A 67,580-nucleotide genomic window follows, 5' to 3' on the forward strand; every position below is an offset into this window, starting at 1 on the left:
AGATTGTGCATGCTGGACTTTTACTTGCAACAGAGTATTATTACTACTTGTATTCCACTACTCCATTTAGGCCACTTAATGTCTTTCTGACATAAGAAACAACAATGACACATAGTGTTATAAGTCCATCCATTAGGTTCTTACCTGACCACCCTCAGTGCGGAACTGATATTGTATGTTATGGTCCCCAAATGCTGCAGCCTGCTGAACACTGGCTATTGTAACAGCTGTCTGCTCGTCTCCTGTTCCGTCTCAGGGGAGAAAGAGGAGAGCCAGTTATGAGAATGGGAAAAAACTAATACAGCTACCAAGTTAAACTGCACAACACAATATGTACCACTACATACTGCAGTTTACACACATGCTACATGGTTGGGCACCATTTCTTATCAGATAAAGCAGATTATATTTGTGCTACAAACCATCCGTTATATACAAACTATACACATCACTGCCGTGCATGTGCCAGATGTTGTCAATGACAGCTTAGTAAATAGATTCTTACCTTCAGATGTCTGGACAACTTCTTCTTCTTGTTTTTCTTGGCTGCAAAACCACATAAACAAAAATCTAAGTTTTAACGCAACCGTGATTATTCTGTAAAAATAATAAATATAATTACTGACTTTGCCTTAGCTGATGGCAAACTTGTGCAAGACGCCAGTCAACCAACAGCACAATCGCAATGTAAAACACAACATTGCTACTGTCCTCAGGTTACCTACAGTGACTGACAACACAGTTGTTTGTGTTTTAATACCTAGCTTAAGCTAACTATGCAATTGTAGTGTTATTAGCTAACCGTGTTTTTCATAACTGGACATTAGTTATCTATTATACAACCAGCTTGCAACGTCTCCCACTTCCCTTTTTTAATTTAACCGCTCTTTAGATTAAATTCATTTTTAAAACAGTTTTATTTTTAGGTCAGGCCTTCTTTAGCGTCGTAAACTAGCTATCCGAAATAGCATGTTGTAGCTAGCTTGTCCCAGTTAGCCATTTTGGTCCGACTCTCGGTTACCTTGTGCTGTCCAGACTCTGTTCAAGCATATCCATCAGGGTTAGAATAAAAAGTGATATTCGGTGTCACAGACGGAGATGGAAGTGCTGATCACGGGAACAAACACTCGGGTCATGTGAGAGAGAGACAGCCCAGGACACGTGAGGTATGGCTCGGTGTCGGAGTTAAAATGGAGGCCGCTGCTGCCGCTGTGTGACCCGAGCTGACTCCACTTCATCAGCTGTCGCGCTGGAGGATTTGCAGTTCACTGGAGACGTTCAAAAACAACGATTTCTACCCACTTTCATCACAATACTTTGAAACATTACCGGCCGAACTCGTATGGCTGTTTGTCACCTGATGAATAAAGTTGGAAAGACAAGAACAGACAAAAAAAATAAAAAGATATATCATAATTTAGTTTGCTGAGCGTATTTTTAAAGGATACAAGGTGGCTTAGTCCCAGAATTGACCAAGCATTATATGAAACGTCTATAGCCTATGTCACATAAACACATTGATCCCCAGAGAATGGAGATTTGAGGTGTCCTTGCAAAATGCAGTTTTTTTCCTCCATCCCAGCTCATTGTAATGTGAAGGTCTTTATTTTTGGTAATCTTTAATTATTTTTTCATTGATTTTGCCATCACTTTAAAGTTTACTATTACTTTTGAAGTTATGAAATGTATTATTTATCCAGGGAGTGTCACCTCTTCCTGCAAGATTATAATTCAAAGGGTGCTTTAGCATTGGCTTGCTAATGGATGTTTACTTACTTAAGGGAAACAACATACACTCACTTCACCCAAACCTCTTTATTAGGTACACATAGCTAAATCTAATACAGTCTAATAAAACAGCAACAACATGTTGTATAGTCCAGTTTTTGTTAAAAACCATTAAAAGGTGGTTAAATCTGTGGATTAAACATTATAGTCAGATTAGAGGATGAAGGCCTTGTTTGTGGGTTTGTTGATTTGAATATTGATATGTGTTTCTAATATTTTGTCCTCCATATATGTGTCATTGAGGGTAGACTAAAAATTAGAAACACCTATCAGTGTGCAATACAATTCAACAACAACTAAACTACAGCCTCCATTTGGCTATTAATGTTAAGCAATACCTCTCATCGACAGTTTCAACAAAAACTAAAGTAAAACTTATTGCAGAGTTCCTGTATTAGACTGCATTAGTTTTACCTGGTGTGTTAGGCAAATATAAGCTACTATACGCGTACATAGTGAAGTTCAGAGGAAAAAAGACAAATGGAACAAGAGCAAAGCAAAAACAAATAGGTGATCACTTGATATGATCACTTTATGATATATCATCCATATAAAGTTTTTTTCTTTGATATTAGAAGTGTTAAATTATTTAATTCAAGCAAAAATACTACACATAACAGTATATGACAATATGATGACAGTAGATGAACGTATAACCTCACAAAATAACAGCAAGAGAGACACAATTTATTTACTAGGAACTCTTCAGATGGCTAATTAAAATAATGAGGTTGAGAGTACCGATACATTTAAAAACTGAAATATACATATGACATATAGAGCGTATTTAGTGTTTTAAGTAGTCCCACTCTTCACAAGAGCATGTTTTCCCCCATTGTCATGCTGTGTTGCATGCACTTTGCACTTATTTTTTCCAAAAGAAGTTGGCTTTGCAATGTAATTTTCTTTATTCAGAAAACATAAAAGACTTAAGATTCCGATTGAGCTTTGAATATAAATATTTCCCAACAGATTTACTTGGATTTAGTTTTATGTACACAATTTTCATCCAGAGCCTCAAACATAATTGAACAATTAATAAATACATCTTCGCTTGACCTTCATTGCGTCACTCTACCGCCGTGAACTTTACCACACATAAAGCGGAACGTTTCTCCTTCGCACTTTGTTTACGACGCAGATATGAACAGCACTATGTCATGTACCTGTGGTTGGTCGTAATTCCCACAGTTTGAGTAATTTAAACAATTAGACGATAGAAAATGTGCAATAAAAGGGATTTGAGACGGTTCCCCAAACATCCTAATTACGATTTAGTTTTTATTCACTACCTGACTTACTTTTTTTGCTGAATTTAACAACGGCTTCAAGTGCGTCTCATTCAATCAGTGTAGAAAGCGTTGACTAATGTCTGCTTCCCATTGGCTGGAATGGGAGGCGTACTCCTCTGGCGTCACCCTAAAATAAGTCCGACCTCTCCTCCTTGGGTGAAGGTTCACTGCGGTGACACTGTTTCTTTAGCTGTCTCCTACTGCATAGTTAAACATTTCAGCAACAATGTCTGGCCGTGTCCTCGTTGGAGTTAAGCGTGTCATTGACTACGCCGTAAAGGTAATATAATTTTACTGTTTAAACGAGCGTATTAACGTGTTTTAGGTGTTTTTTCCTGTACTCAGTCACTTGACTTTATGTGTTCTGCTAGCTAACGTTAGCCTGCTGACACCAGCTGGCTGTGGCACAAGAGCTAAAGGAACACAACTGTTGACGTATGTTCTAGATAACCTGTCGGTATAATAACACTATAATAATATATATATAGCTCCTTTTAAAAAGAGAGTTTACCAAGTGCTTTGACAGACAAAGCAAATGCAGCATACGAGGCAATATATAACCAAAGAGCAAAACTAAAGTGAGAAAGAATTAAGGTAATCTTAGCATATGAAGACAGACTGTGAAAATACATAGTATGATAAAAACAATTTCAAAAAAACATGTCAAAAAAATAAATAAAGGATTGGGGGTGTTGTCTATTAAAGCCAGTGAGAAGCCATAGCTGTTGGAGGTGAGTGACTTTTGGTTGATGCCAAAAAAGATGGAGTTACAGCTAAACTCATATTGTCACTTTACAGGATGCAGCATGATGAATCCTCTAGATTATTGTCAGCAACGCTGCAATTTATGACTTCTTGCTGGTTACCTGAACCACTGTAAGGTTACTGCATTCAGGTTACATAACCTAATGTATGGCCTCCTTAGAATCAGCTTTTCCCCATTTTAAAGTCTGTTAGACAATGGTGCAATCACACAATCTGTGTAATCTCAATACACTTTCCCCTTTAGCGATGATACTGGCTCCCAGAGATTAAGCATGAAACCATAATATCTGTAAGCAGCTGTTACATGTAACTGCAGGAACTGTCCTGCTTCAGCTGCCCTCAGCAGGATCTGGTCCGTGTCAGAGCTCTGTACTGACACATCTCTGGATCTCTGGTTATCACACAGTATAATACAATAAATCAGGAAAAGTTTCTTTTTGTTAAAAAATACTTTTCTTTATGTCTGATGTTATGTCAGATTGTGTCCTCTAAAATAGCATATCATTTGGGATGTCAATTATTGATTATTTGTGCTCAGCATTATGTTTCAAATACTGATCTGGCTCAATTTTTGAAGGAATAAATATTTTTACTTTTATTCTGCATATGTATGTACAATAAAGTTATAGGATAAAGGTATATCATATGGCCAGAAGTATTTGGACATCCCTTTCCACACTTTGGTTTGATTTTTGTTGGTCACTTAGTTCATTTTCATTGACATCTTAAAGCTACAGCATACAATGCCAATAGACAAACAATATTCAAACGGTATGCATGGAAGACATGACGCATGACAATGCCCCCATGCACAAAGCAATGTCCATAAGAAATTATCTTTCCATAATGTATCTGGCCCTTCACAAAGCCCTGACCTTAACCACTTCAAATGTCTTTGCCATGAATTGGAACGTGAGCTGTTAGATAAGCCTTATCCCCAGACCTCTCTATTGCTCTTGTGACTGAATGGGATCAAATCCCTTCAGCCATATTCCTGTTGCAGCAGGAAGGAAATATCCACATACTTTGTTTGGGTGCCGTATACTTAACGCCCTTTTTCAAGGTAACATGTTTAATACCATCAGGCAAAGCAATAAACGATGCAGATCAAATAACAGAGGAGATGAGAGCTTATCTAAACAACTACAGGGCAACTACAGGGCTCCTGTTTAAACATGCATCACTAAATGTCTTACCCTATTTTACCTTTTTAGACATTGGCATTGTATTCGTGTGCGAGTCTGTGTCATTGTGTCTGACCGTTTGCCCTAGAATCCAGGCTATCTGGATTGTTTGTTATCTGGCACCCCCGTAGTGATTCTGTCCTGCGGTCTTGTTCCTCCTCAGATTCGTGTGAAGCCTGACAACAGTAGCGTGGTGACTGATGGAGTTAAGCACTCAATGAACCCCTTCTGTGAGATCGCTGTGGAGGAGGCGGTCAAGATGAAGGAGAAGAAGTTTATTAAGGAGGTTGTGGTTGTCAGCTGCGGGCCACAGCAGGCACAGGTGGGTGAGATGAGGCCAGACTCTGAACCCTCTGCCTTGTTCGTAAACGTCCTGGAGACGTACAGCGTGGTGTCGCAGGATGCCTACTTCTTTGAAGGAGTTCTTTGTAATGGTTTCATAGGTTTTTGCTGGGCTTCAGCTCTTTCTTTAATAATGTTTTAGTGGAATCATGCTGTAAATAAGTACTGATATAATGTCACAAATGCTGATAAATGATCACTTTTATTTCATTTACTTTGTGTAATCAAGCATTGTAATTATATAATCACGTTTCTGATTTAATGTGTCATTTTCTTATGTTTCAAATATCATTATGAAAATAAGGCTTGTCCAGGCCTGGCCTATATTTACTTATACTTTTTATATTTTATAAATCTCATGTATATAAACTGAGAATAGTTACAACACCCGGTGTCATATATAATCAGCATTTCCTGATCACAATGTAATTAAACAGGGCAAGCTTCAGAAATGAGCCAGCATGAGACAGGAAGTGTTATATACTGATGTAATAAAATGTAGTTATTGTTGCAATAAATATGGATATTCAGTCCTTTTGGGTTTCACAACATTTTAACTGGGGAGCAGCACCATCTAATCGTTCTAATTCCCCCTCAACAAGTAGCCTGACCCGTATTTCTCCCTCACCTAGGAGACCATCCGTACTGCCCTCGCCATGGGAGCAGACCGTGGCATTCATGTGGACGTGACTGGGAAAGACTATGACAACTTGGGACCCCTGCAGGTCTCCAAGATCATGGCTGCTCTGGCCAAGAAGGAGGAAGCTCAACTCGTCATCCTCGGCAAACAGGTAAAAATAGAATCCGATCGCACCTCCTGCTCTCATACTGTGATGAAGTCGTTGTGCACCACTGCTACCTTCATTAAATGACTTGTGGGGCTTTCGTAGGCCATCGACGATGACTGCAATCAGACTGGCCAGATGACAGCAGCGCTACTGGACTGGCCTCAGGTGAGTTCTAACTTATTACAGTTATTCTTAGCCAACCTGTGCCCAATTAAGATCAGCCTGTTATGATCTAAAAACGGTCTGTCTCCCAAGTGATCGCGGTAAATTAGATTACCCCAGTTTCAATTTTTTTTCCGTGAGTATTTCACAAATGTCCCATGTGTGATGCAGCAGTGCTGATATCAGACTATGGCCCTGGACTGACGGCCTGACGGCCTTATCAAAGACAGCGGGGACTAGTTTGAGTCAGTAAGCGCTGCAGTGATCCTGCACAGAGCAGGTCAAAGGCTGCTCGTGCAGCGGAGGTGAAGTTCCACTGGCTGACTTTGTGTACAGTTTTAGTGTGAAGCATTGATTATAATGTAACTCTTATAAACATGTTAACAAGCTCATTTCCAAAGTTACCACTGTTTTTATTTTACTCACTCATTGTTACAGCTGTTACTAATCACCTGATATTTTATAGTCAATGGTTCATTCTTAAAACACATTTACCAGATACTTTACCAGTTATTAGTTACAATGTAAGTGTAGTTACACAGTCCAACCAGCAGATTGACTCTCGCACCATTTTTGTTCGCTCTTTCCATTGGAGGGATAGAAGTGATGAAAATGTTTTCCAGATGGACCGTTTTGACAATAGTTGTTGTTGTTGTTGTTATATTTTTGGGCTTTTCGTGCCTTTATAATAGAGAGAGGTGTATATCGTGAAAGGAGGAGAGAGAGAGAGAAGGGGAGCAACATGCAGCAAATAGCCACGGGTCGGACTCGAATCACGGGCCGCTGTGGCAAGGAATCAGCCTTTTATATATGGGTCGCCTGCGCTACCGGGACGCCCAATAGTTCTTTTTTTATTTGTGTATTTATTTTATGAATTGTATGCTGTATCTTGTTATAACAGGGTACCTTTGCATCAGAGGTGACATTGGAAGGAGACAAGATGAAAGTGGTGAGAGAAATTGATGGTGGCCTGGAAACTATTAAGATCAACACACCGGCTGTGATTACCGCAGACCTTCGACTCAACACCCCCAGATATGCCACCCTGCCCAACATCATGGTAGGTAGCAGGGAACTGTGCTCAGAACCAAGGCATGGATTTGTATTCCGAAAATTAAACTGTAAAAAAAAAAATGGCCAGTTAAGTAAATCTAAACAAAATGTTGATTCTATCCAGCATGGACTGTTCATCATTGTTGGATTGTTTTAAAACAAGTAGTACAGAAACTGTACTTTACACGTGTCCTGTGTTTTCCTACTTTCAGAAAGCCAAGAAGAAGAAGATAGATAAAGTGAAGCCTGCTGACTTAGGGGTGGACATCACGTCACGGTTGGAGGTGTTGCGAGTGGATGAGCCTCCACATAGAGAGGCGGGCGTGAAGTTGGAGACGGTGGCCGACCTGGTGGACAAACTGAAGGAGGCAGGGACGATATAGAGGCTTCAGGGGCGTACGCAGGGAGCGCAGAACTTGGCAGAAGGGTGAGTTTGAATCTACCAATGAAGGACCTGAAACTAGATATTATAACTGATCCCAAAGATTCAGTATCAAACATTTTACAATTATTTGTTAAATCAATTAATTTGTGAATTCTTTTTTTTAGATTGATTGATTTTAATAGTCTGTAAATTGTCAGCAAAAGTGGAAAGCATCCATCACGTGTTCTCAGAGCCCAAAGTGATGTCTTCAAATATCCTGTTTTGTCCAACCAACAGTCGAAATCTCATAAATATCCAATTTACAATCAATTTACAATCATATAGCACTTTAAAAATATAATAATAATAAAGCAGCAAATCATCACATCAGAGAAGCTGGAACCAAAAAATGTAGAAAATGACTTGCACGATGACTTGTTTATTAAAATAGCTTTTTGGGGGGCATGTTATGCTGCCAATAGAGAGATGACAGGAAATGAGGAAGAGTCCATGTATTCTCTAAAACAATGGAGATGCTCGGATTATGAAAATAATTGCAGATTAATTTTCCCTCAATCGATTAATCACTTGTTACAGCTCTGATGTCAGCCAATGATATTAGATGATACATCGACTCTTTTCAGCTTTTGTAGCAACTTAAAATTCCGTAGTTCGGAGGGAAAATCCTTCTTATATATCATAACATTACATGTTTGTAATATTCATGTTTCTGGGTGGACATTAGGCCAAATCAATATTCTTGATAAACCTATATCTACCTCTTGTATTATGACTTGATGCATTTCCAGCTTGTGCATGCAGCAAAGTTACTTCTTGTTTGGAATGATAGAATTATCTGCGCGGAATATTAATGTTGCATCCTTTTATATCACTATCTCTTCGTTGTAAAAACCTAATTAATTGCTTTGACAAAGAATATTTTGTGTCTTGTGGTGACGGAAGCTAAGCTAATAAAAAGATTTAATTGCAAGTCTTGTCTCGAACTACACATCTATCTACATTCTCTTCTCTCCTTGCAGGACTCTCTAATGAATAACTGGACTGTATCGCATAAGCACGACCGGAGGAGCAGTTTATGTATCGCTCTAATCTTTCTGTTTGAGACTGTGACTCCTGAGGCTATGCAGGGAGGTTCTGACAGGAGAGGAGGAGTACTGAGACACACCGTCCTGCAGCAGACCCAGACAACCCCAAAAGGATCATCTTGTCTTTTATGTACATTTTAACTTGAAATGATCTGTATTATAGGCTACTTATCTGTCTTTAGACAAGCAGTCTTTATGCAATAATTGAAACCCAGGAACGTCTAACACTATCAGTCACGCTGCTGTTTGTATAACACTGTACGCTACCAGTACGATGCATTTCACCAACAGTTACTGGACTCTGCTGTTCAATCTTGTGAATCCGTAGTCACACATGTTATGAGGTGCAGTTTTTGTAAATGATATGTAAATATGGACCCAAACATGTTGAGATTATTATGTCCTTCAAGATTAGTATCATGCCTGCTGGTAATTTGTATAGTTTGCGTAATTGTAACTGGGTTTCAAGATTGCGTAGAACGTGTCTCTCAGTATATAGGATGATCATAAATCTGACTTGTACCATAAGCGCCTCAATTCTCTGATTGTACAGAACATTACCATGACAATAAAACAGCCAGTCTTTTTCATAACTAAATACACCTGTGACTGTTCTTTTGGCATTTCCTTTGCTTAACAGGTTAAATGTAGGTAACAGCTTGTGGTGAAAAAAGAAAAATGCTATATTACATTTGGCCACAAAGGAAAGTTTCAGTCTAATACAAAATCCTGCAATATATCCGACTTTCATGTTCAGTTTTTTAGAGGTGTAGATTCAACTGTCATTTTGGAAGCTTGAGTTTGTGCTGCTGTTGAATCTTATTGTGCTATACTGAGGAGGTTTGTCATAATAAACCTGAAATTAAGGTTTAGAAACACAAGCAGCACAAACGACCTCCAAGATGACCATAAACCTTAAAAAATAAATAAATAAACATTGTAACATCTTTGAAATGGTAATAGATGGAGTGATCAATACTAAATGTATTAATGAAATTGTGAAATGCATTTTTAAAAGTTATTAAGTGTTTTTTCATCCTGCTACTATTCAATATAGCAGTTATTAAACACTTGATATGACATCTGGTCTCGCAGACCAAAGCTACGGCCTTTTTCCACTTTGGTTTATTAATTAAATTAAACAGTCATTTGGTGAAACTGATGTGAAAAATGTTAAATTTAAAAACGGCTGCTTGAATTAAATCTCTTAATGTGACGAGAAGCAGGATGAAACAACATTTTATTTTATTTCACAATGTTATGGTTTTATAACATATTATATCTAGCATACTTGTATGCATTTCTAAATGTATTAATTAATATGAAATACTACATGAAGAAAAAAAGTATTGCAGGCAGGGCTTTAGTATTAAACTGCATTAATCTTTGATGTACACATAGAGCAAAACTAATGGATGTACGTATTAAACTGGCAACTGAGTGTAAAAGAGAACATATGCAGAACTTGTTCACTTTCTCACATTGCACAGTGCATAATATACTTACATTTAAATAAGTAAATCACCTTCATGTGCCTTATATAAAGGAGACATTGAAATAATATTGGTTTTTGGCTAAACAGAAATAAAGTCAGAACTTTTATGTGAAATTAGATGAGGGGCGGGGCCTCACGTGCACAATCGAGGCTTTCACTCAGCACAGGTGAGCCACTCACGCGCCCTGCTGACAGCTCCAGCTCGAGACTGTCCAGGACACCGACGACATTTCTTCACTTGTGTTTTCATGTGGTCGGATTTTAACTTTAAAATCAACTTTAAAAAAAAAACAAACGTCCTGTTTTACTAAAAAATGACGTGGCTGGATGAATTTAGGAGATTAAGCGCAGTTTTTCTGGCCATTTTACTTTAGCTTTACTTTTCAAGGTAAGATTAAAACAAAATTCCAGGTTTTAGTTTTCAAGTTTGCTTTTCTAGTTCTGGGACAATTCAAAAGCCTGGCCTTTAGGGTAACACAGGAACATGTGCTTGAATTGTGTTGCTGTTGCTAATGTTCTATTTATTCGTGATTGATGTGAACAGACACATACTAATGTTTACTTGCCACCATTTATTGCATAAACTGTAGCAAGGATTTTGAGCATTAAGAGACGAAGATGATAAATATGTCCTCCGTCTAACTGATCATGTCTTACTGACAGGTGCATACTGTGAACTGGTGGTTTCTCCTGCTGTTCCTGCTCTGGTGAATGCTTTAGTTGGCAGCAATGTGACTCTGGCTGTGTCCTTCAGTGGTGCCCCTGACCCAGCTGTTACCTGGCTCATGAGAGATTTACCCGTGGTCACATGGACTATTACCTCCACTACCCCCCCAGACATAGCCGAAAACAGAAGGAATGTGCTGAGGATTGAGGCAAATGGATCCCTTACTTTTGTAAATGTGACGCTTGGATATGCCAGTAACTACACCATTGAAATGACCAAATCTGGACTGAGAAAATCCTCGACTAATTTCACTCTGGAAGTGTTTGGTGAGAACTCTGATTTTGGAGATGTGCTGTTGTAATGGGGTTTGGACTTATTGACTGCTGAAATCTATATTAACCTGCACTCTCTACACTCTTGACACTTTCTCACATATAGTGTATCTGCTTGTTCCACAGTTTGTATTGCTGTATGCACTATTACAACTAGAGACCATCTTGTGATGATTAATTGAGCCAGGGGCGTAAAGTGGAGGTGGCAATGGCCCCGTCCTCACTTCCTACCTCCCTACTTCTGTCGCCCTCGCTCGGACCACACCCGTCTTCTAATTTAGCCTTCATTTTAATTACACACCTGTTTCGTGACTATATATTTTATGGTTGCAATGATATTGCAGTGACGAGCTGTCCACAGACGCTTACAGTTTACAGTATGTGCTAGTTCCCACCACAGTAGGTGTCTCCAGGACCATACCAACGGTGTGGCTGGTAAAAATGGAAAACTTTAGCTGGCTAGATTGGTAGAACTAGAAGGTGAACTGCCCTGAAAGGTCATGTAAATCCAATATGAGTCAACCCACACACGTGTTGCAACATCTTTAGTATATTTCCTAAATGTGTATACCATCTAATGTATGAAAAATGTATATTTTTGGGCAGCATGGTGGAGAATGACTGCTTCCCCTGAGGATCCAGGTTCAGTCATTTCTGGATTATGCTAGAGCAAACATGTACTGTGGAAATCTTTCAGGCATCCAGACAGTTTCTCAATTGATTATATTTCACATTCAGTCATTTGAAAGTATAACCGTGGAGTACTTCGTCCACCTGTTCCTCCATCCCTTCACCTTTTTGTTCTTTCACAGAAAACATCCAAAATGTGATTCTGAGTGCACAGCCGGATTTTGCCATAGAGGGAGCTGACCGGTTCACCCTGCAGTACAGCATGCTGCAAGGAGTGGTCGTGCAACAGATGTGGTTCTTCAATGACGTGGAGGTAAAATCCAACTCTCACTACTCTGTGGAGGAGAGGAGCCTTGTGATCCTCAGGCCCAACCGAAGCGACACAGGACGGTACACGGTGTTACTGACGAACCCCTTCAACCGTGTGACGACTCCCATTAACGTCACTATGCTGTGTAAGATTGATAAATGTCTTTGTACATCTGTCTCTGTACGTATCCCATCATTTTCTTATAAGTCCCCTCTCTATTCTTTGTGATCTGGTTATAGATGGACCGGATGAGCCCATACTTGAGGCCCGTCCAACTCAGCCTTTCTATTTATCAGGAGACTCTCTTAGCGTCTCCTGCCAGGCTGAGGGGTTCCCACAGCCGACTGCTCAGTGGGTCTTCGGTACTCAGACTCTTCCTGAACACCTCAACGGAGTCTTAAATCTGGCGCATGTACAGACCAATCAAGGAGGCACTTATACGTGCACGCTGCTCAATGAGCGGACTAAAGAGGAGCGTCAAAAGAGCATCATTTTAAAAGTGTACGGTATGTGAAAAGCATGGGATTTATTTAATAGAAAATACTAAAATTAGGCTTTGCCCTAAAGATTCTGTAAATGCATGGCTCTGACTCGACATGCTTGTCTAAATAACGTGTACATATGGACTCAAACGTGATTGAATGCTTGGTTCATTTTAATAATGTCTGATCAATTTTCTCTTTGGACAGAGAAGCCGTCAGGCAACCCGATGTGCTCTGTACAGTCGGTGAATAACGTCGACCTGCAGTACCACTGTTGGTGGCCGGGGGGAACCCCGCAGGCCACGCTTTATTTTCCAGAACTAAGCGACGCCAGCCGAGGAGCAGAGAACTTCAGCCTGACCTTGAACGCCTCAGATAACCTCAATGGGAAAACTGTCACGTGCATGGCAGAGCACCCAGTCGAACAGAATAAGTGCAACGTTACTGCAAGTAAGATTTTAGGTTTTTCCATTGATTATTAAAGCAGAAATAAAACGTTGTGTGAGTGTGTGTGCATTAGGGACTTTGGTAGCCAATCCCAAACAAGAACCTTATCTTCCCCAGGTAGTCCAATACAGTTCCTGCCAGATGTGAGAACCACTGTCTCCTCTGAGGGCGAAATAGTGGTCGCTATCCACTGTGTCAGTAAGGCCTCGCCTCAGGCTGTGGTGTCGTGGTCCAAAGGCAACGGGGGTCTCACCAGAGAGACAACCTACCAGATCAGCAGTGACACCACACAGCTCGAAATTCGTGATTTCAATGTCAACAACTTCCTCCTCCAAAACTACGCTTGCACCTGCCGCAACCCGCTGGGCAGCCAGAGAAGGGACATTCAGTTACGAGGTACAGTGTTGCTCTTCTTGGTTTGTTACCAGATACTCACTCGAGCACTGTTGTAAATACAATTTTGAGGTTCTTGTACTTTACTTGAGTTAATTCATTTTGTGTTCTACTACATTGAATATTGTACTTCCTGTCATCTGTACTACATTTAGCGGATTACTTTGCTTTTGAAGGATTTTATATGCAAATCATTTAAACTAATTTAAGGTGATACATTGTCGTACTGTAGGTTAAACTATTAATATATAAACTACATGAATTTAGCCCCACATGAACAAGCTAACACTAATGCTGTTTGTAAATGAATGAATGAATCAGTAATTTGATGCTGTGAAGGGCCCATTTAAAAGAAAAGGGCTGAAATAGTTCAGAAAATGTATCAAAAAGTCATTTAATAATCAAAAATAACCAACATTGTCTAGTTTCAGCTGTTCAGTTGTATGGATTCCCTGCCTCTCTTTGTCTTATGTGATAATAATCTATATATGTTTGAGTTTTTGACTGTCATAACGAGCATTTTGAATATGTCACCTTGGGCTTTAGTAAACTAAGATGTGCATTGTTCACTACTTTCTGCCATTTTGCTGACCAAACTATGAATAGTTAAATCAAGAAAAGAATCAGCAGATTAATAGATAATAAAAAGGACCTGTTGGCTTCATCCCCACCTTTGAGAATACTTTTGATATTAACTAATATTTTCATGTCTAATACAAAACATTAACAACCTATTTTGACAGTATTGATGGTTCGGTCTCCAACACACGGCACAGGGATTATTTGTGTCATTTTTAAATACTGCTGCCTTCAGCTTCTAATTTGGAGTACATGCAATACCTAGAGTAAAAGAAAACAAAGGGCCCTCAGACAGAGAGCGATAAGGAATACCTGAGATTGCTCTTTCCCCTTTTGAACAAAGCTCTCCAGTCTTGGTATACCCTCACCCTGACCCCCCCTCTTCTGTCCTCTCTTGATCTCCCCCTCGCTCACAATCCCTCTCTTTTCAGGACCGTCGATCTCACATTCCAGTTTGCTCCCCAATCACAACGGGACCATCGTCACGTTGACCTGGGAGGTCCCGCCTACCTCTGTTGTTACAGGTAGAGCAGTAATTAACTCTTTGGAGGGAGATCTGCAAAGCTCCAGGTTGATTTTTTTTATTTATTTCTCACAAGAAAAGCTTTAATCATCACACAGAAACCCAACCTTCTTGTTTTGGTATGTGTACATCTCAGCAGAACTCCACAGTGTTGAAAACAGAAACTCAACATAGAACATAGGGGTGTAAATATTGTGTAATGTGTGAAGCCTCTAGGGGGAAAAAGTACAGGGAAAAGAAAAGCAAATGTCAGTTTTGTGTTCTGTCTCCTTCTCTGTCAGTTTGTATGTACATAATATAACAGCAAGGCTTTCCTAATCAAACAGGCCTGTAACATTGATGACATGTGGCACCACTGTATGCTTTGGTGACTGATCAACATTGATGCTAGTATCATACGACAGAATTACATGTTCTTTCTGCAAAGGGTTTGGCATCCAAATGAAAGGACCGGGCCTCCTGAGCAAAAACCGTAATGGCACCCAAACCAGAGGCAGCGTAAACACATTTCACACCATCCAGCAGAAACCCGGCCCTGTCAGGAGGGCGGACATCTTTGTCCTCGATCCCAACTTGACGTACAGATTTCGGGTCATCCCCAAAGCTCTTATGACAGAAGGAGAGCCATCTGAGGTCCACAGAATTGGTCCAGGTATGGCAAACTGCATTTTTGTATCACACGGTCACACGTGGTGCTACAGTAGTAACGTCATTGCTTACCGTTTGTCCTGGTGGTGCTAGCTGAAGGGTTGAGTGGATCTGCCATCGCCGGCATTGCGGCTGGAATCCCCTGCAGTCTTATCTTCCTAGCCCTGCTGGGCAGCTCCATCTACTTCTGTATCCACTGGAACAAGAACAAAAGTAGGTGCTTGCTTTGCAAAGAAGAGTCTTTAAACATGGTGACATCTGTTCTTAACCTTCTGTGATACATTGTTTCCCCCTCCCTGTGTTTGTAGATCGGCAGACAAGATATCCAGTGTCCAGAGCAGTCGAGAAGGTGAGAACCACTTCACTGGCCAACATAGAAAATGGCAACAGATTAATTGATAGTTACGGTTGATGAGGAGTTTGTAGATTAATATATATTTACCATACTGTCCTTATCATGCGTCAGATAGGCGCTCCTTTGTTTGAACAACTTGCAGTTTGAGGCTGAAGTTTTGTTTTCGTTGCTATTTGTTTTATCCAATGTTAGTCGTTTAGTTTGTTATGTTGTTAGCGAGCCCCTAGCCTAAGACAATGTTCTATCATTATGTGACATAACATAAGGAATTCTGCGTCTGTTGTTTTTGGCTGGTTGTTTTAGCGTCTTTCTCGTCACTCGCAGGCAATAACAACCCAAACGACTCCTCATAACCTGCAGACAGGAGGGCTGAAGGCTCCCCCTGATTACAACAGATCACAGCTGGTAGTCCTTCTAATAAAACATATGTAAGTGGAAGTTTGCTTCTTTTTGTTTTTGTAGTAAATAAACCTGCTTGTTTTCTTTCAGACTCCCTCCGAGAGATCGGTTGCTCTCCCCACATTTGTCCCTCCGCCGCCTGTCAGAGTTGCTACAACTGTCTAAACTAAAATAATTTGCTTTTGATGTGTATATTATATTAATGTTGTACAGCACACTATATTTTTTGTGTTCTATTTTAATGTATGATGTGTTTCTATATTTTAATGAATTCTTTAACTGAAAAAGAATGTCTTGTCTATTTGGGAAATGTGTACCACCTTCCTCGATAATCTGCAATTTTGAACTTGCATCCTTTTTATAACTTTATTTATTCATAATAAATCAAATCATAAGCAATGCCTGTACATTTATTTATCAAGGGAACGGTTTCTTTCCTATTCACTATAATAGCACTTTGAGTTTGTTTACGCAAATGAAAAGTGCGCTTATAAATAAAATGTATTATAACTTTACAACCATACGGTTTTCTTTGCTCACTAAGAATGATTTTGAAACATAATGCAAACTTTAAAGATTCTGCTTCATTATCAATGTAATGCTTCTGCTTTAGGCTTATTATGTTATGGCTGAAAATAACTTCAGAATCAATATTTACTTTATAAAATGTAAAAAATACAAATGAACAGTTCATGTAATTTACATAATCCAACACTTTGTGCTGCAACTTTAACAATGTCCCTGATGAATTATTATTTATGTATATATTTAACACCTATTTAAAATTGTTGTGTGTTTGCATTCTGCCAATAGACTAATTGTTTCAATATTTACTGTATAAATGTGTTTGTGTTTTTAGGTTGTAGCTTTGCTATATATGTAGGGATGAAAATAGATTGTTTAATGTTTCCATATATTGAGTTATTAAAAATAATCTTGTGATTATTCTTTAGTTTAATCCCAGACAGTTACGTGCCTGCAGGACTACACATGACATGGTTAGGAAAAGTGTTCCTGTTTTATGTTGTAATAAATTACAAATGCAACTAAATGTTAAGAATGTGAAACATGTTTACACTTTAAAGGCATTGAAATGTCAAGCTGAGTAAAGTAATTATAGGATGATGATGAGTGATAATGGTGAGACACAGCACAGTGTACTGTGTCCCACCATCACATCCCATCATTCTCTTTTATTTGCTTGCACTTTGATCAGCTTCCCTTCAGTTTCCAGTGATGTGGTGGTTGCAGAGTTAGGTACCTGACTTGACAGGGTCACCCCTTGTTCTTTGGCATCTGTATTCTGAGCTACTTCTCTCTACGACCCCTATTTATCGTCAGCAGCACACTGCCGCACTGCAAAGAAGGCCTTTAGAGGTAGAGCTGAACTGCTCGACAGCGCCCCCTGTAGTAACTGACCCTCGATGACCACTAATAAAACAGCCCTGCACAGAGGAAAGAAATAATGATTTATAATTTTGGACCAGGTAGTCTCAGGTAGCTACTAGTTTGCAAAGTATAGTAATCTAAGTGCATACAAGTAAATTCTCTTATTTAAAAAAAAAAAAAAAAAAGTCTTAAAATCCAAAGATGTCTTAAAAAAAACATTTTTATTTTATCCCCCTTTTACATTCTTCATGGAGGAGACACCACATGACAATTCAAGCAACTGAAATATTGCGTTGACACTACACAACACGTCCACATTCACTCACCAAGGTAATCACGCATACATTACAAATGTACATTCACTTGGCGACATGGAAGGAAATACAAAAATAACTGAATAATACAGAAAAAGAATATAAACTCAGGAGACTTCTGAGATGAGATGCTCCTGCCCTTCACCTCCTCCCTCCTCTCCCTCTCCTTTTGGAGGCACAGCGGAGAGGATCATGGAAAGGTGGCAGGCTATAAAAACCTGCGGATGTTTCCTGATGCTGTTAAATGTTTGTCTGCACCATTTGTGATCATTGCAGTAAAACGTTTCGAATTTGAATTCTGATGCACAAAATGTCAATTTTCAATCTTAAAATAGCTAATCGTCTCATCGGCGTCACTGTCTTCCTCCATCACCTCGGACAGGATGTGGTTCATGGCTGACCTCACCTTCTTGAACTTCCGCTTGGACATGGTTACCAGGCTGTCACGTACGTAGTTGGCGAAGACGCTACGCTGGGTGACCGGCTGCTGGTGTTCCCGTCTGGCCTGCAGGTCTTTGAGGGCTGCACCAGACTCATCAACGCACTGCTGGAGGGATGACAGGAGAGCCTCGTCATCATCCTGCGCCTTCGCCCGCTTGCCCATTCCCTTATGGGGAACTGAGGTGGAGGTGGAGGTGGAGGTGGAGGCAGAGGGCATGGCATCAGGAGACAGGAGCTGCAGATCTGCACACGCAGCTTCAGCAGCGTCTAGGTCACCGGGATGTTCATCACTGGCAGCTTTGATCTGCAAAGACGAAATAATACAAAGAATATATATGAATGCAAATTATAGTCATTAAAAGAATGAGGTCACAACATTTTTTTTCATTTTTGGGGCAATACTTACACTTTTGTAGGGCTCAGGCCTGTGACGGACAACAGACTTCAGGAAGACAAACTTATCCTTGATCCACTGCTCCCTCTCTGTCAGCTCAGATGCCCCATCCCCACTCTTGTTTTTATGGAGACGTGTGTTCGTATCCCTCAGGGATTTGAACCAGCCCTGAAGATGGAAATCTGAAAATACAAAATAATATTGATATTAGTCTAATGAAATTATTATTTGTTAATGATAAACGTCAACAACATAATATAATCAAAAAACATGGACTTCTTTTCTTACCAGGTTTTTCCATGAGAATGCCCTGGTCATGCCACAGCTTGCCCTTCTTGTGCACCCTCCTGTAGTCGCTCCTTTTGCGGTCCCAGATTATGGGATTCTCCGTGAGGAACTCCAGCATGATCTCTTCGTGGGCGACAGACAAGGAGAAATCTGCCTTCTTTGCCCTCTTCCTCTTTGTCTGCTCCTGGGGCTGCACAGATGAGTTGGAGGCGGCAGAAGACTCACGGGAGCCACGTGCGCCATGATGAAAAGGAGATCGCGCAGAAGTCACAGATCGAGGAGACGTAGAGACATGGCGGCCGGCATGGTAGGCAAGTGTGCGCTTCAGCATGTCCCAATGACGGTGGTTATAAGTTTGATATCAGTGTATATATACGCTATCAATAGGTTTACTCAATGGATGCATTACGTGTTCCTAGCGTTTGGCGTGTTCGGCGTATCGGCTGCGTCCTTCAAACGATCACGTGAACGTGAGCTGCAGCATTTGTAAACCGATTACGTCACAGCGGCCGCGACAGATGTGTCCCATTTCGGCGACTCCCTTACAATGCAGTCTTCTTTTTGCCGGATTTGCAGGATACATCTGATGTATCCTTCACGGCCTCAGGTATCCCAGGATTCATTGCGTGCCCAGATAACTTTTTTTTCCCGATGAGAAATGGCGTCCCTTAACGCAGCATTTACGGCCAATGGATATACTTTTAAATGTAAGTATTGGGTTTCAACTCTTCACATGTTATCAGATCAAAGGACCTTAAAACATATAACTTTCGCTAAAATGACAGTTGCATATCACTTAAAAAGTCCAGTGCAATCGTTCGGATTGATCATACATATGTTATTATTTATAATGTGTACTTATTTTGCAACTTAATCTGTTTTTGTTTAGTGGTGTATAGCTAAACTTGTTCTAACATTTTGTTTTGTTTTAGGGAGGAGAGAAGAGAGGATGGACGGACTACCCTCTGCTGGAGACAAATTAAATGTAAATTAATTTAAATAAATAATATATATAATGATGAATATATTGTGTATTTAATTTACATGAACTATAAATTAAAATGAATGAAACGTAATTGATTTCAAGGTTCTAGAAGGATTTCTTTTTGTACATATAATTTATTAATTTAGAAAAGGGATTATTTAATTTAGAAAACAACCTATCGATGAATGGAAATGAATGATCCAACAAAGAAAATGATTGAATAATTATCATAAACAGAAAAATATTATAAAACAATATAGTATATACAGATAAAGTTTGCTGCTGGACTTGGATGGGCTGCCATAATAAAGCCCCTGGTGTCCCCTGATGCATTATCTGGGGTGGTTTCCAGAGTGTGTATGAGATGAGCTGCTAGTGAGGAAGTGTCATGATTAAATTAAGAAGGGCTTGTGCTAAAGCAGATGAAGTCTGTCTACAACAGAAATGGGTTGCAAGATCATTTACCAGAGTTACACGTTTGTGATGTCCTGCAATTACAATTACTTTTCAGTTTCCACCATTACTACAATCTCTACATCTCTGTGGACAAAACAGTGGTTCTGTTTAATTCAAATGTGTTATTAGCATGTGCCACTGATGGTAAATAACCAGCCACCCACTTCCTGTGGAGCAATATGAAGAGTGGACTTCTCACACCTCTTAAACAAAGCGCACTTCATATTCACTATATGAGAACGCAGTAAAAACATGTCACACTGCTCATCAGTCAACTCCCTGGGCAGGGCCAGCAGTGCAGAGTGTGAATACTCTCTAAGTGAGTTTCTAAGATTTTATCTAATGTCATTACCGGTTTCCAAATTCAAATACAGAGCCAAATGATTATTCAGCACGTGTTAGTGTCCTAACCAACAAGCCAGCAATTGAGCCTAAGTGTAGCTTTTTATTGGATGTCAGATGGACAAATCCAAAATCATACAAAACAAAACATATTTGATAACACAGCTTATAAGTTTTATATATAGTTATACTATATTTGTTGCATTTATGAAATTATAGAATGACAATAAAGGAAACTGTTGCGATCATCATTTTTTTTGGTCAAAGCTACAGGGAGCCACTACAGAGATGTTAAAGAGCCGCAGGTTGCAGACCCCTGTCCTAGATGCTGATGGAAGTCAATAAAGGTCATAAAGTACCTAATGACAATTTTAATGGAACATTTGAATTAATAATTTATTCACCGGTAATGCAAACTAAACACCCTAAAAGCTATGTGCAGTTTAAAGACTGTGATGCTTTTGTTTTAGTTTTGCAAAGTATTGAAAGAATATTGAAATAGGCTTTTTTCTTTCCTGCATCGACCGTGGAAATAAGCCTGCTACCTTGTGTTTTTATATTTTACAATATGTGTGTTTCAGGCAGGATATGCTTAGTGTATTGTCAAATAAATCGAATGACTTAGGCAGTTAATTACACGAGATGGAATCACTGCTCGGGGGTCCCCAGATGGCATATCCCTGAATATGAATACAGACCATTTGACATGTAATTAGCTGTGCTCATATTACTTAAACCTTAAGTAAGCCACCCATTGTTGCAGCCGTTAATGTTTTTACAAAGTGTGCAAGCTATGTGAATTATATTCACTATGTCAGTGTTTCCAAAATGTCATTACATATTCAGAGTGAACATGTGAAGCGCACTCTGCATTTAGTGTGTGGGTTTTTTAAGCAGCTCTTTGGTCATGTAAGCGTATATGTGTCCCCATAACCACACCCCAGTCACACTGAAAGAAAGTGTGCGCTTCAGCATGTTCCATTGACCACAGCAGTACTGCAAGCCTTTGCACATCCACAGTTCCAGAATGCCTAATAGAACAACAGACATGGACTGTAGTGCAGCGATCTCGCATCCCAGACCCTCCCCCCTCCCCCATCACCATCACCCCTCCCCTCTCCCCTGACCCCCCAAAATACTCCCATGTAGTTCAGTGTGAAAGAGTCACGTGGCCTTTGGCCCATCAGCTCAAGTGCATTTGTTCTGTGTTGATTGTTTTAAAGGATTTTGCCTCCATCAACAGAAAAGTGGAGGGGATAACTTTTTGGAATTCAGCCTAGGGCTTCCTCTTTGACGTTTCGCTCACTCCTGGCTTGCACTCTCTCTCACTCTTTCCCTGAGGAAAGGCTGCTGCTTAAGAGGGTAGATTTATCCTAAGGAATTCAGGTAAGATGATGTTGGGTCATTTGTTTCTGGTGCCACTTAGATGGGGAGTAAAAATAATAAAGCAGAATGCATATTATGACATGCTAACCAATAAGTGTGTGTCGCACAGGTGGACCTAGACGGCCTTCCTCATGTGATAGAAGCGTTCAGGACTTTAGCTCGCATCATTTACATGCAATGTGTTCTTTATGTATAAATGTGTGCTACATAGATTGTTTTTACACATTTCTCAAGATTTCATGCCGAACTTTCTACCCATGCCGATTCCTGTGATATGTAGAGAAACATCTAAGGTGTTCAGAAGCCCCACAACAGTGGATGATGTTTGTTTTCTCTCATAGCTTAGAGGAAAAATGGACGCGTTTGGCACAGATGTTCTGCTGTGAAATGCTGATTTCTTTGGCTAGTTCATATTAATTTGTTGTTGTCATACTTAAAAAAAAGCAGATTATAGCTCATTCAGTCTGTGCCACTACATAGGGGGAAAGGGTTTAACCTGTTATAATAAGAATTTCTTTGAGGAGTTGGACTAATTAACCAAAAATAATCCCATTTGTTTGTGTTAAACTACTATCATTATTCTCATTTTAAAACCTTGTTCAATATGTAATTAAAGGCTTCATCTGTATCAGCCAAAACCGTCTGTCACAGCATCATGTGTTCTTAGGCTATTTTCAAATTTGGCTTTCATGTGTTTGGACTAGGAAATGTGTGTAGTCTTGTTTAACTGCAGTAATTGAGTATAAAAATGTGTTTAAACAGACAGAGAGAGAGAGAGCACATGTTGCCATTGGATGATTGTATTGTGGTTGGTATGATAACTCCATCCAGGCCAGCAGCTCTCCGTTCTGTGCTTTGCTAACTGCGTAGTCAAGACAAATTGATATGCAAGCATAGATTAGCTCTAACATCCTCATGTATCTTCGGGCAGCATCGTCCTTGAATGAGGAACTGCAAATGTTGCTGCAAGAAGACCAGTGTGTAGAACTCATGTGACAAATATAACTGAATTGATAACACATTTCTATAACCTATTTCTAAGAGTGTAACAAAAAGGAGTCACATCTGTCCTTGAGGAAATGCAGTGGTATACATTTAACACTGTTGCCAGGAAGTGAAGCAATAGTTAGAGTAGATAGTGTACGATAGGAGGGGTGTTTTTTTTTTAAGCCCTCAGTCCGGCAGGGTACATCTAAACAGAAAATGTAAATGTATGGCTTCCCATCATTAGATACTTTAATCATGATTCCCTAACTGTAGCTCAGCCCCCATTTTCACCTGTGGTGATGTTGGCCCATATCACAGCAGACTGACTGCATTTGGTAGCTTCTAGTGGTGTAGGCTACTGTGTGTTCCTGACTCTGCATCCACTCCTTCAGGCCATTCCTGTCTCCTTAATACATTTCCTGCTGAATAAGCACTGAAACTAAAGCTACAAACTCTGTTCTATAAAATGACTGACTGCATTATTGCAAATTGACTTGACTGACACCCATCTTCTTTTTCTTTTTGCACAGTGCATAAAGCCTTAGCCACAGTCATAGTGTCACTCATGATGCACAGCTTCATGGGAGGGGGCCTATTTTGTGCCATCGTGGGGAACATCCTGTTGGTGGTCTCCACAGCCACAGACTACTGGATGCAGTACCGTCTGTCCGGCAGCTTTGCCCATCAGGGCCTGTGGAGGTACTGCATGTCTGGCAAGTGTTACATGCAGACTGACAGCATTGGTAAGTGGGAAAATAACTTCTTCTGTCTCCCTGAGTCAATAGGTAACTTTTCCTGAGGTGACCTTCATAGGATGAGAAGTGCATACAGGCAGATGAGAACAACAGCAACAATGGTGGAAAAAATATTTGCATCTTTCACAGGCTGTGTTTAGCCCTATTGTTGCTTTGAGCTAAATGCTAATGTCAGCATGCTAACATAGTTACAATGACAATGCTAACATGCTGATGCTAAGCAGGTGTACATTTTACCAACTCATTAGCGTGCTAAAATGAGCTAATTATAACTTGCTGAGATATTTAAGTCTCGGCCAAAGTGGTGGAACTGATCAACTGACTGACATTGCCTTTCTTTGAGACACATGTGTGGCTAAAAATATAAATACTGCAATAAAAAAGTACTCAAATAAAAGTAAAAGCATCTTACTGAAGTAAAATGGATAAAATACACTGTGATTCCTGATTTAGAAGTTTTTAAGTATTGTGTTAAACTGTAAGTAGCATTTTAACATTTCAAAGGCAACTACATTTGGCAGCTTGCCTACATGGAAAGAAGCATACTTTTTATAAATGTAAAATCCTATTGACACCGTAACTGCTGCTGCCGGATAAACAGTAGTGGTGTAAAGTTTCAAATAAGTACGAATAAAATTTCAAAATGAATTAAAATCACAAAAATGAAATTAGACAACGAACCAGGATCTCACGGTTGTACTTCAAACTGTTCTTTGATATTTGACTGTACAGTACATTTCACATTATACTGTATGCAAACCTTCACTGTTTTATGACCCCCTGCCTTCAAACAGTATGAAAGCGTTAAAAGTTATGTGGAATAAAATATTTGATGTTTAACGGGTCCGTTCATAGATTCATTTCAACAGACTTTTTGGTATGAAACTGTTCATATCAAATGGAAGGTTTATAATGTTATATTTATCTTCCTGCACATAGTATCTTCTCTCTTTTGTTTTACTTCTCCTCAGCCTACTGGAACGCCACTCGTGCTTTCATGATCCTCTCTGCCATGTCATGCTTTGCTGGCATCATCGCAGGAATCCTCTCGTTTGCCCACTTCTCGGCCTTTGAGAGGTTCAACCGCTCATTTGCTGCTGGGATCATGTTCTTTGTTTCAAGTGAGTCATGGATACAGTAACCAAATAATGTCATATTAATAGTGTTTTATAACACATCTGCCATGAATGATGTTTATTATTTGGTGAATTTGCATATCATGTCTCAGACAAAGCTCACTAGGCCTGCCATAGAAACTCTGTAGCAGATTCATCTGGACGACTTCCAACTGCGATGTCCTTTATTATCACGGATATTCATTTTAATATGCGTTACTCTCTGCCCACTCTGCCAGCTCTCTTTGTTCTGCTTGCAATGGCCATTTACACCGGAGTGACTGTGAACTTCCTGGGCAAGCGCTTTGGTGACTGGCGCTTCTCTTGGTCCTACATACTAGGCTGGGTGGCACTGCTCATGACCTTCTTTGCAGGTTTGTTCAAATAAAAGAGTGCAGTAGCGTCTGCTGTAATTACTTCATGCTAACAGCAACATCTTGTTTGAGCTCTTATATGAATATTACACAGTTATTGTAAACAGAGGAAAACAGTTCATATATTTGCTTGACATTTTATTTACAGAAAGTCTTTGGTTAGTACAGTCTCATCAGCTTTGCACTAATGCCCACTTTGCATTTCCAATCTCATACATCAGTAACATTTATTCACACCAGAAGATTAAAAAAATATGTCTTGCCATCAAATAATTGTTTGTTATTATGCCATTCACTTGTACTTGACGTGTCTGTATAGAAATGGCCTTTGTGGTAATACGACCTATGTTTTGTTTTGCAGGTATATTCTACATGTGTGCCTACAGAATGCATGAGTGCAGAAGAGTGGCTGGCCCACGTTAAAGTAAAGAGGAAATAACGTGTCAAGGGTGCAAAGGATATCAATTCCTGTTCAAAAATAGAGAATTTACTGTAAAATAATAAAATTTGGAATTTTGCATATGCACCAAACATGCCTTGTGGTTCTGTCATAAAATTGTTTGGCATGGAAAGCAGCTCAGTCCCTTTGAGCAGGATTGATCACCTGTAACAACATATTTTGTTACCTATTAACCAGCAACACCTAGATGTCAGACATTGTTTTATAAATGAACTGAACTATTAAAGCAATCTATACAGCGTATTACATTCTGATATAATGTCTATAATATAGAAAGCGATATAACATTAAAGCTAGATACGTTGTAAAGAGTGTATTTCGCTAGAGCTTGGCTGCCTTTGCAATTCTAAAACCGTGGGTAGGACATGCTTCCTGAAAATTGACTTCTTACTATTGCAGTGGAAAGTGGAGGAGGAAAAGTAGAAGATGATGGGATCAACACAGGTGTTGAAGGTGCTAAGCAGCAGTGTGTAGTACCTCCATTTTAGGTTCGTACCCTGGAAGTAACCCAGTACATGAGTAAAGTTGTATGGCATCACACAAATGAGAAACACAGCCAGAGTCCCCAAGGCCATGCCGATGGCTTTCTTCTTCTGCATCCGGGATATCCTCGGGCGGCTGTACAGGATCAAGATGCAGCGCAAGTAGCAGTAAACACAAATTAGAAGAGGTACAAGGCAGAGCACGATGAAAAACTCCAAACGTACTGGGAGGATGATCGCCAACTGCTTCTCAGAAAAGTCATCGTAGCAGACGGTAACATTTTTGACTGACAGTAATGGGTGGTGCTGGATGATGAAAGTAATGGTGCAGTGCGCTGTTGTAATCAGCCAAATAACAGCACTGATGATTATTGCGTACACAGGTTTCTGCAGCTTATGATAGGCGATGGGGAAAGCTACCCCAATGTAGCGCACCACACTGACCGCCATCAGCAGCAAGGAGCTGGTGTAGATTGTGGAGAAGAAGGTGAAGGTGGTGATGGAGCACAGGAAGCTGGGCAATAGCCATTTCATGTCTGACGCTGCCTCATGCATCTTGAGAGGAAGGGTGATTAAAAAGAGAAGGTCCGAGACAGTCAGATTGAGAAGCAGGATGTCTACTGGAAGTGGCCTGGAGTGGATCTTAACACTGAAGGCGTAGAGAGCCAGGAGGTTGGCTGGCAGGCCTACGAGGAAGGAAATGATGTAAACAGAGAGAATGATCTCATTCCACACCACTGACTCCATTATTAACCCTAAACCAAAGAGAGTAAACAAACACCAATCAGAATTTATAAAGTAACAGACAGGTGGTTAGAAATGACAGATAATTTGCAAGATTAGTAAATCCAAATAAGAAACATTCAGCGTGTTTCTGATACATAATGAACAGATGAACCTTTTAATCTTAAAGGGATAGTTTGGATGTTTTGAAGTGGGGTTGTGTGAGGTACTTATTCATAGTGTATTACCTGTACTAGATGGCGGTTGACAAGCCCCCAGCTGAGTAGAGTGGAATACGGGAACGGGAGATAAGCAACGTAATGCGGATGGGGGAAGCAGCAAATTATTTTAACCAACTAAAGACAGCCAAGCTATAAAAACATAGTATATTTTAAGTCCATGCAATATTTAGAATATGTCCACCTCTTTACTGCCAATGGGGAAATAAAACCACTGCATCTGTCTGTGCCTTCTTTTCAAAGCCACCAGACTCCTTTGACAAAAACAGTAATTGTACGTTGCAGAACACAGAAGTTGTTACTAAACCTTTAAACCACAGTTTTCGTCAAAGGAGTCTGGTGGCTTTAAAGACAGCATAGATAACAGCAGCTCATACAACCCCTCAAGACTCCGCGATCACAGGACGATTCCAAAACAAACAAGCTCAGATTCCAAAAAACAGATGCGGAATTTCAATAGCAAACATGATCTTCAACGTTTGATTACATAAATAAACATATGTACTTACACACAAGAAGAAGTTTTCCAAAGTGTCAAGGCTTAAAAAATATATATATATATATATTAAAGCTCTGCTGTTTGACAACCAGTTTATAGCTTGTGAGGTCAAAGATGAGCTGATACAAAGTAATGTAAGCCGGAAACAAGTCATAGTCAATGTCAGTATGACACACTGCTCTACTCATTTTATACTGACCAATGAACACACACTAATTGGTTAATATTAACTAAAATGCAAAACTGAAGCTCATGTTGACTTTCATATAGGACATATTTGGTTTGGATTTGATTAAGACATGAGCCTGCATTTATTGGTGGTTGCGCCTACACTACAAGCTCAGAGAATAGGTCATCATTTCAGATGAACAAATTCTTCTTCCATATAGACATGCAAGTTAGGGCCTCCTTTTCTAAGTGCAGTGTTGCATCATAACTACATAACTAACAATTTGAGACATTTGTGATTTGAGAATCAGAACATATTAGCTACACATGCAGCCTTATCCAACAGTAGATCTGTTTTCTGTTGCTTGGAAAACAGCTTGAATATGTATTTCCCTCTTAGATGTGCATCGGTAATTATTGCAACAGAAAATAAAGAGCTTTTTTTAGAACTGTCACAGCACTACTGTGTATGTCAATTGTTTTGCAAAACTCAAGTCAATATGAATTATATGATCAAGTCTAAATATCTTTACAACTAGTCAACAAAACTCTATAAAAGGAAACATTTTGCACCGATTCATTTGTTTTATGCAATGCATAGTTCTGTAAGCAGCGGAAGGTGTTCTCTCTGATCAGCAGTTCAGGTAGACGTCCGTGTTGCAATCAACACCACTCTGTGGGAAGCCAAGAGTATAGTTTTAATATGTTTGCTAGAGCGATAGAAGCAACAGCAGAACACAAAACGTTAAAGACTTGAAAATGACGCTCTATGTGGAGAAACAACACAAATAATGGCACCAGTTACAAAAAGGCTATCTCATTTAATTTGTGGAATAATTTGGTGTGTCAAGGTCTATGCCAGCTCCCAATCTGATCTATATATATATATATATATATATATATATATATATATATATATATATATATATATATATATATATATATATATAAGTAATGGTAATATAGTTTTATCATCAGTCACAGTCACTGCACCTTTTCCAGTGGCTGTATTTCGCCTTCTCTTTGGGGGGCTGTTCTGTTATTCTTGTGCCGTTGAGCTATGGTCGGTCTTCTGATTTCTTCCACTAATTCATTGTTGTAAATACAGGAGGGTTCGTCCACTTCAGGGTTACTCTCAGGTGTGTATGGGTTTGATTGTGTGTCCTCATCTTGAGATCTAATAGCCAGAGATAGAGGGAGAGAGAGGTAAATATCTCCTTTTCTCAGATTTTTGCATGTTTGAGGTGTTAAAGGAAAAACAAATATAAGATAGGCTCAGCCCAATATACATAAAGCCAAATATTTGTGCTGATATCGAGAATAAAATGGTTTTATTTACCTTTGAATATTGGTGTTTGAGTGTTCTTCTTGGACATTGACTGATATACTTTGTGGCCTTTGTGGCCTTGAAGAAAGGATGCAAACATGTCATTTGAATTCAGCAACTTTGAAATAAATCATTGTCAACTATAAACACTCATTTCCAGTTTAACACCTTAAAAGGATATCAGTGTTGCACACAAAGTCCGGTGGCGGTCTGTGGGTAATATAATAACAACAAAAATATATCCCAGCAGTACAGTCCTTAAGTATGACAAAGAGTGACCAACCTGTTTTTAGAATATTCTCTGTAAATGAACATCGCACATCCAAACAGCAAACCAAGCAGTAAAGCCATCAACCACATATACAAAGAGGCTGTAAAAGGAAAATAGCTTAATAAGTAAATACGATACACAAAAAACTCTTGATCTGTTTTTGGGTGTAGTTTGGGAAAACAGTAACAGTAACTTACATGTTTTTGACAATACAGACAGCTGTTTGGTGTTACTGCCCAGGGAGTTTGTGGCTGTGCAAGATATGTTTGATTGGTTTTGAGCTGCGGCACTTATTTCCCCAGAGACTACGTTTTTCTTATTTGTGGAAACAAAGATGAAGGAGGACGTAAGATTGTTATTTCCATTAATGGTCCAGTGTATAGAGGCATTAGGGGACGCCTCAGCCTGGCAGACACATTTCAGAACTTCCCCTGTCAGGTGGCAGGAGGACTCAGGTAGGATTTCCGGGGCATCTAGAAAGATGGAACGAAAATGTTATTTAAAAAGTAATCAAACCTTTCTGACATCTTGGATTTATTGTATGATTTTCCAAAGTCAAAGATACATTGTCATCAAGCGAAAAACATATTCCTTCTAAAAACAGATTTTCTGTTAAATATTTTTACACCATCTTAATGGCCTATTGGTCTAAGATGCATACCACACAACATCCATGAATTGAACGTTACCATGAACCTTTACTGCAGGTCAACCCTTTCTGTCTCACCTTGTTCCCTGTCTGCTACATACAATAAAAACAACAGATGATAATATAATAATGTTTAAATCGTCTAATTGTATTGAATACTTATTTTGTACCCTTATTTATTGCACACTATAGGTTTTTCTTTTCTATTTAAGCTGTGTCTGGTGGAAGGAGATGTAACCTTAGTGTGCTACTACACACTATTGGTCAGATGTTTGTTAGTGGCAAAATCTGAGGTCAAAATTATTACATTTCTTACATAATAAACTCAAACTGTGCTTTTATTTTCCCCTCTTGGTTTTTGATGGATAGAGCAATATTATAATTTCACTCAACTGTAAATTTTATTTAAGAGGCATATCCTAGGTAGGCCTACATTGAGGAAGAAAAAACAATAACAAATATTGTGCGGATTGTAGGTTGCCATGCATTTAGTCGATTCAGGTGGCATTAAATGACCACACCAGGCTCCTAAATGGAGTTAGCAACCTAAACATGTAACCTTGTAACACTTTAGGAAAGATTTGCCAGGGGCTGAAGTGACAACAAGTGCAGCTAATCTACCCAGTACAGAGATAAACATCAGTCTAATTGAAACTAGCTGCTAACAAACGACGTTGGACCCAAGTTAACGGCAATTATACTTCTTTACTCCAGCCCCTGGATTATTTTGGGACTAGCTAAACCAAACTAAGTGCTTTTACGGCGTCACCCTGTTCGTTTATTCAAACGTAACATACGTTAATACGTTTTTGGTTGCCAATAAGTAAAATAACATTAGGCTAGCTAGCTAGCTAGCTAGTGCTCGGACGTCGCCATAGCAACCTCCAGCGACAGCCCTACGCAGGTGCACTAATGGGATTCAACCCTGACACTTAGCATCCAGAGTTATTTTAATGGTAAGTAAAGCTTATTTTATATATTGTTCCACACGCTATCAACAGGCATTGAGTCTCTTTCTGTCTGGTGAGTAACGTTACTTGGTGCTTGATTTAGTTGTAGGCCTATATTGTATTTTGGTGAGGGTGCTTTTGATTGCCTATAGCTATTAGCTACGGAGTTATTACTGTTTCTAAAAATGTTGATCATGTTGAACAATGTCACCACCATGTCCATTTAGTAACCTAATTGTCCTGGAGATTTCAATACAATTCCACAATATTCTTTAGCAGATTTAATGGCACAGTTTTCATGCACATTTTAGATGTTCATTTCTATTTTTTAGGCTTCTCCTCCACGTTGGTATAGATTGAAACAGTCTCACTAAAGAGCCAATTAAGTTGCTCTGGGGCTTTCAAAGATCTCCCTCAGCACTTGGAGTTTTGCATGACAATTTGGCAACTCGATAATTTACAAATAATACGGAAATTGTAAAACTTTACTGGTGGTGTTGCCAGCAGAGCAACTCCTTAATGTGAATGAAATAGAAGGTCATTACATTGAACTTCCAGATCCAACCAGTCGGACTTCCCTGTGCCAATGTCATTGTAAGCGATGCAGGAGAGAGAAGTGTCTCGCGTGATGTTGTGGAAGGGCTTTCTTCTCTCAGTTGAACTTATTTTGTTGATCAGACCCTTCTGTCTTTTGAGCCATGTGTACTTGTGTGGTTGTGGGTTACAATTAGCAGCACACTCCACGATGACACTGCCACCCTCCATTCCTGGTTCCTTTTCCTGTATCAGGGTCACAGTCACAGGTTCATCTGTGGATATAGGAAATCACAACATTACATTTAAATAGTAAGATCGGGCAAGTAAATGTACTCCTGTCATTTACTTTGAACAGGTAAACTGTATCACTTACATAAAATGTTGAGTTTTATTTGTTGACTTTCTATGGTGAAAGGTTTGAACATTGCAGAGCACCACATTTTGCTGTTATGCATTTCATATGTTGCTCGTCCTTGAAGTGTCTTGTACAACCATTGGCCCTGTACTTGCCCGTTGAAAGTCATTGAAGTGGAGTCTTTTAGAAATGAACTTATGTTCCAATGAAGGGATGGAGGTGAGAAAGGGCAGGAGTACTTTACGCTGCAGTTAGCCTGGAACATTTCCCCATGCACTATTTTTTGCTGTAAGGTGATTACTGGAGCTGTTCTCTCTGGAAGTCAAAACAAAATGATAAAGGAAAAAAAAACCAATGAAAAAGTATACAAAATACATTTTTCTGTATTAAAAATTGCGTAAATTAAATGTACAGCAATGTCCTATGTGAATTTAATTTAAGGATAGTAAGGTTTTTACTTTACTTTACATTGACCACAGCTTGGCTAAGGTGCAGTTTTTGGGATCAGTAACTTTGTAGATTTCAGCAACTTAATGTGAAAATACATGTTCAACTATAGAGGAACTATGGAGCCTTGGAAACAAAGTAAGCGTGTGTTCCACATAACCGCAATGATGCCAGATCTATGCGTGTGGCTGTGGTGCAGTGAACTGAGGGGAAGTGGTGTTAACTGTGCTGTAATACATTGTGAAGTGTTAGGGGAATCGCTGGTCCAATTCTGTTTTTCTTAATGGTACTCTTGCATGGTAGAGTTTATTTCTGTTCATAAATGTAACCTGCAAACTGCAACCTTTTTACATTTCAGGCTTGGAAGTTGATAAATACTTGGCCTACTTACCAACACGGATAGTTACAGTTTGATGATGGAATTTCTGAGTTTGTATAGAGTCTGGGTTGATCCAAACATAAATGCGAAGGTTGTTTTCTGATCTCTTCATTTTATTTATTGTCAGTGTGCAGTTGCCCTCTGCAGCTTCACCAAGTACTGAGGTGCGTCCTCTGAACTGGTCTTCCACTGCAGTTGGTTTGCTCCCGTCATACACAACAGGATATTGCATTTTATTGAACTGGTACCAGATGACCCGAGAATGAAGTTGTGTCTGACATGGCACCACAACACAGCTCCCCTCCACTGCAGTAATTGTTTTGGGTACAGTGATGCTCCAGCTTCTCACCTGCTGAAGCAATAAAATGCCTTTGTGCGGTGAGAGGAGGAGGAGGGGGAGGGGGGGGGGATAACAAATGTTAGTTGTGGTTGTTCGCTTTTGTGATGCTACTTTTGGTAATGGATGAGAAAATAGAATTCGTGACACAACTGTTTTTCTACAGAGTGATGTTACTTTGAGAGCCGATTAACCACAAATGTGAGTTAGCTGCAGTATTTAGAGACATTCACCATACCAGAGTGACGTGAAAAAAAACCCAATGACGTCTCCGAAACAAAGTTGAAAGGATTGTCAATTTTCTTTACGAATATATCACAACATATCAGGACTGTACAGCAACCTTTTTATTATTTGCAGATGCACTACATTGCAAACTGTTACTAAAAAAATGTGTGGCAATACTTTTTCCAATATCAGAAAAGCTGTAAATACTTTTCATCTATGTACACCATGGTTACACTATTATGATTTTCGCGTTTAATGATGTGAAAAGTAACTACACACAAAAAACCAGTATTCTAATAATGTTAGTAATAATGAAGGGCGTCAATAATTGCTATTCATTTGTCTGTATTTAAGAATTCTGCTGGTTTGAGGCTGCTTCTTACATTTTCCCGTTCTATGGCAAGCTCTTAGAAATGTAGGTATGGGCTTAGTCCTTTTAAGTTGATACTAATATGTTTTCAATATTAGCTTATAATGTTTAAAATCTTACTCTGAAACAAAAACAAAGATACAAACGGATAAAGCTCAATATTACCTGTAAACAAGCTGAGCAGATGAGCAGTCCCCATGAAGAAAGCAGTCGCTGTACACCATTCAGTAAGTCACCTTTGATCTCTTGAATTCTGAAACACAGCAGCTGTAACAATGTTGCTACAATTGGCTTAAAATGATTTTGTGTTTTATATTTTCTGCACATTGCTGTGCTCTTTTACACTGTGCCACAGGAAACTTTTGAAAATACTGAGCATATGTTTAATGTTGAGTCGCATAGTGATCATGTGATCATATATTAGTAAGTCACTATGTTACTGCAAATCCTCACTTTTTTTCACTTTAAGGCCTCAAACACCTCGAGGTGTATCAAAGCGCCTAATTTCTACCCAAGGCTATTATAACGGTGGTGATGGCCTAGTGGTCAAGTGGTACGCCTTCCCAACAAAACACTAGAAGATCGGGTGTTCAAAACCAGGCTTCCACCAGTGTACCCCTGAGCAAGGTTACTTAACCCTCAGGGAGATCCCTGTACTTGTACTTAGTTCAATGTAAGTCACTCTGGATAAGAGCGTCTGCTAAATGACTATTACTAATTATTCTGTAACAATACATCAGACAGTAAGTACTGTAAAAGCCATTTCGATAAAAATAGGATTCATATTTTCTTTTGAGTGATATTGACCAGAGACTTACCTTGCCAGATGAGCTGCTGCATGAATGTATGGCCCACTGATTACTGTGCTCAAGTCCACGTTTGTACCACCACCCCTCTGCACCCCCTCTGTTCTATTCAGTCTCAAACAGGAAACTTGTAGAGCTTGTTTAAAGCGGTCAGCCTGAACGGTGAGAAAGCCTGAAAGAGACGCTCCCTTGCCTATTTCTAAACTCTGGTAAACACCACTTGTTGTACGGTACATGTTTAAAGCACTGTGGTAAGGGTAAGATGCATTAAGGGATGTATTAAATACATCATTTCAGAGTGAAACATTCAGAAAGACACACATGCAACTCTAGACATGAAGAAGAATAAAGACGGTTAGTTTAGCAAAATGATATGTTTTTTATTGGTTTCTTTCATGTTATATATATATATATATATATATATATATATATATATATATATATATATATACTGTGTACAGCCAGTTCAGTATAAACAAAAAGTAAATGTTAAAAATAATAGGCTATAACTAATAAAATATTCCACACTGCCAAATACATGTTAACAGCAGGGCCTCAATATACACATGCCAACATCCTTTTATGAATAAAAATAAATGTGAATATATATATATAGTATTTTATATTTGTATGCATTTATACAGGAATTGTGAAAATTGTTCATTATTATTATTATTATTATTATTATTATTATTAGTATGCACTTAAAATGGGGGGAAAAAAGCCTTCAGTGACTGTGAAACCTGTCTAGGTCTTAAACACAATGAACTTAAAAACAAAGAAGGAAATTAATCCAAATCTCCGTGTCAGAGCTGACAAACAAGAAAACATGCATACAAGAGAGCAAGACATTATGCAAATTAATTTCCAAACTTGACACAGCATTATAGAATATGTGTATAGCATTCTTGTCTTTAAATGTAACCTGGGCATATTCACTTTCCACTTCCTTCTCCACATCTCTTGCCTCCATGTCCTGTAGACTTCCCATCTCCATTGTGTTGATCACAAAACTTCAGCACATGCCTCTGACCTTGCATCACTCCTCCAGAAAGGAGCTGCCAGGCTGATGCATGTCTACAGAGTTTTCTGTACTCCTCTTGCTCTTAGGCTTCCGTTTCACAATAGAGTAAATCGTATCCGTGTCTTTCTCATTCTTCTTCTCTGAGCTTTTACCTGCTTCTTCTGCATTGTCTGTTCCTGATGTTGACAAGTCGGTGATGTTTGGCTCAGAGACAGCTGTAGGAAAGGTGACATCTGCCTGCATCAGTGTATTGGTGTTGACATATATGTCCTCTTCTGTTGTGTTTGGTACCTATACAATTAAATAGAAAATAATCAGTGGTCTGCTTATCCTGTTTAATTACATAGAGTAGAACACTGCCTGGCTCCAACTCAAAGTACCTCATTTCCCTTTCCACTTGTTAGAAGTTGGCTCATAGTAACTGCACTGGTGTCACCTGTGCATTGACTCTTCGAAGGGTTATGGCCTGTCTTCTGAGCCCTGGAAAATGCAGTACAACATTTATCTTACAATTGCATGTGTAAATTAGATTTTTTAAATGTATAAATCAACAGGATGAAACCGTTGATTGCAGAGAAAGTAAAGTAGCAGGAGTGAAAATAATCTCATGGAAATGGATTTAAACTCTGTTGTAACTTTCATAACAAAGACTTTAACAAAAGTGGATCATATTAGGTTGATTATCAGTTCGCAGTAAAAGAAGAAGTCAGGCAATCAGCATTTAATGAGTTTTTGAAGTGAAATAAAACAGAGTACAGATACAAAGGCAGACATCATCTTACAGTCTGCATTGTTTTGTTTATAAACGGCAAACTATCAGTGTTAATAAAAGTACATTTTGCTGTGGCAATTTGATGAAAAGAACTTGTTGCCTGGCTGTTAAAAGTTAGTGAAACAATAACTCTTCTGTGTAGGGGTAGTTTGAACACTTTGGTGTCTGGAGCTGATATCCTACCTGATGACAAACAGAAGAGCACATACTAGTACTAGTAGAGCGGAAACTGTGGTGATGAAGACTGGCAACGTCACTCGATCTGAAACATACAACGGACAATGAAAGAATAGGATACAGAATCCAGACAAGATAATTATTCTGGTAAAAGTTTGGATGTACAGAATTCAGAGAGTCATGTAAAAATGTTATCACTACTTTTAACTTTGCCTTTTATCAAGACAGATGTATGTTTGAGTAGGTAGTGTTTTATATACACGTATAGAACATTTGAAAATAGAGGATTCATTTAGTCAAAAGTATCCATTATCAAATTTATAATAATAATACATTTTATTTATAAGCGCACTTTTCATTTGCGTAAACAAAACTCAAAGTGCTATATTCTATAGTCTAAATTTGATTTGAGTCATTTTAAAAGTGACATGCTAAATATGTTATATAGCAGAAAATTGGGTGTTTTTAACACCTCAGATACTCCCATCAACTCTCTCTCACACACACACACACACACACACACACACACACACACACACACACACACACACACACACACTGCTACTAGCTTGCTGTGTTCAATCACATAACTACTTCAAGAAAATAGTTTTCTGGGTTATTTCTGATTCTCTATTTGAGATAATAATTAAGGCAACACTTGATAAAAACAGATCCGACAGTGTTTTAACCAGACCCGGTCTCCACTACAGTGTCTATATAGGGAGTCATTAGCTTAATAATAGTCTTTCATGTTCACAAGAATTTTATAGAAATCCTGACGCCTTCCAGTAACCAATAACATTTACAATCCGTACACACAAGACAGACCTTGACTTTGTGAAAGGCTGTGAACATAATAACGTTGGCTGGCAGATCCCAGGGAGTTGGAACTGCGGCAGACCACGGTGGACACGGCTCTCTCCTGCGGTTGATTCACAATGATGATGCTCCTAAAACCTGTGTCATTCAGAGGCTCATAGCTGATGGCAAACTTGTCAGAGTGATTGACAGGTAACTCATCCAAATACCACTGTAAAGTGGGAGAGGGGTTCCCAGCAGTCTTGCAGGAACAGTTTATCTGGGCTGCAGATTTGGTGCAGTCAGATGTTGGCAGGATGTGTGGAGCAACTTCAATGTATGTAGAGAAAACAGAAGAGTTAAGAGTCAAGGGAAGTTGCGTATGATCAAGTTTGCAAAAATGAATGACAAGATTTACTGATAAAAAAATAATAACTGAAATGTTGTGAGTGTAGACTGTCATGAGGAAAAGCCCATTATTACAAGTCCATTATTTTCTATATATTGGAATGTTGGGGGAGCTTTATTGTGCTCAATACATGTCCTGTTACAACAGGAATACATTAAAAGTTTGTAGCCATTTTAACCCAGGGTTAGCTTCTTACCTGTAAGTTAACTCGTAGCATATTTACTTATTTGTCTATGAATTTATTTAATTTTGTCACGTGTTGTCTTGATATGGACCTGCGATCAAGTGACCAGTTCCATGCTGTTTTGTGCACCCCTTCAGAGGGTCGACTAAATATCGGAAACACCTCTCTGTATAATGTATATGTTATTTAAATAGAAATGTATTTATTGATAGAACGCCACACTAAGTGCTTTTACGGCGTCACCCTGTTCGTTTATTCAAACGTAACATACGTTAATACGTTTTTGGTTGCCAATAAGTAAAATAACATTAGGCTAGCTAGCTAGCTAGCTAGCTAGTGCTCAGACGTCGCCATAGCAACCTTCAGCAACAGACCTACGCAGGTGCACTAATGGGATTCAACCCTGACACTTAGCATCCAGAGTTATTTTAATGGTAAGTAAAGCTTATTTTATATGTTGTTCCACACGCTATCAACAGGCATTGAGTCTCTTTCTGTCAGGTGAGTAACGTTACTTGGTGCTTGATTTAGTTGTAGGCCTATATTGTATTTTGGTGAGGGTGCTTTTGATTGCCTATAGCTATTAGCTACGGAGTTATTACTGTTTCTAAAAAGTGTTGATCATGTTGAACAATGTCACCACCATGTCCATTTAGTAACCTAGTTGTCCTGGAGATTTCAATACAAGTCCACAATATTCTTTAGCAGATTTAATGGCACAGTTTTCATGCACATTTTAGATGTTCATTTCTATTTTTTAGGCTTCTCCTCCACGTTGGTATAGATTGAAACAGTCTCACTAAAGAGCCAATTAAGTTGCTCTGGGGCTTTCAAAGATCTCCCTCAGCACTTGGAGTTTTGCATGACAATTTGGCAACTCGATAATTTACGAATAATACGGATTGTGTGCTACGATCTAAATACGGAAATTGTAAAACTTTACTGGTGGTGTTACCAGCAGAGCAACTCCTTAATGTGAATGAAATAGAAGGTCATTACATTGAACTTCCAGATCCAACCAGTCGGACTTCCCTGTGCCAATGTCATTGTAAGCGATGCAGGAGAGAGAAGTGTCTCGCGTGATGTTGTGGAAGGGCTTTCTTCTCTCAGTTGAATTTATTTTGTTGATCAGACCCTTCTGTCTTTTGAGCCATGTGTACTTGTGTGGTTGTGGGTTACTATTAGCAGCACACTCCACGGTGACACTGCCACCCTCCATTACTGGTTCCTTTTCCTGTATCAGGGTCACAGTCACAGGTTCATCTGTGGATATAGGAAATCACAACATTATGTCTGTTATTTAATTTTGTCACGTGTTGTCTTGACATGGACCTGTGATCAAGTGACCAGTTCCATGCTGTTTTGTGCACCCCTTCAGAGGGTCGACTAAATATCGGAAACACCTCTCTGTATAATGTATATGTTATTTAAATAGAAATGTATTTATTGATAGAACGCCACACTAAGTGCTTTTACGGCGTCACCCTGTTCGTTTATTCAAACGTAACATACGTTAATACGTTTTTGGTTGCCAATAAGTAAAATAACATTAGGCTAGCTAGCTAGCTAGCTAGTGCTCAGACGTCGCCATAGCAACCTTCAGCAACAGACCTACGCAGGTGCACTAATGGGATTCAACCCTGACACTTAGCATCCAGAGTTATTTTAATGGTAAGTAAAGCTTATTTTATATGTTGTTCCACACGCTATCAACAGGCATTGAGTCTCTTTCTGTCAGGTGAGTAACGTTACTTGGTGCTTGATTTAGTTGTAGGCCTATATTGTATTTTGGTGAGGGTGCTTTTGATTGCCTATAGCTATTAGCTACGGAGTTATTACTGTTTCTAAAAATGTTGATCATGTTGAACAATGTCACCACCATGTCCATTTAGTAACCTAGTTGTCCTGGAGATTTCAATACAAGTCCACAATATTCTTTAGCAGATTTAATGGCACAGTTTTCATGCACATTTTAGATGTTCATTTCTATTTTTTAGGCTTCTCCTCCACGTTGGTATAGATTGAAACAGTCTCACTAAAGAGCCAATTAAGTTGCTCTGGGGCTTTCAAAGATCTCCCTCAGCACTTGGAGTTTTGCATGACAATTTGGCAACTCGATAATTTACAAATAATACGGAAATTGTAAAACTTTACTGGTGGTGTTGCCAGCAGAGCAACTCCTTAATGTGAATGAAATAGAAGGTCATTACATTGAACTTCCAGATCCAACCAGTCGGACTTCCCTGTGCCAATGTCATTGTAAGCGATGCAGGAGAGAGAAGTGTCTCGCGTGATGTTGTGGAAGGGCTTTCTTCTCTCAGTTGAATTTATTTTGTTGATCAGACCCTTCTGTCTTTTGAGCCATGTGTACTTGTGTGGTTGTGGGTTACAATTAGCAGCACACTCCACGATGACACTGCCACCCTCCATTCCTGGTTCCTTTTCCTGTATCAGGGTCACAGTCACAGGTTCATCTGTGGATATAGGAAATCACAACATTACATTTAAATAGTAAGATCGGGCAAGTAAATGTACTCCTGTCATTTACTTTGAACAGGTAAACTGTATCACTTACATAAAATGTTGAGTTTTATTTGTTGACTTTCTATGGTGAAAGGTTTGAACATTGCAGAGCACCACATTTTGCTGTTATGCATTTCATATGTTGCTCGTCCTTGAAGTGTCTTGTACAACCATTGGCCCTGTACTTGCCCGTTGAAAGTCATTGAAGTGGAGTCTTTTAGAAATGAACTTATGTTCCAATGAAGGGATGGAGGTGAGAAAGGGCAGGAGTACTTTACGCTGCAGTTAGCCTGGAACATTTCCCCATGCACTATTTTTTGCTGTAAGGTGATTACTGGAGCTGTTCTCTCTGGAAGTCAAAACAAAATGATAAAGGAAAAAAAAACCAATGAAAAAGTATACAAAATACATTTTTCTGTATTAAAAATTGCGTAAATTAAATGTACAGCAATGTCCTATGTGAATTTAATTTAAGGATAGTAAGGTTTTTACTTTACTTTACATTGACCACAGCTTGGCTAAGGTGCAGTTTTTGGGATCAGTAACTTTGTAGATTTCAGCAACTTAATGTGAAAATACATGTTCAACTATAGAGGAACTATGGAGCCTTGGAAACAAAGTAAGCGTGTGTTCCACATAACCGCAATGATGCCAGACCTATGCGTGTGGCTGTGGTGCAGTGAACTGAGGGGAGGTGGTGTTAACTGTGCTGTAATACATTGTGAAGTGTTAGGGGAATCGCTGGTCCAATTCTGTTTTTCTTAATGGTACTCTTGCATGGTAGAGTTTATTTCTGTTCATAAATGTAACCTGCAAACTGCAACCTTTTTACATTTCAGGCTTGGAAGTTGATAAATACTTGGCCTACTTACCAACACGGATAGTTACAGTTTGATGATGGAATTTCTGAGTTTGTATAGAGTCTGGGTTGATCCAAACATAAATGCGAAGGTTGTTTTCTGATCTCTTCATTTTATTTATTGTCAGTGTGCAGTTGCCCTCTGCAGCTTCACCAAGTACTGAGGTGCGTCCTCTGAACTGGTCTTCCACTGCAGTTGGTTTGCTCCCGTCATACACAACAGGATATTGCATTTCATGGAACTGGTACCAGATGACCCGAGAATGAAGTTGTGTCTGACATGGCACCACAACACAGCTCCCCTCCACTGCAGTAATTGTTTTGGGTACAGTGATGCTCCAGCTTCTCACCTGCTGAAGCAATAAAATGCCTTTGTGCGGTGAGAGGAGGAGGAGGGGGAGGGGGGGGGGATAACAAATGTTAGTTGTGGTTGTTCGCTTTTGTGATGCTACTTTTGGTAATGGATGAGAAAATAGAATTCGTGACACAACTGTTTTTCTACAGAGTGATGTTACTTTGAGAGCCGATTAACCACAAATGTGAGTTAGCTGCAGTATTTAGAGACATTCACCATACCAGAGTGACGTGAAAAAAAACCCAATGACGTCTCCGAAACAAAGTTGAAAGGATTGTCAATTTTCTTTACGAATATATCACAACATATCAGGACTGTACAGCAACCTTTTTATTATTTGCAGATGCACTACATTGCAAACTGTTACTAAAAAAATGTGTGGCAATACTTTTTCCAATATCAGAAAAGCTGTAAATACTTTTCATCTATGTACACCATGGTTACACTATTATGATTTTCGCGTTTAATGATGTGAAAAGTAACTACACACAAAAAACCAGTATTCTAATAATGTTAGTAATAATGAAGGGCGTCAATAATTGCTATTCATTTGTCTGTATTTAAGAATTGCTGGTTTGAGGCTGCTTCTTACATTTTCCCGTTCTATGGCAAGCTCTTAGAAATGTAGGTATGGGCTTAGTCCTTTTAAGTTGATACTAATATGTTTTCAATATTAGCTTATAATGTTTAAAATCTTACTCTGAAACAAAAACAGAGATACAAACGGATAAAGCTCAATATTACCTGTAAACAAGCTGAGCAGATGAGCAGTCCCCATGAAGAAAGCAGTCGCTGTACACCATTCAGTAAGTCACCTTTGATCTCTTGAATTCTGAAACACAGCAGCTGTAACAATGTTGCTACAATTGGCTTAAAATGATTTTGTGTTTTATATTTTCTGCACATTGCTGTGCTCTTTTACACTGTGCCACAGGAAACTTTTGAAAATACTGAGCATATGTTTAATGTTGAGTCGCATAGTGATCATGTGATCATATATTAGTAAGTCACTATGTTACTGCAAATCCTCACTTTTTTTCACTTTAAGGCCTCAAACACCTCGAGGTGTATCAAAGCGCCTAATTTCTACCCAAGGCTATTATAACGGTGGTGATGGCCTAGTGGTCAAGTGGTACGCCTTCCCAACAAAACACTAGAAGATCGGGTGTCAAAACCAGGCTTCCACCAGTGTACCCCTGAGCAAGGTACTTAACCCTCAGGGAGATCCCTGTACTTGTACTTAGTTCAATGTAAGTCACTCTGGATAAGAGCGTCTGCTAAATGACTATTACTAATTATTCTGTAACAATACATCAGACAGTAAGTACTGTAAAAGCCATTTCGATAAAAATAGGATTCATATTTTCTTTTGAGTGATATTGACCAGAGACTTACCTTGCCAGATGAGCTGCTGCATGAATGTATGGCCCACTGATTACTGTGCTCAAGTCCACGTTTGTACCACCACCCCTCTGCACCCCCTCTGTTCTATTCAGTCTCAAACAGGAAACTTGTAGAGCTTGTTTAAAGCGGTCAGCCTGAACGGTGAGAAAGCCTGAAAGAGACGCTCCCTTGCCTATTTCTAAACTCTGGTAAACACCACTTGTTGTACGGTACATGTTTAAAGCACTGTGGTAAGGGTAAGATGCATTAAGGGATGTATTAAATACATAATTTCAGAGTGAAACATTCAGAAAGACACACATGCAACTCTAGACATGAAGAAGAATAAAGACGGTTAGTTTAGCAAGATGATATGTTTTTTATTGGTTTCTTTCATGTTATATATATATATATATATATATATATATATATATATATATATATATATATACTGTGTACAGCCAGTTCAGTATAAACAAAAAGTAAATGTTAAAAATAATAGGCTATAACTAATAAAATATTCCACACTGCCAAATACATGTTAACAGCAGGGCCTCAATATACACATGCCAACATCCTTTTATGAATAAAAATAAATGTGAATATATATATATAGTATTTTATATTTGTATGCATTTACAATTGTGAAAATTGTTCATTATTATTATTATTATTATTATTATTATTATTATTAGTATGCACTTAAAATGGGGGGAAAAAAGCCTTCAGTGACTGTGAAACCTGTCTAGGTCTTAAACACAATGAACTTAAAAACAAAGAAGGAAATTAATCAAAATCTCCGTGTCAGAGCTGACAAACAAGAAAACATGCATACAAGAGAGCAAGACATTATGCAAATTAATTTCCAAACTTGACACAGCATTATAGAATATGTGTATAGCATTCTTGTCTTTAAATGTAACCTGGGCATATTCACTTTCCACTTCCTTCTCCACATCTCTTGCCTCCATGTCCTGTAGACTTCCCATCTCCATTGTGTTGATCACAAAACTTCAGCACATGCCTCTGACCTTGCATCACTCCTCCAGAAAGGAGCTGCCAGGCTGATGCATGTCTACAGAGTTTTCTGTACTCCTCTTGCTCTTAGGCTTCCATTTCACAATAGAGTAAATCCTATCCGTGTCTTTCTCATTCTTCTTCTCTGAGCTTTTACCTGCTTCTTCTGCATTGTCTGTTCCTGATGTTGACAAGTCGGTGATGTTTGGCTCAGAGACAGCTGTAGGAAAGGTGACATCTGCCTGCATCAGTGTATTGGTGTTGACATATATGTCCTCTTCTGTTGTGTTTGGTACCTATACAATTAAATAGAAAATAATCAGTGGTCTGCTTATCCTGTTTAATTACATAGAGTAGAACACTGCCTGGCTCCAACTCAAAGTACCTCATTTCCCTTTCCACTTGTTAGAAGTTGGCTCATAGTAACTGCACTGGTGTCACCTGTGCATTGACTCTTCGAAGGGTTATGGCCTGTCTTCTGAGCCCTGGAAAATGCAGTACAACATTTATCTTACAATTGCATGTGTAAATTAGATTTTTTAAATGTATAAATCAACAGGATGAAACCGTTGATTGCAGAGAAAGTAAAGTAGCAGGAGTGAAAATAATCTCATGGAAATGGATTTAAACTCTGTTGTAACTTTCATAACAAAGACTTTAACAAAAGTGGATCATATTAGGTTGATTATCAGTTCGCAGTAAAAGAAGAAGTCAGGCAATCAGCATTTAATGAGTTTTTGAAGTGAAATAAAACAGAGTACAGATACAAAGGCAGACATCATCTTACAGTCTGCATTGTTTTGTTTATAAACGGCAAACTATCAGTGTTAATAAAAGTACATTTTGCTGTGGCAATTTGATGAAAAGAACTTGTTGCCTGGCTGTTAAAAGTTAGTGAAACAATAACTCTTCTGTGTAGGGGTAGTTTGAACACTTTGGTGTCTGGAGCTGATATCCTACCTGATGACAAACAGAAGAGCACATACTAGTACTAGTAGAGCGGAAACTGTGGTGATGAAGACTGGCAACGTCACTCGATCTGAAACATACAACGGACAATGAAAGAATAGGATACAGAATCCAGACAAGATAATTATTCTGGTAAAAGTTTGGATGTACAGAATTCAGAGAGTCATGTAAAAATGTTATCACTACTTTATCCATTATCAAATTTATAATAATAATACATTTTATTTATAAGCGCACTTTTCATTTGCGTAAACAAAACTCAAAGTGCTATATTCTATAGTCTAAATTTGATTTGAGTCATTTTAAAAGTGACATGCTAAATATGTTATATAGCAGAAAATTGGGTGTTTTTAACACCTCAGATACTCCCATCAACTCACACACACACACACACACACACACACACACACACACACACACACACACACACACACACACACACTGCTACTAGCTTGCTGTGTTCAATCACATAACTACTTCAAGAAAATAGTTTTCTGGGTTATTTCTGATTCTCTATTTGAGATAATAATTAAGGCAACACTTGATAAAAACAGATCAGACAGTGTTTTAACCAGACCCGGTCTCCACTACAGTGTCTATATAGGGAGTCATTAGCTTAATAATAGTCTTTCATGTTCACAAGAATTTTATAGAAATCCTGACGCCTTCCAGTAACCAATAACATTTACAATCCGTACACACAAGACAGACCTTGACTTGGTGAAAGGCTGTGAACATAATAACGTTGGCTGGCAGATCCCAGGGAGTTGGAACTGCGGCAGACCACGGTGGACACGGCTCTCTCCTGCGGTTGATTCACAATGATGATGCTCCTAAAACCTGTGTCATTCAGAGGCTCATAGCTGATGGCAAACTTGTCAGAGTGATTGACAGGTAACTCATCCAAATACCACTGTAAAGTGGGAGAGGGGTTCCCAGCAGTCTTGCAGGAACAGTTTATCTGGGCTGCAGATTTGGTGCAGTCAGATGTTGGCAGGATGTGTGGAGCAACTTCAATGTATGTAGAGAAAACAGAAGAGTTAAGAGTCAAGGGAAGTTGCGTATGATCAAGTTTGCAAAAATGAATGACAAGATTTACTGATAAAAAAATAATAACTGAAATGTTGTGAGTGTAGACTGTCATGAGGAAAAGCCCATTATTACAAGTCCATTATTTTCTATATATTGGAATGTTGGGGGAGCTTTATTGTGCTCAATACATGTCCTGTTACAACAGGAATACATTAAAAGTTTGTAGCCATTTTAACCCAGGGTTAGCTTCTTACCTGTAAGTTAACTCGTAGCATATTTACTTATTTGTCTATGAATTTATTTAATTTTGTCACGTGTTGTCTTGATATGGACCTGCGATCAAGTGACCAGTTCCATGCTGTTTTGTGCACCCCTTCAGAGGGTCGACTAAATATCGGAAACACCTCTCTGTATAATGTATATGTTATTTAAATAGAAATGTATTTATTGATAGAACGCCACACTAAGTGCTTTTACGGCGTCACCCTGTTCGTTTATTCAAACGTAACATACGTTAATACGTTTTTGGTTGCCAATAAGTAAAATAACATTAGGCTAGCTAGCTAGCTAGCTAGTGCTCAGACGTCGCCATAGCAACCTTCAGCAACAGACCTACGCAGGTGCACTAATGGGATTCAACCCTGACACTTAGCATCCAGAGTTATTTTAATGGTAAGTAAAGCTTATTTTATATGTTGTTCCACACGCTATCAACAGGCATTGAGTCTCTTTCTGTCTGGTGAGTAACGTTACTTGGTGCTTGATTTAGTTGTAGGCCTATATTGTATTTTGGTGAGGGTGCTTTTGATTGCCTATAGCTATTAGCTACGGAGTTATTACTGTTTCTAAAAATGTTGATCATGTTGAACAATGTCACCACCATGTCCATTTAGTAACCTAGTTGTCCTGGAGATTTCAATACAAGTCCACAATATTCTTTAGCAGATTTAATGGCACAGTTTTCATGCACATTTTAGATGTTCATTTCTATTTTTTAGGCTTCTCCTCCACGTTGGTATAGATTGAAACAGTCTCACTAAAGAGCCAATTAAGTTGCTCTGGGGCTTTCAAAGATCTCCCTCAGCACTTGGAGTTTTGCATGACAATTTGGCAACTCGATAATTTACGAATAATACGGATTGTGTGCTACGATCTAAATACGGAAATTGTAAAACTTTACTGGTGGTGTTACCAGCAGAGCAACTCCTTAATGTGAATGAAATAGAAGGTCATTACATTGAACTTCCAGATCCAACCAGTCGGACTTCCCTGTGCCAATGTCATTGTAAGCGATGCAGGAGAGAGAAGTGTCTCGCGTGATGTTGTGGAAGGGCTTTCTTCTCTCAGTTGAATTTATTTTGTTGATCAGACCCTTCTGTCTTTTGAGCCATGTGTACTTGTGTGGTTGTGGGTTACTATTAGCAGCACACTCCACGGTGACACTGCCACCCTCCATTACTGGTTCCTTTTCCTGTATCAGGGTCACAGTCACAGGTTCATCTGTGGATATAGGAAATCACAACATTATGTCTGTTATTTAATTTTGTCACGTGTTGTCTTGACATGGACCTGTGATCAAGTGACCAGTTCCATGCTGTTTTGTGCACCCCTTCAGAGGGTCGACTAAATATCGGAAACACCTCTCTGTATAATGTATATGTTATTTAAATAGAAATGTATTTATTGATAGAACGCCACACTAAGTGCTTTTACGGCGTCACCCTGTTCGTTTATTCAAACGTAACATACGTTAATACGTTTTTGGTTGCCAATAAGTAAAATAACATTAGGCTAGCTAGCTAGCTAGCTAGTGCTCAGACGTCGCCATAGCAACCTTCAGCAACAGACCTACGCAGGTGCACTAATGGGATTCAACCCTGACACTTAGCATCCAGAGTTATTTTAATGGTAAGTAAAGCTTATTTTATATGTTGTTCCACACGCTATCAACAGGCATTGAGTCTCTTTCTGTCTGGTGAGTAACGTTACTTGGTGCTTGATTTAGTTGTAGGCCTATATTGTATTTTGGTGAGGGTGCTTTTGATTGCCTATAGCTATTAGCTACGGAGTTATTACTGTTTCTAAAAATGTTGATCATGTTGAACAATGTCACCACCATGTCCATTTAGTAACCTAGTTGTCCTGGAGATTTCAATACAAGTCCACAATATTCTTTAGCAGATTTAATGGCACAGTTTTCATGCACATTTTAGATGTTCATTTCTATTTTTTAGGCTTCTCCTCCACGTTGGTATAGATTGAAACAGTCTCACTAAAGAGCCAATTAAGTTGCTCTGGGGCTTTCAAAGATCTCCCTCAGCACTTGGAGTTTTGCATGACAATTTGGCAACTCGATAATTTACGAATAATACGGATTGTGTGCTACGATCTAAATACGGAAATTGTAAAACTTTACTGGTGGTGTTACCAGCAGAGCAACTCCTTAATGTGAATGAAATAGAAGGTCATTACATTGAACTTCCAGATCCAACCAGTCGGACTTCCCTGTGCCAATGTCATTGTAAGCGATGCAGGAGAGAGAAGTGTCTCGCGTGATGTTGTGGAAGGGCTTTCTTCTCTCAGTTGAATTTATTTTGTTGATCAGACCCTTCTGTCTTTTGAGCCATGTGTACTTGTGTGGTTGTGGGTTACTATTAGCAGCACACTCCACGGTGACACTGCCACCCTCCATTACTGGTTCCTTTTCCTGTATCAGGGTCACAGTCACAGGTTCATCTGTGGATATAGGAAATCACAACATTATGTCTGTTATTTAATTTTGTCACGTGTTGTCTTGACATGGACCTGTGATCAAGTGACCAGTTCCATGCTGTTTTGTGCACCCCTTCAGAGGGTCGACTAAATATCGGAAACACCTCTCTGTATAATGTATATGTTATTTAAATAGAAATGTATTCATTGATAGAACGCCACACTAAGTGCTTTTACGGCGTCACCCTGTTCGTTTATTCAAACGTAACATACGTTAATACGTTTTTGGTTGCCAATAAGTAAAATAACATTAGGCTAGCTAGCTAGCTAGCTAGTGCTCAGACGTCGCCATAGCAACCTTCAGCAACAGACCTACGCAGGTGCACTAATGGGATTCAACCCTGACACTTAGCATCCAGAGTTATTTTAATGGTAAGTAAAGCTTATTTTATATGTTGTTCCACACGCTATCAACAGGCATTGAGTCTCTTTCTGTCTGGTGAGTAACGTTACTTGGTGCTTGATTTAGTTGTAGGCCTATATTGTATTTTGGTGAGGGTGCTTTTGATTGCCTATAGCTATTACCTACGGAGTTATTACTGTTTCTAAAAATGTTGATCATGTTGAACAATGTCACCACCATGTCCATTTAGTAACCTAGTTGTCCTGGAGATTTCAATACAAGTCCACAATATTCTTTAGCAGATTTAATGGCACAGTTTTCATGCACATTTTAGATGTTCATTTCTATTTTTTAGGCTTCTCCTCCACGTTGGTATAGATTGAAACAGTCTCACTAAAGAGCCAATTAAGTTGCTCTGGGGCTTTCAAAGATCTCCCTCAGCACTTGGAGTTTTGCATGACAATTTGGCAACTCGATAATTTACGAATAATACGGATTGTGTGCTACGATCTAAATACGGAAATTGTAAAACTTTACTGGTGGTGTTACCAGCAGAGCAACTCCTTAATGTGAATGAAATAGAAGGTCATTACATTGAACTTCCAGATCCAACCAGTCGGACTTCCCTGTGCCAATGTCATTGTAAGCGATGCAGGAGAGAGAAGTGTCTCGCGTGATGTTGTGGAAGGGCTTTCTTCTCTCAGTTGAATTTATTTTGTTGATCAGACCCTTCTGTCTTTTGAGCCATGTGTACTTGTGTGGTTGTGGGTTACTATTAGCAGCACACTCCACGGTGACACTGCCACCCTCCATTACTGGTTCCTTTTCCTGTATCAGGGTCACAGTCACAGGTTCATCTGTGGATATAGGAAATCACAACATTATGTCTGTTATTTAATTTTGTCACGTGTTGTCTTGACATGGACCTGTGATCAAGTGACCAGTTCCATGCTGTTTTGTGCACCCCTTCAGAGGGTCGACTAAATATCGGAAACACCTCTCTGTATAATGTATATGTTATTTAAATAGAAATGTATTCATTGATAGAACGCCACATTTAGTCTTCAGTAAGAGATTAATTAACAAAATGTCTAAATGATTTTAATAAATAATTAGATCAAATAAAGAGCTTTGTGAAAACCTAAATGAAACATTAAATAGCTAAAAAATAATAACTTAATAGTAGAATTGTTTTAATAAATTCCATTTACTGACCTGACAGTTTTGAAGAATAAACTAGTTAATTTGACAATTAAAATGCATGAACATGATTTTAGAGGTTATGTTGCCAAATGTTGAAATTCTAATCTAACATTTAAACAGACGTGGTAAATAAATAAGAACATTTATGTCAGTGCTGCATTAACGTATCATTTTAAAGTACATGTTTTAAAGCCAAATATTGTCCTTTCCACTACATTTATGAGAGCGGTTGTCACTTTGCAGATTATGATTTCTTGAAGTAAATTAAGAATTAAGAAACTTAATATGCAGCTTTTAGATCCTATATTTTAAAGAAGTTCACTTACATTATTAAAATACTGATTATTTACAAGGCATCATTAATGTAACAGTATGCAATTCTTCACTCAGTTTGGAGCATTTTTGCTTAGAGGTTGGAGTTTGTTTCCCAAAGTGACAGATTTGACTTTTAAACTGGAGTTAGAGCTAATAATCATTTTCATTATCAATTAATCTGTTGATTACTTTTATGAATAATCATTTAGGAAAATAAATCTGTGATTAATGCCCATCACAGTTTGCCAGAGGCTGAGGCGATGTCTTCAAATGACTTGTTGTCCGACCAACAGTCAAAAACCCAAAGACATTACATTTACATTTGTATAAAGGAGAAAATAAGCAGCAAATCTTCATTTTTTGAGAATAGGAAAGTAACTAATTAATCGCATTAAAAGCATTAATCCCATATCAAATGTTTTGACATTCCTGTCATTTGACAAATGGGATAACAGACTAATTGTTTCAGCACTGATTCAAACTAAGTCAAGAAAGAAAAGAGAAAACCTCAATTAAATTAAAACCTCTATAAATATAATGAATTTCAGCAGAGGACAAATGAACTCACATGAAATATCAGCTGTTAAACTTTTGCTAACAGCTGAGTCGCTGTTCCCATTTTGTTTGTTGTAGGTGGCCGTACAGAAGATTGTCTTTCCATGATGGTGGTGAGAAGCGGTGAAGTTCACAACAGAGGTCTTGACCTTATTTTTGTCCTGATCCTCCAGCAGCGTCTCCCGACTGTCTCCCAGGCCGGAGGTCCATGTCAGGTTCGGAGGATGAGACCAACAGGGAGCTGGAGCAGAGCACACCAAACTCACTGAGGCTCCCTCCTTCACCTTCAGTGTGGACGGAGTCAGAGTCGGCCTGGGAGGATCAGCTGTTAGGAAGGTACACATGAAGCAGTCACAAAATAAATAAAATCATTCCTCTCCTTTCTTTATACTATTTGCAAAATGTAAACATGTCAAATCAGTTCTACGAGGGAGATTAATGAAATGTAAGTAAAGGGACTTTAGAACCAACCTTTGACTGAAATATTCAAGATTGATAACAAAAAATTGTGTTTCAGTTTATCGCTGCATTGCAGTCTGAAGTGATATCTATTGCTGTGAGCAGGTTGCATGTTATTCAGGGTTGTGGTGCAGTCTTTTTTTGTCAAGTCTCCTGTCAAGCTTCCTTTTATTGTGCTCTGTTGTGGATTACTGCTGTTGAACAGAACTTTGTTTTGATGGTTTTTCCATAGTGCTTTACATTGAGAAGTCAATTCTGCTTTCAAGGTGTCCGATATGTCAAAGGAGCAGGGGATGTTCACACAGGATCCACTAAGAACCTCTATAGTCTTTGGCATAGTGACCCTAAAGTCTCCACACAGGGCACCTGAAACACAAGAAACAAATGTGAACATGTGAATACTACTTTACAATAATGAGGAATTTTAACAGTTTGGTTGCCTTGCTAAAATGTTTGCACTATTCCTTATTCTTAGAATAACTGTACTGATTCTGCTTTGTACCCACAGTGTTTTCTTCTGGATTAGATTAAAATAACACATTTTCACCCATTAAATTAAAGTTTTAAGAAAAAGGCATCACAACACTTTTGTAGCTCCATTCTTTATTTGCTGCAGCGTGTATTACAGATACTATTGTACTGTGGTGTGAATGCTTGACTAACATTGCGTAGTTAGAGTTTTAAAATAATTTTTACAATAAGTTTGATCCAAATGTGAATGAACTTCAACTCACCTTGCAGCAGAGAGCAAATGAAAAGGAGCGCCAGAGCTGGAGCCATCTCTGTGTGTCAGGAGGCCGAAACTCTGGAGATTACACATGAAACGATTCATGTTTAGTGCATTTCATCTCTTTAACAATGATTTTTAGAGCAGGGTTTTTGTTTTATTTGAATTGAACAATTACATGAATCATTACTCATTTAAAATAAATTATTTGCATACTTGCCAGGCTTTGATGAAACTTTGGTAATGAGATGTTCAACAAAACGGTAATACCGGTTAGGGCTGCAGTGTATCGGTATATTTTCAGACAAGATATAATATTAGACAATTCCGTTTATATCGAGTTTGTCGCACTACATAACCCGCTTCTTCCACAAAGCCTTGGCATTGTTGGCATCTCTTATCTCTCACACTCTCTGCGCAACCCCGCCTCCACTCTCCTTCCACACTTGTTGCACAATTTTGATGATTCCATATGTGTCATATAAGAAGTGACTTACATTCTCTTGTGGTCTCTCGACAGATGGACGAAGGATGTGTAGAGAAGTGAAGTTGTGCTGCTGTTTAAAACAGCCTGCAAGACGTGAAAATGAGGAAGGAAAATGAAGTGTACTTTTTTTATTATAAATAATTGTATACAGTTCCACTTCTCTCCTGTTACAGTTACTATAAAAACAACAATATTCTTAAACTTAATACTGAATACTAATATCTCACATAATTAACTGAAATGTTGCTGTTTCAGATCTACAGACTGATCAATACATCTGGATTGAGAAGTTGATGATAAATGGTCAACTTGTTTGACACTTGAATAGTTAATGTATTATATTTAAAACACTTGTGCTCATAGTTTATGTTCAACATATTATCTTAGATTTGAATTACGTCTTTTGGATAAAATACTTAAGGCAACATTACTTGCTGCATTAATGGTAGCAAATACTTTTATATATATTAAAGGTAATCTTGCAGTTGTTAAAATTCATATATTTCATATTGATATATATTTTGGTCTCCATCCTCCACCTTCAGCACAGACTGTGGGACGTCTGGATTCTTTACTCGGCCTATCTGGACCCACTCGACATGGATCTTCTCTACCCAATCCAGGTAGGCCTGAAGTCCATCCACTACATGTTCAGTAATCTAGAGGCCTGGTTGAACAATAATCCTTGACACAATTCGGATTTGGTGTGTAGGTTTACCGTCCATCAGTGGCAATATCAGATTTTTGGGAAGTTTCAGACTCTTAGAAGATAAGAAACTTGATTCTTACAGGAATCGTTTTTCCACCACCCTTAATTTCCAACAACTCTGATAAAGGAGGAAATATCTGTTAACTAACACTAGATGGCAGCGTGTTCATCTGTTGTAACTCTGAGCAGGAGGTGGGGCAGCGGACAGTGTTTTCTGTTCCTCCCTCTGTGGTGGCTGTAACCCCTCAAAGGAGTGTCAGGTGAGGTTACTTGACAAGTGGTTCCAAGATATCATTTAATTAAAGACACTGACACCAAGAGTGACTAACCATCACTCTCTCCCTTATCTCCTCTAGCCTGTAGTTTGTGTTTAAATGTGTTTACTGCCAGTTTAAGCCATAGTGTAAAGGTGGTTTGGTCCTAAACATGTGTAAAGTTTGCATTTGTAAGTGTACTTTTATCAGCCACTAAAGTGATGCTGGTACCTTTTTCACTTTGGGAGTCTGTGTGTGTGTCATCGTGGCAAAATGTGCTCCTGGAGACTCCTACTGTAGAGAAAACTAACACTGAGGTCTCTGTAGTTGAGATCAAAATCAAGGTTGCGTTTGAAAAGGGGCGTGGTCCAAGCAAGAGGGGGGCCACACAGTGTTCAAATAAATGGTAACAACAATTTGCTGTTTTATTTTGTAAATATTTTTAATTAACTGATTACTAAAGAGCAGTGTCAAACAATGACTATTTCTCATATTTGCGTTCCTTTCAAAATTTGCAAATATATGATGATTGATTTAAATTGCATCGAATCAAACAGACAATATCAAAACATCTGTTTTTCAGATGGATGTAAGATGTGAAGTTGAAGTCAAGTTCGTTAGAAGGGAGGTTCCTTTTTCAGAGAACTTGTATGAATTATTTAGAGAATTAGGAAGTTGCACAAGTGCAAGGAGGTGAGTGATCTTTGCAGCATGTTTCACTGAAGAGCTCGGCATTCTTTACCTAATATAATAATGTCAACATCTGTCTCCTAGCAATAGTGTTTTTTTAAGTTATGAAAAAAACATTATCAAAATCTAATTATTATTAGCCTTTATTTATACAGGTACAATCTCATTGAGACACAGGGTCTCAGTCTCAAGAGAGACCTGATCAGATGGTAACAGTACCACACAAAGTTACAGACAGACAGGACACTAAACACAGAGGAAACAGTCAAATAAATCATAACAATCGTCATTGAAATAGTGAAATTGATAGTGATGTCCAGTTGACTAAAGAGTAAAGCGTGCAATGGTGTGTGAGGGGTTTACAGTTGGTTATGAACCTCAGAGCCCCGTGATAGGCTGCGTCCAGCAGATGAAGGGAGTGAGCTGAGGCGTTCATGTACCGGTACACAACATCCCCAGAGTCCAAGAGCGGCTAACAATTTATTGCAATAGCTTGGAGCCAGAAGCTGGGCTCTGAGACCACAAACACATCGTAGCATCTGAAACATGTCATCAGTTCAAAATCCTGCAATTCTCATCAAATGTGTTGAAGTCATAAAGAATCAAAGTGATAAACAATGTTAAGTATGTTGTTTTGAGTTGTTAAAGAGGGATTGGATCAGCAGAAGCAGAACATTAGGATTAATATGACTCATGTTAGTTGACTCGTTGTGGCTGCTGTGTAAAGCAGCTGCACTTCACATGGAGCCCCTAACCCTTGCACACACTTTGCTACATAACTTGTCTTCCTCCAGTCAGATTTGTAGAAGACTTCAGCAACTCCAAAAGATTTGTCTGGAGCTCCTTGGCTTTCTCTGCGTTCTCTCCTTTCTCCACCTGTTCTCCTGCCACCTGGAGCCCCTTCAGCACCGACTGCAGGGCGTCTGCGTTCTTCACCGAGTCCATCTGGTCTCTGTCTGCCCGAATCTCCTCCACCCAATCCAGGTACGCCTGAAGTAATCCCAGGTCATCCACAAAGTTTGCAATAATCCGGAGTCCCGGTCGACATTGCTCCAGCTCCCTCAGCCTTCTCCTCCCCACCTCTCCGATGTCATTCCCAACAATGCTGATGGCGGAGAAAATAACCATGTAAGACTTAATACTTTTCATTTCCTTTCAAGGCATTAACTCACACTAGATGGCAGTGTTTCCATACGTTATAACATTGAGCAGAAGTTGATGTGTTTCAGTCTTACGTCAATGTCTGCAGACAGGTGTTTGTGCTGAGGCATTTGACAATGTGTTCTGTTCCTCGCTCTGTGATGCCGGTGATGTCCAGATAGAGTTCCTCCACAGTGTTGTTGTGCTCCAGAGCGTTCCACAGCTCCAAAACCCCCTCTGGTCCCAGGTTGTTGCCACACATACTGTACACATGCGTAGAATAATTGTGTTGCAGTTAAATACATATAGTATAGTGGCTCATATAGTGGGCTCAGAGTCAGGCTATCTGCAGGTCTTGAAAAGTCCTGATTTAAGTCCCCTCAAAGGCATTAAAATGTATGAAAACATCTTGAATTTCATCTGCTGTAGACGGGCTCACAGGAGACGATACATCTACAATCTACAAGTGAGACGTGACTGGACTGTACATGCATGACGCTTTTATGGAGCGTCAGTCAGCAGCGTCAGACATGTCGTAAACACTGTCAGCACTACCAGCCGCAGTAAGCTCATCCTCTCATTATGGGCAAGTGTCAATTTTAACAAAAGTCTTAGTTCTTTTTTTATTGGTTAACACATCCATCAACTGTCTGCCACTTAATTGGTTAATCACATTACTAGGAATTATTATTACATACAGCTGGGCAGTACTGACTAAATTCAAACTCTTAACAAATGATTGTAGACCTTATTGTCCCTTCTGGTTTTCACTCACTCTTTCTGTTATGACTGGAAAAAGCTATTCAATTGCATTTTATGTGGTAATGAAAAGTTCTTAAGACATTTTTGTTTTGTATTATGATAGCTATAATAAACACTCTGTAATGACTTACAAGAGCTTCTTCACTTGGCACTCATTCGATCTCAGAACCGCAGATTCCAAAATAGCTGCTTGCCTGTCCAGGCAGTTGTATCTCAAACTGGAAAAGAATAGATAGATATACATTAGGTTAACATTGTTTATGTCCATTCGTCCCTTTTTTGAAAATAAATGCTCAGGCTCACAGTGAGGCTGGACTTAATCACAGCATGCATTAAACAGAAGGCACATACACCCAGGTTTCCAGTCTATCACTCAGAAAGGGATCCGCCAGCCAGGAAATTAAAACCCAGACTTTCTTTTCATTGCCTAGTTGTCAAATTGTAATTCTCATCTATTTGACAGGTTAATGTAAAGTCAGGTACTCACTACAGAGATTCACAGCGATGTAGGATAGGTCCCAGTCTGCGAAGTCCTCTGTTTCCAATGTTGGAGTAGCCTAAGTTGAGCTCCTGCAGCTTGTGTGGAGAGAACTGCAGCACGTAGTGCATGGCTGCACAGTCCACAACACTCAGCTTCATTTTAAACAGGTTAAGTTTCTTGATCTCTGGTGCTGCCATGCTCGTGGCTTCCTTCATGTGGAACTCCATCAGGCAGTGGAGAAGATTCAGGGCTGCCTGCTTCTTGAGCTCCCTGCTCTTAAACTGGTCTTGGAACCACAAACCCAGCCTGGTGGGGATGCCATCCTCTTCATCCACGGGGGAAAGAACAAGGCCATCCAACTGACCTGCCAGTCGAGCTCGAAGCATTCCCATGAAGAAGCGTGTGAACATCTGGAGGCTCTCCAGCTTGTCCATGGTGAGGTCTGTGTTTTTCAGCGGTGCAGCTGTGGAGGATGGTGGACGTAGCCCAAAGCACCAGAAGTCCAGAGCTTGGATTATGTCTTCCTGTCTGAAGAGATTGATTGCACAGTAGAGGGAAGCCAGATGTTCTTGAACAGTCAAGTGGAAAAAAGAAAACATCTCCACTGTTCCCTCTTTGAGAGGCTGGAGGACTTGACAGAGAAAGGTGCTCTGAAGATCAGCAGGTGTAACACCGTACTTCTCTAAATCTGCTCTGTTGAACATGATCTTTTTCTGGAGAAGGTTTTCATAAGCAAGTTTTCCCAGGTTTGTGAGTTGTTGCTTTGCTCGTGAGAGAACCTCAGATCTCGGGGTGCTTCTCTCTGCACTGCCCCTGAGTGCATGGTGCTTGACTGCTGTAAACAGGTAGCAGAAGTAAACCTCGCTGACTGTTCTGGGCGGGTTTAGCTCCAGAGACTTTGAGTCACCAACATCCTGATTTCCTGAAAAGAAGAACTCAGCCATAGCAGTACAGATGATGTAGCAATAAAGAGGGATGAAGGACAGCACAAAAAGGTTGTCATTGTTCAAGATGTAATCGTAGACCTTTTCAGCAACTTCTCTGTCTTTGTAGAACTTGGTGGTATATTCCTTCACCTGGTCCTCCTCGAAGCCAAGCACCACACAACATCTTTGGAAGAAACGCTTGGGCGCTTCAGTAGATGGTCTTGTCGTGAGAATGACTGATGCCTCTGGGAGAAGGCTTCCCTTGATTAAAGCCACCATCAGCTCTGACACCGGCACCTTTGAACGCACGTCAATGTTTTTGTCGGGACTGCTCCAGTCCAAGGTGAATTTGAACTCATCTAATCCATCCAAGATGAAGAGCAAAGAGCTTGGGGAAGTGAACAGAGCAGGTAGAGCTACCTCCAGGTACCGGAACCGTTCTCCAAGCAGCTCCAATAAGCTCAGCGGTGCTTCAATCAGATTGAGCTCTCTGAAGCGAAGGTCAAAAATGCAGGTGAATTCACGCATGTTCTTCCCAATCGCCCACTCGTATACGAGTCTCTGTACTGCTACACTCTTTCCAATACCAGCAATACCTTTCACTTTAACCCTTTTAGGGCTTCGTCCCGATGTTCCTTGGGGGCCCAATAGATGGCACGGCCGGATGCGCTGGCAAGCCTGATGGACATAGATGCGAGCTCGTCTGCTCGCCAGGTCAAAGTACTCATGTTGACTGCTGTCAACAAAGTCATTGTCTTCTGTCACAAAAAGGTCAGTGTAGCGGATCTCGATGTGAGAAGCTGAGTTTGCAGCCACTCCCTCACCCTCGGAGTAACATTTGAACTGCTCTGTGCGTTTCAGGAGGGTTGTTTTATGGGCAGAAATGGGAACTGCAATGGAAGACGTGAAGATGAAATATATTGTCAACAAACTTAAATTACTCTTCAGTTTTCTAAAAACTAAATATTTCGACTTAATCTAAGATTACATACCTCGGATGTTGGCCATCTTTACACTCCTGATAGGTTTCAGTTCTTCAGCTGCACAATGAATCATTTCACTTGAATGCATTTTCAAAACATGGGGAAATAATATATATACTATTCTAAAATATAGTTTTTGATAAGAAAATAAATCCATACCTTTAACCTCAGTAGTCAGGGTAAACCCCTTGCTCTTTCCTTTGAACAGTTTAGCAATGGGACCTTTACGCTTCTTCTCTGTAAATATCACAGGATTCATTTGGTAAATAACACATTTGATATGTATGACATTACATAGTGTAATTTCAAGTTATTTGGGATACCATGCATTTGTTTAAAATGTCAGATTCACAGGAGACTGTTGCCTGAGAGTTCTCCTCATATCTTATACAGAAAAAGAGTACAGCCATGCTAAACGTCAGGCTGTACTTAGACACAGCATTGCTTTGAGCTAAATGCTAACATGCTCACAATGGCAATGCCCAATTTGCTTATGTTTCGCAGGTATAATGTTTTAACATGTTCACCACCTTAGCATTGTAGCATGGTAATTAAGCTCATGATGATGGCTAAAAATGTAACTTATCATAGCTGAGTTAAATATTCTTTATGAGTTCACACTCCTCATTGCCAAAGCCGGGAAACAAATATTTGCACGACTTCACCGTTGATTGTACCCTGATAATCTTTCACACCTCTGTTACTCGTGCAGTAAAACTTGATTGTCTTCAGTTCCAGCCCGTCAGTTTGTCCCCTTTCCTTTAACACTAAATGACCCTGTTTAAATAAATAATCACCGTCATCACCATTAATATATTAAAGCAACCTCACCTTCAACTTTAACAGGCGCAGGCGCTGGCTTACTGACACCATCCCTGCAGTGTCTCTCCACCCAGACCTGCAGATCTCTGCAGTAATAATCCTGCACCTCTCTCAGCACCTGCAGGAACTTTTGGCTGCTCTCCTCACTGGCACACACCATCTCTAGAGCCTGGGCCACGGCATTGGATGGTGACCTCTCCAGCAGAGACAGGTAGTGGGCAGAGGAAAGCACCTCAGCATCACGCAGCCATCGCAGTAAAGGTGCTGGGTGGTCTAAAGTCCAGTTCAGCAGCAAGTCTCTCTGAGACCTGAGCAACTGCTGAGCTGAGTTCATGGCTTCATATACTGTCAGGAGAAGGAATACAATAAATACATTACAAGATGTCATGCTAATTTCTAACATTCATATAAACTACAAGATAAAAAGTACACTACCTTGCTCATTGATTTAAAATGCTTACCTTAAGGAAATATGTTATTGATATTGTCTGTGTCACTTTCCCTCGTCTAGTTTTGCCATTGCAGTCATGTGTTAGCAGGAGAGCTTTTTGTGTTCTGTCTTAAGGTGCAGGGAGGCGAAGTGCAACGACTTACTGTAGGCAGCACTTCAAACAAGCATTCAAAGAGTCCATAGTTCAAAGTGTTCAAGTCTTTGTCCCTGCGTCGGATTAATTGAGTTTGTTTGATCTGGCGGAAACATGCCAATCCCCTCGAGTGACTTGGAGATAACGCACAATGTGAAGAAAAATATCAAACTGTTCTGCATTTGTGACTTTAAAATCTTAAATGCTGAAAAATGAAACTGACTTTAGCAGTCTTATATTGTTGTATATATTAACAGATTAACCAGCAGATGAAACAGTCCCTTGCTGAAATACAAAAGTTGTAGCTTTTGCTTCCATTCTCTCACATAACTGCGATGACTGACTTATGACACATTTTTGCACGTGTTTGCAGAACCGCTATAAATCAGTGTCGGGCAGAAAAGCTAATCATTAATTGATTGTATTCAACTTTCAATGGAATTTGTATCGCTATCACTCACACTGTAAGAGGTTTGGTTGGGACAGTCCGTGTAGAATCAGAATCAGAAATGAACACATTTAGTTGTAGCAGCCTTTGAGGAAACGGCCAACATCATGAGAGTGACTCACCCATTGTCATGAGTCTCACAGATACTTGCTGAGGTCGTTCTTTCCAAACAATTCCCACTTCCACCACTTGATTTAATATTTGAATCTTTTGACATGTTTTTATTTTTATTTCTATTGTGAAAAAGTTGTAAAGTTGTAAACCCGATTGTAAAACGAGGTCAGTGATATGTACTAAATGAATATAACAGATGATATGGAAGATAGTGGAATAGTAAGAGGAGGCATCAAAGTGAAGTCATAGTAGCAGGAGCACATTGTAACACTTCCCCTTCTTTGCTCCTCTGTTCATCCTTTCCTCTGTCTGTGCTGGCAGAGCAGGGTTGCAGTCATGCACGTGGACACTGTCTTCATTGTGTGTTCTCTCATTTTTGGTGAGTATTTCAATAATTAATGTTTTTTTTAAATTTTTTAGAAATGCGCTAGCTTCAAATATCTGCAATAATCACAAGGTCATTCATTATTCAGTCATGTTAACCTCATTAAATGATCACTGACATCTGTGTTATTACCATCATTTTTACTGTAAGAGATGGAGACATTGGTTATTGTTCTTCTATCAATGTCTCCTGCAGAATATACTGTAGTGAATGATTACATTATATTCACAGATGAGGATCAAATATGCTGCTTTAATAATTACATGTACATTTATTATCTCAATGAAGTTGATTATAGTTTAAAAATACATACAGTATGTAAATGTTTCCTGAAACAAGATCATTTGGATTTTAAAGTATTATACGACACAATATCCACCTGAGTATAAAACTGTCTAGAAGTTTTTCCAGAGCCAAAGGTGCAGTTGGGTTAGGAGAAGGGGTTCTTCCCCTTTCTAAATATACATCTGTTGCGAAATTGTTCTGGGTGGTATTATGCAGACAGTGCAGCTAAATACAGCAGTTCTAACCTTGTCATAGTTCAAATGTATTCTTTAACATAAGACATGATCACAATATACAAACCTGCTGACTCCTGTGACTTAAAGCTGAACATAGACCTAGGCATAGTAACATTTGATCTTGCATATTGGTATGTGGTAATTATTTCTTGTTCTCCATCACGGCAGCAGCCTTGTGGAGGAGGGTCCAGGCTGTCTCCCCTGTGCCCTCAGTCCCTGACCATGTCCAAGCACTGGTGGGCTCCTGTGTGGTGATTCCCTGCTCCTTCACTCCCCTAGCTCCGCCTCCCCTCAGGGGGAAGAAGAAGGTGGACGTCCGGATGAGGTTCAGAGGTGGTGGCCACTTCTTCCCTCTCCGCAGCACAGCTTTTAACAGCGAGGACAGAGATCAAGTGAGTCGGGATTTCCAAGGTCGGACATCCCTCTTTGGGCGGATCACTGATGGAGACTGCTCAGTGAAGATCGAAAGGATCAACCGGGATGATGAACGGGTGTTTGAGATCGCTCTGAAGAGTGGCGAGGACTTTCTTTGGGGGAGGCCAAGGAGCTTCAATCTGGATGTTGTGGGTGAGTGGAGAAGTCACTATACATCCTCTGTCTTCTCTCATAAAATAGTTGTTCTTTGGATATTTAACAACAAGATAATATATGTGTATCCAGGCTTTAGAGCTGGGAAAGATTATTATTGCATAGGAGCAGAAATACAGTATGCAAACACTCAGTGGAGAATCTCCAACACCTGACTAATTGCATACAAAAGCCCCAACAAGCTGAGATGAATGTTCTTGTTCTTGTAATATATAAATGGACAAATTAATTCAAAGAATGTGGAATCATCCACCTTAAATACATAATCACATGTGGACCACACAGCTGGCCTTTGTATGAGATTCTGCACTGTGTCCTTGATGAAATACACATCAGTAGTACATCAGTGTTAATAGAGATATTCCTCAATGACAGACACCCCTGAGGCTCCTGTCATCAGCGGTACGTTGTCAGCCTCAGAGGGACAGCTGGTCACCCTGAACTGCTCCGTCAGCTATCATTGCCCCTCCAGACCTCCTTCCCTGCGGTGGAGCTGGGAGAGAGGAGCCCAGCTGAACAGCACTGAGCCTGGAGAGGTACAGAGCCTCCACCCAGAGGCCCAGAGGCCGATGTTACTGGCCCCTCTGTCCTTCACTGTGTCACACCAGGTGAAACCCAGGCTCAGATGTGAAGCCAGCTACCCAGGAGCCAAACCATTGGCCATTTCAAAGGATCTGCATGTGACATGTAAGCATCGCTTTGACTAGTATCTTTGTGTTTCTTGGCTCAGTTGAAACTAAAACCTTTTTTGTTTTGTTTTTTATTGTCTATAGTTTCACCAAAAGATGTAATAGTTCAGGTCCAGTCCTTGAGAGTGCATGAGGGTGGCAACGCCTTGTTGGTCTGCTCATGTAAAGCTGATCCTCCGGTGTCCGAGTACCGCTGGTCCTACAGTCAACACGGCCGCACGGTGCACCTCCACCAGCGCTCGCACATAGTCCGGGTGTTCAACGTGACCCGGGACATGAGGGTCCGCTGCTCAGCACAGAACCTGATAGGTCGAGGAGAGTCCCGGGCCACGCCGCTGAATGTACAATGTAATCCAACTTCTTGTAGGCCTACCTCCGATGGCCAAGCACACATTTGTATTATTTAACAACGAGCATGACCTACATGTGTTTGGTTTCCAATGCTGTCAAAGAGTAACAGTAGCAACAGGCTAACAAGCTTTACTGCCCTTTCTTGTTGTTTCAAATCTAACTGGTGGAGTGTTGTCAGAGTTGTTTCTGTGTTACACCCGTAACCACCTCCAACAGTGATGTCACAGTGTACTGATCACCCCCTGGAGTACACTTTGACATCACTGCAGCAAAGTGAGAAGATAAATCACTAGCGGTCGGAAAAAAAACTAGATTTTTCTTTTAGCTGTTGTTGAATTGTTCCTAAAGGAGGGATTGTTTTTAAAACATTTCCAAGTTGTAAACGGAGAAGGGCTTTAAAGGTTATTCACTTTCTATCAGAGATTTAAATGAGAACATTGATACCACTCATGTGTCTGTATGGTAAATATGAAGCCACCACAAACAGGTGAGCTTCACTTGCAAGCAGAGACTCCAGGAAGCTACTGCTCCCAACCAAGAAATTGTCTGGTGCATAACCCAGTGTAAAATGTTGAATTGTTGTTTATACACTTAGGTTATTGTACGGATTGAACAAACTAAAAATACCATGTTAATTAGTGAGCTTTCGAGGTGCATTCAGGTAACTTGTTAACTTTGGACGGAGCCAGGCTGTAGCTGTTTCTCCCTGTTTCCAGTCTTTGTGCTAAACTAAGCTAACTGTTTACTAGCTTTGGCTTCATGCTTAGCTTACGGACACGAGAGTGGTAATGATCTTCTAATCTAACTCTCTGCAATAAAGTGAATAAGTGTATTTCCCAAAATGTTTTATCCTTAGACTAAAACTGTTTTTGTAGTTAAAAAGCCCCATAAACACACAAAAAAAAGGAAATTCCTGATGTAGAGTAAACACAATGTAGTGAAACAGAGTTTTAATGAATCATGAATAGAAAGTAAAGTACAATAAACAATATAAAGTCAATATTAAGTGCAAGAAGTTTACTTTACGGCAAATGTGCTCTTTCTCTCCTACAGATAAACCGGTCATCCTCCGGCTCTCCTCCACCTGTGTTGTGGAGGATCTGGAGGTGCTGTGTCACTGTTCAGTCGACTCCCAACCCAAACCAGCAGTCACCTGGAGCGTGAATGGAACCGTTCCACCTCGTGATTACAACGTGTCGGTAACATCTGAGCCAGAAATGCTTACAGCCACTCTGAAGGGCCGAATGGACAAACCACAGACTGTTATCTGCTTTGCTCTCAACGCACTGGGAAACGACTCCCTGACGTTGCTGCAGGGAGGACAAGGTGTGTGCAAAGCACTGTGTTGTTGTTTTCTACACCAACAAAGACACAAGCTCTTGTTTATTCACTCTGATGTAGGAATGGTGCTGAAACATCTGTGCAACATGCCTGCAGCTTGGAAACGAAAAGAGAATAAGCTAAATAATGCCTTGTGCTGTACCTTCATTGAAATATGAGTTGTTCAGTTGCTGCAGTCCATTTCATATGTTTTCATATTGCTTCGTTTGTTAAGTTTTTTAAAGTTTAAAGTTTTGTAAACTTATTACGTCACACTTAAGTGACAAGCAATAAGTCTTAAAGGCCTAGAGTTGAACTATAATCCATGTAGTTTAACCCTCGGGGAGGGAACATTGTAATTATCATATTAAGGTTTCACACCACATGCTGATCCATCGCTGCTCTTTTTGTCCATAAACAGAGACAACACTTTTGTTGTGGTTGGTGATACCTGCAGTGTCCATCTGCCTGGTCATATTCCTTCTGTCTCTGTTTTTCTACTGCTGCCGAAAGAGAGCTGGGGAGTATGTGAAGCAAATCAGCCTTTTAAAATGTTAATTTCATTTGCTCATTGTGAAGCTTCACGTACCTGTTCTGCTACTTTCAGACGTATGCTTAGTAGACGCGCAGCTGTGTACCCTGAAGGATTGGGGATTTATCAGGACCAGATGCCCCTCTACATTAACTGCACAGAAGTGACTCATATCTACACCAACGGCAGCTACCAACTTGTATACCAGAACTGCACACCTCTTTTTGTCCATACTAAGCAGGTAGGTTATGAACTTTTGCTACATAAGGCTTTGCATAAACACAAATACAATCTCTAAACTCTTTTCTATTCCTAAATTTGAGGATTAGCAACATCTGTGTCTTTTTTTCAGATCCATCCAATAGGCAGAAGAGGTGGGGAGAGAAGAAGAAGAGGAGGAGAGGGTGGAGGAATGGACAGACGAGCAGGTGTAGGAGTCAGAGCTACACGAGAGGTGCAGAGTTCTGCTGTGGCAGATGCAGAGACTGCGATCTACTTGGAGATTCTCTGAGCTCACTGTGGAGACGTCACATGATTCACCTGCTACATTAAACTCACTTTAGACTTCAGATTCATTCTCAAACTGATGGTAATGCATAGTTCATGTAAGTTTCAGTTATTGTATATATTCTACATCCATTGAGTGATCTCTTGAATATTAGTTTTAGTCTATTGCTCTCCTAATTTCCATATTGAACCATTTCTATCTATTTCAGTCTTTGCCTGTGACCTGCCTCTGTGCCTTTTTTTTTTTTTTTTTAATAAAACAAAAAAAAGATTTGATAAAAGAGTTTCTCATCATTTCATCTCGTGTTGTTTTACAACGCAAGTAAACACTCAGATTGGATTGGTCTTACTGGTCTACTGCTCCAATTACAGCAGCTGCAGGATTTCTAACACAAAGTGATCCTCAGGCGGTATTTTAGAGTTCCTCCAGAGGGAAGAAAGACTGCAGCTCAGCCTGTAATGCAATTTAAAACATTTATTACGTAAGTGAGGACATTTTTCACGGTGCTCATGAGAGAATATGTTTCATCCTAGCAGACATGTCATTACAGGAAGAGCACAGGTGTCACTAATAACACAACTAATGACTCTTGTCTATTAAGCTTCCCAGTAAGTTTTGCCAGTGGCCGTGGTTCTGTGATGCCTAAATGTAACGGAGATTTTTTTTGTGACCAACTGTTTATTCATTTTATCACATGATTCACACAAAATGGCACGAGCATGTATTCTGTCATTCACTGTAACTGCAAAGTAAGAAGAACATTTTAAGATTTCTAAATTTAAGTAAGCTTAAATAGTTAACATTTGACTGAGGGATCTAGATGTTTGGCTTAACCTTGTGATGATGAAATAATAATTTAAAAAAAGTAATTATAATGACTTTAAGAAACTACAGTAAGTCATTATTTTGACATACAAACTAACTACTATATATTTATAAATATGAAAAATATTCAGTATTTTGAGAAAGCTTGTCATGTTGAGTTACTAACTATTTTTTATTATTATTATTGTATTATTATTTTGAGATTAGAGCATTATAATGACTTGCAGGATCTTTTCTTCTATCACATTGGCAGAAATGGGCTTCCATATATTACTAAAATAAAAAGAGATGAGTGTCCACCACAGAAAATGTTTAAAAGTGTGTTTCTTACAAGAACACCTGAGCAACGGTGTAATGATTTAATGTTTAAAAAGAATAATATATCTCTCGTAATGAAGGATTGGTGGCGATATAACTGTGATGATGCTGTTATTAAACTGCAGAAGAAGAACAGAACGCTCTGATTGGATGGAAACGCGGAAATTGCGTCACAGCTTGACACGCTAGGCTTTTGGTGGGAATATGAGTTCGCCTCCACGCACATTTAACTTAAAATTAAAACCATTAATATATGTTTTGTGACGTTTAATGCAATGCCAAAGTAAGCAGCTATGTGTCAAGTACATAACAGTTTCAAAGATTCGTGCGTAACAACACTTAAAGGGTGTTAAAATCATCAGGCTATTCAGGGAAAGTTCACTCTGCCTATTGTTTGCTAGCATGCTATCACGTTAGCGACAGTGTATCTGACTAACCACAAAGTGAATTTACTTTATTTTTCGAGGGTAAATTTACAGCAACTTTAAGGACACTTTGCGTGTTATAGGCTAAGATTGCGCTTAGTGGCAACTCAAGTGCCCACTTGGTTTATTTTCATTTAAACTGGCTAATTAGTCTGTAACCTGTCAAGAATCCACAACAACATGCCAGAAATCCAACTCAAACACGTCGTGTCTTGCACTACCGAGGACACTGTAAGTTAACTTCTCACTTATTTGATTTACAAAATGGTCTCTTGACACAAAGAT

General features: G+C 39.4%; 12 protein-coding genes across 19 annotated transcripts in view; 5 read left to right on the forward strand and 7 right to left on the reverse strand.

Annotated features, from left to right (window-relative positions):
- usf2l (upstream transcription factor 2, c-fos interacting-like) overlaps positions 1-1,361 on the reverse strand; it is a 15,208-nt gene extending 13,847 nt beyond the window's left edge. Inside the window, exons 1-3 of the mRNA XM_029451011.1 lie at positions 1,022-1,361; positions 506-546; positions 145-251 (exon numbers count right to left, since the gene is read on the reverse strand). Coding sequence (XP_029306871.1) covers positions 145-251; positions 506-546; positions 1,022-1,056 — 183 coding nt within the window. The 5' untranslated portion in view covers positions 1,057-1,361. The remainder of the gene's footprint in view (positions 1-144; positions 252-505; positions 547-1,021) is intronic.
- A 1,812-nt stretch (positions 1,362-3,173) lies between these two features.
- etfb (electron transfer flavoprotein subunit beta) lies at positions 3,174-9,444 on the forward strand. The gene is made up of 7 exons (XM_029451012.1): positions 3,174-3,360; positions 5,193-5,351; positions 6,004-6,162; positions 6,262-6,324; positions 7,223-7,381; positions 7,587-7,801; positions 8,779-9,444. Exons 1-6 carry the CDS (start codon positions 3,307-3,309, stop codon positions 7,755-7,757), a joined length of 765 nt encoding a protein of 254 aa, XP_029306872.1. The 5' UTR covers positions 3,174-3,306; the 3' UTR covers positions 7,758-7,801; positions 8,779-9,444.
- A 979-nt stretch (positions 9,445-10,423) lies between these two features.
- Positions 10,424-16,517, forward strand: vsig10l (V-set and immunoglobulin domain containing 10 like). Of its 3 annotated transcripts, none has more exons than XM_029451975.1 (12): positions 10,424-10,506; positions 11,003-11,332; positions 12,151-12,423; positions 12,518-12,784; positions 12,968-13,210; positions 13,325-13,603; positions 14,611-14,703; positions 15,130-15,354; positions 15,444-15,563; positions 15,659-15,699; positions 16,009-16,110; positions 16,195-16,517. In XM_029451975.1, the coding sequence occupies exons 1-12, from the start codon at positions 10,458-10,460 to the stop codon at positions 16,267-16,269; spliced, it is 2,097 nt and encodes a 698-aa protein (XP_029307835.1). In that variant the 5' UTR covers positions 10,424-10,457; the 3' UTR covers positions 16,270-16,517. The 3 variants fall into 3 exon arrangements, with proteins under 3 accessions (XP_029307835.1, XP_029307836.1, XP_029307837.1); XM_029451976.1 differs by having other exon boundaries at positions 16,030-16,110; XM_029451977.1 differs by lacking the exon at positions 10,424-10,506 and adding an exon at positions 10,522-10,727.
- A 1,178-nt stretch (positions 16,518-17,695) lies between these two features.
- LOC115021781 (uncharacterized) lies at positions 17,696-19,295 on the reverse strand. The gene is made up of 3 exons (XM_029452436.1): positions 18,931-19,295; positions 18,655-18,824; positions 17,696-18,552 (listed from the first exon to the last, which is right to left on the reverse strand). The coding sequence occupies exons 1-3, from the start codon at positions 19,259-19,261 to the stop codon at positions 18,121-18,123; spliced, it is 933 nt and encodes a 310-aa protein (XP_029308296.1). The 5' UTR covers positions 19,262-19,295; the 3' UTR covers positions 17,696-18,120.
- Positions 19,296-19,496: 201 nt separating this feature from the next.
- lim2.5 (lens intrinsic membrane protein 2.5) lies at positions 19,497-25,822 on the forward strand. Of its 2 annotated transcripts, none has more exons than XM_029452438.1 (6): positions 19,497-19,637; positions 19,863-19,915; positions 23,617-23,829; positions 24,813-24,962; positions 25,196-25,330; positions 25,692-25,822. In XM_029452438.1, coding segments are annotated over exons 1-6 (615 nt in total). In that variant the 5' UTR covers positions 19,497-19,635; the 3' UTR covers positions 25,754-25,822. The 2 variants fall into 2 exon arrangements, with proteins under 2 accessions (XP_029308298.1, XP_029308299.1); XM_029452439.1 differs by lacking the exon at positions 19,497-19,637 and adding an exon at positions 21,937-22,099.
- On the reverse strand, positions 25,290-27,504 carry LOC115021780 (free fatty acid receptor 3). The gene is made up of 2 exons (XM_029452435.1): positions 27,244-27,504; positions 25,290-27,027 (listed from the first exon to the last, which is right to left on the reverse strand). Exon 2 carries the CDS (start codon positions 27,017-27,019, stop codon positions 26,084-26,086), a length of 936 nt encoding a protein of 311 aa, XP_029308295.1. The 5' UTR covers positions 27,020-27,027; positions 27,244-27,504; the 3' UTR covers positions 25,290-26,083.
- A 514-nt stretch (positions 27,505-28,018) lies between these two features.
- LOC115020990 (CD166 antigen homolog) lies at positions 28,019-34,591 on the reverse strand. Its single transcript, XM_029451102.1, has 7 exons — positions 34,570-34,591; positions 31,644-31,907; positions 29,697-29,972; positions 29,512-29,599; positions 29,241-29,306; positions 28,895-29,078; positions 28,019-28,575 (listed from the first exon to the last, which is right to left on the reverse strand). Exons 1-7 carry the CDS (start codon positions 34,589-34,591, stop codon positions 28,534-28,536), a joined length of 942 nt encoding a protein of 313 aa, XP_029306962.1. The 3' UTR covers positions 28,019-28,533.
- A 421-nt stretch (positions 34,592-35,012) lies between these two features.
- LOC115021242 (limbic system-associated membrane protein-like) lies at positions 35,013-40,033 on the reverse strand. Its single transcript, XM_029451518.1, has 5 exons — positions 38,921-40,033; positions 37,359-37,658; positions 36,537-36,615; positions 35,962-36,061; positions 35,013-35,872 (listed from the first exon to the last, which is right to left on the reverse strand). The coding sequence occupies exons 1-5, from the start codon at positions 39,138-39,140 to the stop codon at positions 35,597-35,599; spliced, it is 975 nt and encodes a 324-aa protein (XP_029307378.1). The 5' UTR covers positions 39,141-40,033; the 3' UTR covers positions 35,013-35,596.
- A 3,668-nt stretch (positions 40,034-43,701) lies between these two features.
- LOC115021239 (myelin-associated glycoprotein-like) lies at positions 43,702-52,982 on the reverse strand. The gene is made up of 9 exons (XM_029451511.1): positions 52,931-52,982; positions 52,441-52,511; positions 51,719-52,072; positions 51,261-51,572; positions 49,768-50,031; positions 45,739-46,038; positions 45,019-45,097; positions 44,444-44,543; positions 43,702-44,354 (listed from the first exon to the last, which is right to left on the reverse strand). The coding sequence occupies exons 2-9, from the start codon at positions 52,484-52,486 to the stop codon at positions 44,079-44,081; spliced, it is 1,731 nt and encodes a 576-aa protein (XP_029307371.1). The 5' UTR covers positions 52,487-52,511; positions 52,931-52,982; the 3' UTR covers positions 43,702-44,078.
- Positions 52,983-55,120: 2,138 nt separating this feature from the next.
- On the reverse strand, positions 55,121-60,021 carry LOC115021238 (NLR family CARD domain-containing protein 3-like). The gene is made up of 7 exons (XM_029451510.1): positions 59,697-60,021; positions 59,025-59,102; positions 58,875-58,922; positions 56,963-58,772; positions 56,607-56,693; positions 55,809-55,976; positions 55,121-55,678 (listed from the first exon to the last, which is right to left on the reverse strand). The coding sequence occupies exons 1-7, from the start codon at positions 60,019-60,021 to the stop codon at positions 55,345-55,347; spliced, it is 2,850 nt and encodes a 949-aa protein (XP_029307370.1). The 3' UTR covers positions 55,121-55,344.
- On the forward strand, positions 55,563-65,956 carry LOC115021240 (B-cell receptor CD22). 5 transcript variants are annotated; one of them, XM_029451512.1, is made up of 12 exons: positions 55,563-55,701; positions 58,010-58,396; positions 58,500-58,653; positions 59,712-59,898; positions 61,155-61,212; positions 61,908-62,306; positions 62,703-63,014; positions 63,101-63,364; positions 64,421-64,693; positions 65,109-65,211; positions 65,295-65,460; positions 65,572-65,956. In XM_029451512.1, the coding sequence occupies exons 5-12, from the start codon at positions 61,170-61,172 to the stop codon at positions 65,728-65,730; spliced, it is 1,719 nt and encodes a 572-aa protein (XP_029307372.1). In that variant the 5' UTR covers positions 55,563-55,701; positions 58,010-58,396; positions 58,500-58,653; positions 59,712-59,898; positions 61,155-61,169; the 3' UTR covers positions 65,731-65,956. The 5 variants fall into 5 exon arrangements, with proteins under 5 accessions (XP_029307372.1, XP_029307377.1, XP_029307373.1 ...); XM_029451517.1 differs by lacking the exon at positions 61,155-61,212 and having other exon boundaries at positions 61,911-62,306; XM_029451513.1 differs by lacking the exons at positions 58,010-58,396; positions 58,500-58,653 and having other exon boundaries at positions 55,574-55,701.
- A 1,052-nt stretch (positions 65,957-67,008) lies between these two features.
- xrcc1 (X-ray repair complementing defective repair in Chinese hamster cells 1) overlaps positions 67,009-67,580 on the forward strand; it is a 14,958-nt gene continuing 14,386 nt past the window's right edge. Inside the window, exon 1 of the mRNA XM_029452544.1 lies at positions 67,009-67,526. Within this exon, the coding sequence (XP_029308404.1) occupies positions 67,476-67,526 (51 nt within the window). The 5' untranslated portion in view covers positions 67,009-67,475. The remainder of the gene's footprint in view (positions 67,527-67,580) is intronic.

This window comes from Cottoperca gobio, chromosome 16, assembly GCF_900634415.1.
Source record: "Cottoperca gobio chromosome 16, fCotGob3.1, whole genome shotgun sequence".
Classification (NCBI taxonomy): Eukaryota; Metazoa; Chordata; class Actinopteri; order Perciformes; family Bovichtidae; genus Cottoperca; species Cottoperca gobio.

Bases quoted from the DNA above. Each gene is read 5' to 3' on its own strand.
- LOC115021780 (XM_029452435.1), bottom strand. From the start codon at position 27,019: ATGGAGTCAGTGGTGTGGAATGAGATCATTCTCTCTGTTTACATCATT.
- LOC115021239 (XM_029451511.1), bottom strand. From the start codon at position 52,486: ATGGCTCCAGCTCTGGCGCTCCTTTTCATTTGCTCTCTGCTGCAAG. The intron at 52,073-52,440 runs GTGAGTTGAAGT...CTTGTGTTTCAG, and splicing joins CATTTGCTCTCTGCTGCAAG to GTGCCCTGTGTGGAGACTTT. The intron at 50,032-51,260 runs GTGAGTTCATTT...CTATATCCACAG, and splicing joins TTTAACAGCTGATATTTCAT to ATGAACCTGTGACTGTGACC.
- LOC115021242 (XM_029451518.1), bottom strand. From the start codon at position 39,140: ATGGAGGGTGGCAGTGTCACCGTGGAGTGTGCTGCTAATAGTAACCCA. The intron at 37,659-38,920 runs GTAATGACCTTC...CATACATTGAAG, and splicing joins GTTGGATCTGGAAGTTCAAT to TTGCTCCACACATCCTGCCA. The intron at 35,873-35,961 runs GTACTTTGAGTT...TTAATTGTATAG, and splicing joins CAAGTGGAAAGGGAAATGAG to GTACCAAACACAACAGAAGA.
- lim2.5 (XM_029452438.1), top strand. The intron at 19,916-23,616 runs GTAAATTAATTT...CTTTTTGCACAG, and splicing joins CTGCTGGAGACAAATTAAAT to TGCATAAAGCCTTAGCCACA. The intron at 25,331-25,691 runs GTTTGTTCAAAT...TTTGTTTTGCAG, and splicing joins GCTCATGACCTTCTTTGCAG to GTATATTCTACATGTGTGCC.
- vsig10l (XM_029451975.1), top strand. From the start codon at position 10,458: ATGAGGGGCGGGGCCTCACGTGCACAATCGAGGCTTTCACTCAGCACA. The intron at 13,604-14,610 runs GTACAGTGTTGC...CTCTCTTTTCAG, and splicing joins AAGGGACATTCAGTTACGAG to GACCGTCGATCTCACATTCC. The intron at 15,564-15,658 runs GTAGGTGCTTGC...CTGTGTTTGTAG, and splicing joins CCACTGGAACAAGAACAAAA to ATCGGCAGACAAGATATCCA.
- etfb (XM_029451012.1), top strand. From the start codon at position 3,307: ATGTCTGGCCGTGTCCTCGTTGGAGTTAAGCGTGTCATTGACTACGCC. The intron at 3,361-5,192 runs GTAATATAATTT...GTTCCTCCTCAG, and splicing joins TCATTGACTACGCCGTAAAG to ATTCGTGTGAAGCCTGACAA. The intron at 6,163-6,261 runs GTAAAAATAGAA...GGGCTTTCGTAG, and splicing joins TCGTCATCCTCGGCAAACAG to GCCATCGACGATGACTGCAA.
- LOC115021240 (XM_029451512.1), top strand. From the start codon at position 61,170: ATGCACGTGGACACTGTCTTCATTGTGTGTTCTCTCATTTTTG. The intron at 62,307-62,702 runs GTGAGTGGAGAA...CCTCAATGACAG, and splicing joins CTTCAATCTGGATGTTGTGG to ACACCCCTGAGGCTCCTGTC. The intron at 63,015-63,100 runs GTAAGCATCGCT...TATTGTCTATAG, and splicing joins AAAGGATCTGCATGTGACAT to TTTCACCAAAAGATGTAATA.
- LOC115021781 (XM_029452436.1), bottom strand. From the start codon at position 19,261: ATGCTGAAGCGCACACTTGCCTACCATGCCGGCCGCCATGTCTCTACG. The intron at 18,825-18,930 runs GTAAGAAAAGAA...TTGTATTTTCAG, and splicing joins CATTCTCATGGAAAAACCTG to ATTTCCATCTTCAGGGCTGG. The intron at 18,553-18,654 runs GTAAGTATTGCC...TCGTCTTTGCAG, and splicing joins GGCCTGAGCCCTACAAAAGT to ATCAAAGCTGCCAGTGATGA.
- LOC115020990 (XM_029451102.1), bottom strand. From the start codon at position 34,591: ATGCAGCAGCTCATCTGGCAAG. The intron at 31,908-34,569 runs GTAAGTCTCTGG...CTATATCCACAG, and splicing joins GCAGCAGCTCATCTGGCAAG to ATGAACCTGTGACTGTGACC. The intron at 28,576-28,894 runs GTGCAGTGACTG...GGCTTCCCACAG, and splicing joins AAATACAGCCACTGGAAAAG to AGTGGTGTTGATTGCAACAC.
- LOC115021238 (XM_029451510.1), bottom strand. From the start codon at position 60,021: ATGAACTCAGCTCAGCAGTTGCTCAGGTCTCAGAGAGACTTGCTGCTG. The intron at 58,923-59,024 runs GTATGGATTTAT...TTCATTGTGCAG, and splicing joins CCTGACTACTGAGGTTAAAG to CTGAAGAACTGAAACCTATC. The intron at 56,694-56,962 runs GTGAGTACCTGA...ATTCTTTTCCAG, and splicing joins CATCGCTGTGAATCTCTGTA to TTTGAGATACAACTGCCTGG.